We start from the raw sequence: 64,311 nt of genomic DNA on the forward strand, positions 1-64,311 counted from the left end.
TGACTTGAACATTCAGCTCCAGGGGAGGAGAACAGCAAAGAGCAGCAGTGTGTCCAACACCAAACCAGTTTTAAGACAGATGGTTTTTAAGTAGAGTCAACCTCTAAACTCAAGTTTCTCTGAAGTTTGTTTAAGAGGAGATCGTGTTGCTTCCCGTGACATCTATCGCTGCAGATAGGCACAAACGAATCTGACTAGGAGATGTTCTTTTGGTGATTATTCTGTGCCTCCTTGTCAGCTATGCCGGAGTGTGGTCAACCCTATGCTTTTATATATAGGCACTAAAGGCAATCTTTCAGCCACTACCCCTTCTCTTCTGTACTGAGGGCTATTTTTACTCAAATCATAGCTGAACAGACAAGTAATTCAATGCAAGAGTGGCATTTAACAAAATTTCACCGTTTTGTTACGGGTAGCAAATGGAAAGAAGTTGTCCTGTAACTTCACAGGATAAACTTTAAATGAAAAATCAATAATTCATTCACACAATTGAATGATGTGAAGTTGCTGTTTCTATAAATTAATATAGAAATGTGTACCTGGAGGTGCACTGTTACTATTTGTCCAAAAAAGAACAGAGGCATGTGCACAGGAGTAACTCTGAAAAAATTAATCCAGACGGATATCTTTTGGGGTGTACAGAAATAAACATCTAAAATCAGCTTAGATAAATGCAATTAATCAATAAGATACTAAATTGTGATATTTATGAGGTCAAGGAAGTTCCCAATGATTAAAATCAGAGTGGATGAAACAGGGAAAAGTGAACTGAGAACGTTAAATTTGCAAGTATGCATGTATTTGTGTGCAAAAGTAAGTTTCATATTTCCATAATAAAAAGTTTTTACTAAGGGACAACTGTTCTCTTGTGCTGACTTCTTTTATATTAAAAAGCACAAGTCTCTTTCTTTCTACTAAGCAAGCTAAGCTAAAACTGAGAGCATATACAAGCAGTTAGCTGTGGGTGTAATAACAATGCAAACATTGTTTCCACCACTGATTCATATAATTTAGCCTATTATTATGGATGGCCTGGCACACAGTCTGATAATTCTATCATATTGCTATTACCTAAAATGCATATATCCTTTTGTCATTAAAAATTGTCTTAAAATTATAAACTAGACATGCCATGATTCCTATTTACAAAGTTAATAACCATGAAAGCCTAAATTTTAAAATCAAAAGCTAGGAGAAATAGGAGAGACACTAGGAACAAAAAAAGACTTTTTTTTTCCCATAGTGCATTGACTTTCTACCGAAAGAAACAGGATGGTGTTTCTCAGTTTTTCAGACTTTTTATAGGTAGGTTGTTATTAGTTATGAAAATCTATTGAAATGAAATCATGCATACATGGAATCACATGGTGTACACATTTAAGTAAGTTATTTAATATTCCTTTAAAAATAAAATTGCTAAGTGAAAAACATGCTCTTCTCAGAGTTTCAATTCATAGGTTTTTTTCTTCTCTGATCTCATATAATATTAAAGTGTTATAAGTTAGATTTCCACCACTTCTAGTTATTTACGGCGTACTGTCACAAACAGCTGACATGTCACCATGACCTCATGTTGTAAAGATGTTTGTATTGAAAAATGTTCTTTTCTGTCTGCCAGAAAACTGTATGTCAGATGCACTTAGCAGGTTGATATGTATTTCCTAAGGCAATCATATAAATGAGAGAAAGGAAAATTTGTCTCCATCCAATTCTGCTAGTAAAAAGTCCTTATACACGGTTACCTGGGGATTAGAGCTTCTGACAGGTTTGAAGGGAGTTAGCCCTCACCTCTGCTGACTCTCAAAGGGGCAGAACCAGAAATCCACCCAGGGAGTCTTGAAAATTCTGCCCTGTAGCTTTAGCTTAAGTATCCTTAATTTGTATTAGTTAAAAAAAACATTATACTGGTAAGGGTTAAGCAATGATTAAGCCAGTAATATCCCAAAAACCTAAAGCCTAGGAAATACAGAAATTTCAGTCAATCAAGATCAAGTAACAATGGTGTCTAGAGTGAAATACTCACAGTCCAAATTCTATATGGTAATACAAGTTCAGTGAAACTCAGGACCCTCTCTGCTAAAGAGATAGGACAACCGAAATGGAATTAATCATTGCCTAGATATGGAGGATTTTTAACTAAGTGCCGCTCCTTACCAGCATCTAAGGAAAGTGAAATTATTGACGGTCTGAATGTATGAGCAATATTCAAAACCAGCTCAATTACTAATTGAAAAGTAAAATGTGAAGAGGCATCAAATACTGTACTGGACATTTTTGTTTTACTTAAGGAAAAAGGACTAAAGTGTATTTATTTCTGGCTTACAGACCAAATGAAAACTTATTTGGTATTATGGGCAGTACTTTTCAGTACTTCCCTACTGTTGCCCACTCCTAGATGAATAGGATTTCTTATTTAACCATAAAAATACGTTGCCCATGAGCTTTCTTCTTTGAAGGTTTTATAAAGCTTGAAGAAGAGATTGGGGGGAAAAGATGTAGGGGACCACTTCTTAATTAATGTGAAATACTGAGGCTCATAGAGTTGGCTGAGAGGAGATTTAGTTCAGGGAACGTTATTTTCCAGACTGCAACAGCTCAGGGAACAGAATTTTCTGGGATAGATGGAGCTATGTGGTAGCTCTGTGCTTTGTTTTCTTAAACGCAATCCCTTTGGTAGTTCTCCCTAATTAAAAATTATTCTGATATACTGAAGTAATACTTTACTTCTAATGTGACAGTTACTCCCAATTTATTGCATAATTACTAATCAAGAAAGGCAAATAGCTTCCTAGGCATATGTGCAAATATTGCTATTTAGAAGATGAATTCACTGATACACTACCCACATTCTTGTTTTAATGGAACAACTATTCTGCTGGTAAGTGTAGAATATGTAACACAAGGTTTTATTTCTTTTTCCTGAAGAGCTGAGTACATTAAGGCAGCTCTGTGAACAACAAACGGTTTTCATGATCAAACCACTGCTTCAAAGAACTTGAAACAATCAGATTTTCTGAATAAGTATGGAGTTAACGTAACTAAGAATAGTTTCCACACTTACGAATACAAGATCATTAAGCCATCTGCATAATAAGTTAACATGTGTTAAAGGCAAAAAGTCATTTCTGTAATGGGAAAAAAAATCTAGAAATGAACCATATCCTAATGAGAAATTGTCATTATGAAACATGATTTGTTTGAAAAATATTGTTTAGCATAGTTACATGATCTTGTTAATGTTGTAATAAGGGCATTTCAAAAATCTGTTTATATTGTGGATCTGACTATTTGATTAATGATCGTTGGCACCAGTGTAATCAGACCTGCATTAGCTGTACATTCCTGGTGTTTAAGTAGCTAAAATGTTTATTTTTACCTCCTACAACAAGTAGCTTACAGAAGAAAATCAGCAGTTAATTAACAGCCCTGTTGTTATCATGAGGTTTTTTATATTTATTTATTTATACACAAACACACATATACAAGCCTATGCATTCATTTTCCTTATATGGCCATTGGGTTAGTCACTGACAGCTCATAGAAAATCTGGAAATTTGAAAAATTAACTGTTTTTTACATGAAAAAACTTATTCTTGGTACGCATGAAAGTTGTTTGTTTGGTTTTGTTGGTAAGAGTTTAAACATGCTCTGTTCTAATGCCATCAGTTACACCTAGTGAGCTTGAATCAAAATGAAAAACAAATGAGAATCATGAATTTATAATGGCCATAATAAGAAAAACTGGCACAAAGAAAACTACAAGCAATTTGGATAGTTTAATGCTGCCTACTTTGAGAGGCTTAAATCTTAACTGTTGTTTTACAGAAGTTCTGTCGGTTTAACCCTACTGCTGTTTCACTTTTTAGCATCTTATTTTGCTGAGTTAAGAAACATAACTCTTTTAGGTGAGAAATTAGAAAACAAAAGCAATTTCTGCTCTGATTTTTTTTTCCTCCCTTTTAACTCTCTGTGTGTTTAAAGGCATGTTGGGGCTAAATCTCTTCAGAGAGCTAGGAACACTGAGTTTTGAATGGGTATAGGAACCTGACCATAAACAACCCAAAACTGTAACTGCTGAGTATTCCTCGAGCAAGTCTAGCTGGAAATTTGTTTGCAAGTCTAAGCCAGCAGATCAGCATTTCCGAAGAGCTCAGCATCCTATTTTGGAAGAGCAAAAAGAGTGACAAGCCTTCCAAAGAGCTTGGCACTGCTCCGCAGCAGAATGCAAACCCACAGTTTAAGCTCAGCAGGGTTGCTTGCACAAGCCAGACAAGAATGATCTGGCTTTCACCATGTACTGTATCTGAAGAAGATTTGTACTTGCTTCCCCAGATTGTCATAAATCAGGCTATTCACAGATGGCTGGGCTGTTTCTGCAGCTCCCACGATGAGACTGACCCAGGGAGCAGCTTGCTTGCCACAAGGGCAGGTTGTGAGACACTGAGCAAGAGCGTTACCTTGCAGAAGTGTCTGAATCCAAACAGCTCTAATCAGCGGTTCAGACAGGACTGCCTTCTCCACCTGGTCAGAAGTGTTTACTGACAAAAACAATACGCTAGTGTTTCCCTGATGCTCATATTAATAAACTGTGGAAGGAAGTCAGTGTTAGGAAGCAAAACAGCATATAATTGCTATAGACGAGTATTGCAAAACAGCCAATTTGTCTGTGATTCAAATGCGAAATTATTACTTTGCTTTCATTTGCTATCTTCTGTGTCACTAGCCCATCTCATCTAGAGTCTGGGAATAATAGTTTAACATCCAGCAGGAATGTGTGTACGAACTGGAATGTATGCAACCGAAGTGTATGCATTTTGGTTGAATAATTACTCCCTTTCAAGGTAGGAAGGTTACGGCCATTACAAATCTAGCTTTGGCAAAAACATTCAGTCTTAGACAGTGTTAGAAAATGCTCTGGGAAAGCCTCACGCAAACAGAAAAAGATAATCATTGTATAAAACACTATACTTTAAACAACAGTTACAGAAGTTTCTTATTATGAAGCAAAACAAACATCAATTACCTTTTACTGTTGAACACAGGAAAGTGAAGTGTTTTTAAACCCAATACTCTGAGATATTAGCAGGGTTTTTTTCTAGTCCATGTAAGAAAATGCTTCAAGCCATGACTCATTACACTGGCCAGCTTCTGACCTCTAAATAACTCTTACCAACAGTACTTAAAAAAAAAAAAAAAAAAAAAAAAAAAAAAAAATCAAGAACATTATCTAATATCAATAGTGTGAATTAATAGAGGTGAGAAAAGTCCTAATGATTTAAAAATCCTCTTCTGAAAACATATCTTGGTTAGTGTTTTTATATATCTCCATCCCATTGCCAAAAAAGCTTTTTCAACAAGGAATCATTGAAAGCTCAGTCTATCTGCACTTCTGCTTGAATTCAGGATGAACCTGCGCTGCTATGGAGAGACACAGTCAGTCATTTACCTTCTCACTCCACTAGCACAGAGCAGCACAGCCAGCCCCGTGAAGAAAAGGAAGCTCCAACCGAAAAACAGGACAGACTCCAGTGGCAACATGGACTCGCATTACAAAACCACTTGGGATTATCAAATCAGAGCTCAAAAGATAAAAGTGCTTGGAGAGAGACGCACAAAATTAAGGAGCTGGAATCCAAGCCTGGTGACACTGCACATCCAGTTCAACACTGAAAATGTCATCACTCCTCAAAACTGTCAATAAGCTTTTTTGAGGGCTCAACATACCGAACTCTTCTGGAAGCCTCACTGGGAGAAAAGCCTTTCTGTGAACACTGACCACTGGGAGTGGGAGAAGTGCAACACCAGTACAGGTGGCCCATTCTACAGGTTCTTCTGAATTTTGCTGATGCAATGCATGTATCTAGAACTGCCTCCAGTCAATTTCCAAACATGTTGAAGGAGATGCCTATGGGAAATGGATGAACTTATTTTTTGTGCAGCTGTTACTCTTTGTTGATATCAACTGCACCTTTCCTGTACTTTCTTCAGGAAGCAAAGACTTGTGCATTGGTTGTCTCCTGGCTGTTCTCATCTACAACACGCTGCCATAATTCCAGGTTCGTGCTTCTAATTCTACTGCTCTTATTAGAAAAGGTGTTATTTTTTGACAATAGATGATCTTCTCTCTGGGCTGCTGTTGCAAAACAAAAAAATAGATGCTGTAAGGCTCAGTGTTGTTTCTGAACAATGGGAAAGGGTCATCCAAGCTCACTCCTACTTATTCAGACTGTGCCAACCTGTGTAACACTCATCTCAGAGATGCTCTCACTTAAGGGTGTGTCACAATGGACTTTTTTTTTTTCCTCCAGCTAATTAAAGGAAGAAATACTTAGATACTGCCATTTCTGTCAATGAAAGCAAACTGTTGCCCAAACTGTATGACATTTTTAAAAATAATGACCCCAAAAGTCTTTGTTATTACTGCTACCAACCAGTAATGTTTGTGAACAGTATAGAATGGGAAAATTGGTAAGACCATCAAATATGTGTAAGATTTGACCTCCAAGACACTGGCACTTCAAAAAAAGGAAGGCCTGTGTTATAGATGGTAAGTATTTCATGCTGAAGGTCTTCAAAGAGATGTTTTCCTCAAAATGTGGTTCTATCTGCCATTGTAGAACAAGGGCAAGAGCTACAAAGCATTAAGGTTCTTTCTGCATTGCTCCTATCAATGCAGTTTGGTAGGCCAGTTAAAGACCAGCCTAGTTTTAATTATCATTTTTTTTCTATAAGAGCTCAAGATTGCTCATTTCAAGAGGAGTTGCAGGAGACTTCCTATTGCAGTGCCGAGAGGCACAAAGGAACTCTCTGGCCCTGTAGAGAGTGGAGAAATAACCTTTTCACTGCTATTTTTCAAGGCTTTTAATTATCTTTGAAATCATGAGTTCCACCCCGACAGTTGTGGCTTAAATGGGTTATGTCCTATTTGGAAAGCAAGACTGTTCCTGAGCTATCATTAATAATGCAGCTCATGCCAAAGACCAGCGGGTTCAGGTCTGGGTTGGATGCAGTTATGATGGAAACAAGGGCAGTTGCTGGCCACAGAGAATGAGTGATGGAGCATGCAAAGAACATATGCTTCATCCTGTAGTAGCCACTTTAATGCTTCCATTTCTTCCCACTCTGTTCCTTCTCACTCATAAATTTGTATTTTATGAAGATATTTCTGTGCTATAGATATGAGGGCATGATTTCAGAGTTACACACTCAGGAAAGTCCAAAAGGACAAAAGAACTATGAACACTCAGTTTCCTTCTTTTCTAGACTTTTTTTTCCAATTACCTCCTACTATTGAAACTGCTAGGAGGACATAATATAGAACAGTGTTTTCAAGGCAAACTTGTTCTCAGTTACCTGCTGAGCAGAATGAATACACTCGTTCTGGTTATGCTGGTATGATCAGTCAAGCAGAGACCTCCAACAGTCGCTTCTGCTCAATAGCAGGTGCTGAGGATGCTCACATCATTATATCGTTGAATATAATTCACTAGCAAACATTTCTGGTTTTCTGCAGTCCCAGGAAAAACTTAATATGGAGTGTTCATGTGGTGCCAAGTAACAGTTTGTTACCAGCACGTGAGAAACGGAAACAAGCAAAGAAAAATCTTTTGTGCAGACTGTTTTTCATTGTGGTGAAGGCATGGATTTTTTTTCATGGCAGCTTGAAGTCAAGCACTACTTCAGTAATCATGAGGGGGAAAAAAGAGTAAACATTTGCAGCCATTTAGTTTTATTGTCTGACACAAGTAATTGCCCTATATAACTGGAAAATCAGATGGGTACTCATAGTCCCAAATACAAGTAAAATATATTTAATATGTTCCAGCCTTGCCAGCTTCAGGTGGCCCTGTTCATACTGTGACAGAGCTTGGTTTTAGTGGAATTTAAAATGCATTAGGAGTTGCTTTGTAGGCTCCATGAGGGGAGTATGTCCATCATCCTCTACAAAAGAAAAGGACAAGTGGTTACATATTCCCTATTAGGTAAATTATTGCTATGAAAAGCTTCCAGATCCCCTTGCATCTAAAGAGGCATTTCTTCTACAAGGTTCTTGGCTCTTTTCCTGATGTGAGCCCCCTTCATTGAGTAAATGGAGAAGGAACGGGAGGAATATATAAAGGAAAAGTCCATCTTTTCCATCTGTCAGTGTCCAGTCAGACATCCTGGTTGATAAAATCTCTCTCTCTTTTTTTTTTTTTTTTTTTTTTTTTTCCCTCGTGAGTACTGTGAACTTTTAGGAAGCAAAAACTTCTGTAAATCCACTCCTTCCTTGTTTTCTTCTAGTGATAAGACCTTCCCACCACAAAGTGATATAATACTATTTCAAGACATGACGTTAAAATGTGAGCCACCAAAACTGTGGAACTTCTGCTATTTTGCCATCTTAACTACTATTTTTACTCTCTAATCTATAATGCTTAACTATAACTCTCTGAGGTCTTTCAGAATAGGAAATACATTCTAAGAAAGCTCTCTTTTCTATTTTGTAGCTTCTAAAGATAAAGAATTTATCACTGTATAAGTCAAGTGCTAAGCCTTCCTGATCCCTTTTAGATGAATTGAAACATTCCAAACAATGTTTTTTGTTTCCTGTGCAAATGACGTAGATGTTTCAGCAGACTGCAATCTAAGCCACTTGCAGTAACCATTTAATGCTTTAATTTTTTTCCGTAATACGTGATTTGGGACTCCTGAGCAGGGAAGTAGGGAGTGTATGGACAACCAACATAGCTAAAAGCTCTGCAATTAGCCCAATACATAGTTCAGTGTAATTAACTGAGTTTGGGTTTATAGTTTTTCAAGCCAGCTCCTGAAACAGCATGTAGTACTTCACTTTCATAATAGCTTAAGCATTAAAAGTCTCCCCATTCCCATTGGAGTGGGGAAGCTCTGAAACAGGTTTTTTTCCACTAGCATCACTAATACTAATGATGACATGACAATTTCCCTGATGCTGTTATGGGAAATAGCGGAGAAGAACATGAGTCTTCGATATCTTTTTTTGTCCTTATTTGAAAGCAAAGTCAAGTTATTATACCCCCATAAAAAATAAACCTCAAAGTGAAGTAACAGAATGAAGACATGTTAATCTTCTGACTCACTACCCTGTGGAACACACACAGACAAAGTCTTAAGAAAAGATTAATATATGCTAAGGTGGAACATATGCATGCTCCTTCTGGGCATTCTTACCTGAGCTTTCCTTTGAGATGGCCCTTAATCCAGGATGTTGGCTTTTGCTGACAAAGTAGCAGTTTCTTATACAACATACAAGAAAATTAGATCCATAAACAGGACTGCAGATTCTTCTACACCTACAAGGACAGGCATTGAGCTTAGCTTCTGCTACGGTACTTTTAACACTTCTAATTTCAGTTTTCTTCTCTCAGTCAACCCTAGTCCCCCTGAATCTGTTAATCCAGGCAAGTCTAGCAGAGAAGCATAGCAATATGATAGGCAGCTGTCAGTAGGAAAGTTTGTATAGCTCCATTCTACTGAATTCAGTTCTAAGACTGAGGTCCTAGTCTGGTATAAATCAAGAATATGTGATGAAGTCTATGGAGTTAAAGCAGTATAAACCCAAGTGCTTATATGCTGAAAACATCTTCATTTTACATCAAAACTGCTATAGGTGATAGTAAAATATCTGTGCGTCTCCAAAACTCTCTTTTTTCAAGGGGTTGTGAGAGGCTTCTATTTCTCTTACTATTACCAGGACTGAATAAACATTGAATGCTTAATTTGAAGATACCCAAAAGATCTTTTGATCATGCTGCATTTATTCTAGAACACATTGCATAATGAATCAAGCAAATTAGTCAATTAAAATTATTTGATTACAGTCTTATGAGCTGGAAAATTAGAATAATATGCTCCTAAGCTGATTTTTGCTTCATGCATTTCTTTGTGAATGATTATTTAATGGACAGCAAGCTAATTCCAAGGTGGCACTAAATGCCTCATGCAAGCTAATAAATACACTCTGACTCTCTTACAACACCAACTTTATTCTGCAATTTAACAGTGCACTGCAACTCAACACTGTCTTCAGTCAGAAACCTGTATTAATCTAGACTCCTGCAAACAATACAAGCAATCTGCCTTTTGCTGCTTTCCCAGATCGCCTCACGTTCAGGAGCAGAAAACCACAAAAAAATGTTAAAAAGAATTATTTAGCAGAATCAATAGAGCAGAGCACAAGCTGCAATCCAGGTGGATGGGCAGCATCACAAAAGCTACTTGTCTAAATGTTCCATTCACAGAGATTTAGTTGTGCCATCCAGAGAACCACCTCCTTTCAGAAGCCAGTGCTTTTTAAGTCTTTCAAAACTTCACCTGAGCTTTGTAGAACCCAGTCCTATACCCACTGGTAAAATTCAAGGGCATTCAAGGGTAAGGTTTCAGGGATGCTAATAGTTGGCAAGAGGGTTTTTTGCGTGTGCCTGACACAGATTTATAGTGTGAGCCCTTCTTTATTAGCGTTGCGTTAAGCTTCCTCTCCCTGTTTTGCACCCCTGCACCCACTTGCGTGAGAACCACCTGCCTGCCTTCCCACCTCTCCACTTTTTGTCTCCTCTTGACAGTGTCTGTCTCCAGCAGCGCTGGCTCTGACGCTAGCACTCAGGCTGTTAAACCCCCTACCCCCTTAGTGTCTTGTAGTTCACTTTACGCTGTACCTGACCTTCAGGGTATACCTCACTAGTAAAGATGGCATTATGGATGAAAACTTCATCCTATGTCCTACTGCACTAAGCATCATAACTTACCATATTCTTCTTTGTGGATTTTATCTGGGGGATAGTTGAATACCTAACTTCTACCAAAATCAGTATGTCAGAAGAGGTTAGGCAAGTTGATGTGTGCACATGCTTTTCAGTTTGTTCACGTAGGTAACTTGCTCAGTCCCCAGCAAGACCAAGACTATAGTCATAGAGATCCTAGGCCTCTAGTTCCTAGATCCACACACAAATGATCAGATCATCGTTTTTCTCTGAGACTAACCAATCCTACTGAAGGCAATAAAAGTTATCAGCACAGCTTCTACAGGCAATGCAAAATAGCATTTAATTTTTTTTTTTTTTTTTTTTTTTTTGCAGTAGTAACACGGAAAAAATCACAATTGCATTAATGTCATGACCAAGTAAGAAAAAATGAAGCAACACACAGACACAACACTCATAGTACCTGCAGCAAATTCTCAGAAAGGCATCTGCAGTGTCTTGAATCTGAATGTAGCATAGGATCTGTGCATGTTTGTACAAACTATCATTTTGTCAGCATGTCACAGTACCTACTATTCTTTTTGCAGATCATTTAGCTGCAGCTGATGCTCTGTTTCTGTGTGCTGTCACTGGTTGCTGTAGTCTTCTTTTCTCAACTTTTTTCCCTACAGAGATTATTATTTTGCATTGTAGCCAGACTGCTATGGGATGGGGAGCTAAAACTAGTGCACAACTTATATTTGAGCAGGGAGGAAGCCAGAAAGCAACATTTACTAGCTAGTCTGGAGAACAGAGCAACCCCTATGGAACAGGCATACATCTTCCTGTGCAAGAAGACAGCCTCCATCACAGAGTACTCAGTTACAACTAACCAATGATAACAGCAGGAATCAGACTAAGCCTGACATCCAGAAAAACACAAATTAAAACCTTTTTGCTTAACTGAAGTAATTTTTTCACATATGGGCAATGCAGGTATTTAATCTCTATATTGGTTTATTTACCCTGCTACTGTTGCTGGTATTTAATCTTTAAGCTGGAACCTTTAATTCCTACATTTTGGGTGAACTACTGAACACATTTCTCCTTTTTCTACTTGTGCAAAGGCCAGATGTGGTGTGTGGAAAGGCAAGTCAGTGTAGCTGTGCCATTTTTTGTAGTTATGTTGCTGGTGGGTGCTCTGGTCACTGCAGTCAGAAAGAACTTGTGCAGAGCTCAGAAGCGATCAGCAATCTCTAAGGCGTTTTTGTCATTACAAAGCAGAGCTCTGCAGAGTAGCACCAGCCCAGTGTAACGTCAGAAACATGTAAAGCCACTCTCCTTCAAATCTGCAGTGCTAGCACGGGACTTGTGTACTACCCAGCACCAGCTCTGCTAGCCTGCCTCAGGTTATAGCAATGACCCAAACACCATTTATATATAACAGCTGTCCTATACTCAGATGTTTACTAAGCCTCAGCTTAAAAGTAACAAGTACAATGACTAAAAGCACTTGCAGTCTAAATAGAAGATGTGAAATATGGGCAACTGAGTACAGTCTGAATGAGTGACCAAACGAGCTCCAGCATTGAATCACAGATCCTGCAATTCCTAATTTATTCTTCTAATTGTTGGAGAAGACAAAGGGTTAATAAGCTTTACAGACAAATCTGGAAATGAAGAGCTGAATCACTTCCTTAGATAAGACAAACACACCATTGGACTGGAGAGTTTTCTGGCACTCTGAGCTTCATTCACTGTTCCTCACCATATGAAGCCCTTATTGATACGAGTAGGGAGAGGATACGAGCCAGCAGGAGTGCCTTGTTCTCCCTGCCATTTCTGCGGCAAGAGCTTAGCACTGAGAGCTCTAGTTAACTCTGAAAGAACTTCTGCAATCTTTCCCATTATTTAGGAAATGGTCTAGCAAATATGCCAGGTGCCTCCTTCAGGAGAAACAGTGGTTACCAACTAGCAGAACACTGGTCTCAGAAAACAACACACACAATAAAAAATAAAAATCCTGGGAAAATAATTTTTCCAGACTCCGTAAAGATCTCATGGAAGAGGCAGGTAATCAGAGTGATTGTTAACAAAAGCAAGCTCCAGTTTGCTAGCTCAAGCCATTTATTGGGCTCGTGGATACAAAGCTGAACTGATTTGCATTGATTTGCAATGACTTAAAGCTCTCAGGTAAATCCCCAAGTTCCCTCAGGAATTCAGTCCTAAGACTATCTTGTCCCATTCCCTTCGTTCTCTCAGTTTCCAATAATTCCGCCCTCATGAAGAATAGCAATGTATTGCTTGAATCTTAGTGGCAGGCTTCTCAATAAGGAACAGCTACGCATATTTAAAATGCTTCTTAATCAAATACATCGGAATGATAGAGATAAATGGAGATAAATGAGAACAAAGCAATCACCTTAATCAAAATAATAATTTAACCACATTACATTTCAGACAGAAATAACACCCAATACGTAAAGTAGTGTATAATTAGACCTCCTTTCAAATAATATTGATGTTCCTAACAATACAGTTAACTGCTTAGTCATTGATGTATGCAAATTTAACGATTCTATTCTTTTAAATGAATTTTGAAATGAAATGACAAAATATGTTAAAATTAATAATCTTCAAGCTAAAATATGTAGCGTCAACTGCACTTTTATCAGCCTAAATCAGCGCAAATACATTGCAGTCAGTTACACAGATTCAGGCACGAGCAGTCAGGCCTTGCACATCTTAGGAAGAAATCTTCAGGATTCCTAGGGAAAATGGATGGGGGTTGGCTCTCAGTTGCACTGAGTGTAGTCTGAACTACCTGTTAACAGCACCAGAGTCTTATGGAATCCTGAGTATGGTCAGGATTTCACATCATGTTCCCGGCATGGTTTCATTGTCTTCAATGAGGATAGCATTAGATCTGTGGAATATGTTTACAAAATGTCCTCTAAAAAATAGTAAAAAATATCCTGCATATTTTTAAAGAGCAAGGGAGAGCACAGCATAAAGAATTTCATCAGACCTGACATGAATTTACCACATATATAAAATAAATTTTGCAATCTGTTCATCACATAAGAATCATCAGAATGGAAAAAAAAAAAAAAAAATACTACAAATAATTAAGCCAATGCATATAACAGATTCTGAATCAAGCAATTTTGCTGGACTCAGCCTAGAATTGAAATGATCTTGTCTGTGTATGACTAAAGGTCACTGCTTTCACAATTCAAACAGAAAAACGTATTCATCAAAAACATGCCTATTAGCTTTATAACAGTAAGCACTCTGTGAATCCAAAGGAGTTTCTTAGGAATAGGTAATACTCAAGGTTTACCTAGAAACTAGATAGCTGACAATTTTCAGAGACAATTACTCAGTTTGCTAGCAAACATTCTTTCCTCTGATGCTTTAGAAGAAGAGGCTTGGGTATATTCTCGCACTAATTTCTGTGACAGGAGCACTATATACTTAGGTATTTTTAATTTTCTGGTAACTTCTCAACATAATTTTAGAGAATCTGGTAACTTTTTCATATAGCCCCCCACTGTAAACAGATTGCCAACATAATACACTATTATTTCACATACATATTTTTATTCAGCCCAAAAACATTTCAACAAAGCTTTAAGAGCACTGGCAGTGACAGATAATTCACCGCATTGTGCATCACCATGGTAATGCGTTAGAAAATAGCTTTGATTTGGGGTCAGGAAGATCAAACATTGTAACAGACTGAAAGCATAGAGTTCATCTTGATACAACCTAAAACCACCACGCTCTGACTAACATGTTCTTCAGATTTCTGCAGAAGGCAATGTTTAGACAAAAAACATACTGATATATGCTAAAGGGATTCAGGCCTTCAACAGCATATTCATGAAGTCTTTAAGCAGGATAAAGGTCCAGTTTCCCAGGGCTTCGTTTCTGATGTTTGAGCCAACCTATATCAAAAGGGACGATTATACTAAAAAAACCCAAATAATAAAAAAAATCTTCTGGAATATCTGTTGCTTTATATATCACTTAATCCTTAAACTATCCAGGTAAAATGCTGTAGGTGGTTACAGTAAAATCTACTCTGGTAGAGGTAAAGTAGACAAATACATTAAATAAAACAGCTTTATCTAAAGCCAAAAGGAAAAGCAAGAAAAATCTTATTAGTAAGAAATTCTTGAAAATAAATGTCAGAGTCCCAGGCCACATAAGGCCTATTTATTTCCAATTAAAGCTCTTGCACTGGTCCACAGATTTTGCAACCTGCTCTCAGGATTGTATAGTAAACCAGATTTCCTGCTGATTTGCTTACAAAGAGCAGCCCAAAGCTGCCAGATTTCACCAAGAAATTTGGCACAGCATTTTCTTAGGACAAATTCTACACCAACCTACCTGTCACATTAATACGGTTAGGCATTACAGAAACTGCAGTAGTTGAAGGGTACTCCAAATTGTCCATGCAGTCTCTTCTGTGATGATGTATTCTTGGGATTGCCTGAAGTAGATTTGTTTTCCTGAAGAGATTTTACAAACCTCTTCAAAGTAATGTGAGACCCATGCATTCCCTGAAAGGCAAAATTTTAGCAGAATTCAATCTATTAGAGTAGCCAAAATAGTAATATTAACAATGTTTCTGGACAATTCAAAATATTCAGTGCCATTTGTTTCTCACAAACTGAAGCAATATTGTTCTCCATCTTTAAATGGAAAAAAGGTCAAAAGTGTTCAATTAACGTAAAATATTTTGTTCATTTCTAAGTGAAGTTCTCTCTGCCCTAGGAGGTTTTTTTTTAATCTTCAGTTGATTGTATTTAAATTTACCAGATTATCTGATAATGGACAAATCACCTTGAGGTCCTTCCTTAGAAACTATACCTCCTATTCATAAGTTTGCAATGAACTCTAAGTGAGTATTAGATACGGACATTTTTCTGCTGCACCCGCTGGGCTTAGCAGTAACAAGACAGTGTGCATATTAAGCCACAACCTCAACAGATATATATATATATACGTATAGACACACACACACACACATCTGTTTATGAATACATATATACATATATATATATATATATATGTGTGTAGTCATAAAACGCAGCATGAAAGCAGCAGCTGTCTTTTCCGTACAGGGTTAATTCAAAAGCCTGAAGGTACAGTCAGACTTCTGAGGCTCAACCACTATTAGAGGAAGTCTAATTAGACTTTAATGAAAGTTCAGGATCTACATATTGAAATAATTCTCTGAAGCTAGCTAGCAAGAAGTTATGCCAACTTCCTGTATTAAAGCAGTAGGTTTTAAGTAACCCAGAACCATAAAACAGCCTAGAGTACACACTACAAAGCCAACTTGATTTTTTAAATAATAATAACATTTTATATGTTATTATTTAAATTATTTAAATTATTTTAGATGTTATATGAAAGAGGAAGCAACAGAGTTCAAAACATTTTACAATAGTGGGCAAGTATTGTTTCCTTACAGAGAGAGTCCTAAACGCTGCTATAAAAAAGCACATTTTCTGCTTGCCCACATAATTCTTTTTACGTTAAATACTTTAAGAAATGTACAACAGGTCATCAAATTCCTCTCAGGTACAGTGAAATAGCTGCCTGATAGCACACGGTAACTTTACCCTATGGTTTCTGAAAAATAGTGAAGAAGAATTCTGAATCCTTTTGAAATCAAATCTATTAATCAGATTTTTCCCCACAGTCAAACACACACACACAAATGTATTCGTTAGAGACCATTCGTTTAATTTTGTTTTCAAGTTGCCAGGTTTCACATTGAAGCATCTTAACCTTTGAGCATGGAAATATGCAACTATCAGGTCCTTTCATATTAAGGCAGATTTGTGTATGGTAATGTTACAAATTCTGTAATATTTATTAAATGTAAAATCACACTTTATGTTTAGAAGATCAGAAAATTTTTGGCGTGTTTCACGATCTTCAGCAAATTACCAGAAAGCAGAATGTTTTTCCCTGCAGGACATACTTATACTCTGCTAATATACAAATGTTCCAACTACAGAAGGAAAATATAAAACTAGGAGCTGGTAGTCTACAGCAGGAAATAAAAAGATGGTTGTTTTTTAATGACCATCAAGCATTTTCTCAATTACAAATGCTTCTTCCTTCATTTGGAGCATTTTTAACTACACAGATAAAAGCTTGCAAGGTAAGTCCTAATTTCTGAGCATATACACTTGTTGCCTCAGAAATCTAATTCAGATGTTGATAACAACAAGTTAAACGTTGTGTAGGTTCTTGAGGAAAATATTCCAATTTTTATCTTCAGTCAATTCCATTTAGAAGATTTCATGAAGTGATTTTTAAGCTCCTTTTAAGCTCCAGCAGCTGATGCAAGAGTATCTATTGTTAAACCTAGACGGAAACCATTTTTCTAGTTAGCATTTTACATCATTTAAAAAAATCTACAGCAGAGCATGAATATACAGCATAGAATTTCAATTTGATAGGTATTGTCCACTGAAGTACCTCCTGTGAACTGATCATCTCTAAATAAAGACATGAAAAGTCCCACGGTTTTTTACGCATCTCTTGCAGGACATGCTCAGTTTGCTACAAGGTCAGGCTCTAATTGCCCTGGCTGGCAGCCTGTACTAAGGAAATGTTAGCATGCGCTTTGAGCATCACCTTTTTATATCTTTCCATAATAAAAGGAAAAGTTTCTGAAATAAGTGATTTTTCACTGGCCTACTTCCAGCCTGATGGTGCTCAACACAGTACAGTGCAAATGAGCAGGCATCAGACGCTCTACCTGTGGCTGGGCACATGGAAGATAGGTGGAGCCAAAGCTGCATCTGCAAAGAGGTATCCGCAGAAATGCATCCCCTAAAACCTTGTGCGAGAACCCTATTCCATGGGAAAGAGCTGTAAGAGAACAGAGTATCATAAGCTCAAGACTATTCCTTTCCAATCTCTCATGTGTAAAGTCGCTTGTAGGTGGCTCAGAAAATTTATTAGCTAAGCTATTGATCTAGGCTCTGTCAGCTCCTAAAAATTAATGCCTGCCAACGACATGTGAGAAAGTCTATTTATCTATCACAGCTGGATGGCACTGTCACAAATAGTAAAGGACAGCTGACCTGCGTTGTAATTAATGTTCCTAGTTCCTGATAGCTTCATCATATGGTTCATATGCTAGCCATGATATTCCAGCATTGGAGTGACAGTGGCTTAATTTAGACTGGCACTGACAAGGCGTTTTCCACATCTCACCAAATTCACCATTTATATTCTCTACTAGTAACTATTCCCTGGCAGCCTGTAACTAACTTCTGTTTCTTGAATCGATTCTGCCCCCTAATCTCACCCTCTTCTTTCCCTTCTTTGCATTCCACATTACTCGCTGTAAACACAGTTACTCAGAAGGACTGCACAGACTGTTTTCACCGGTTTCGTTCACTGTCAGATTCCTTGCTGGTTTATTAATGCAGGATATTTGTAAATGCTGAATGCCTGATATGTTACTCTGAGAATACACCCTCTCCTCAATTGCAGAAAAGATCAAAGAGTTTATCTTTTCTTTTCCTCCTAAATTCCTGACTTTATCCCAATATGAAAAAAAAGAAGAAGAAGAAGAAGAAGAAGAAGGAAAGAATCTGATTAAGAGATTCAGCTTTAAAATGGTGGAGAAGATAGTGGGCTAGAACCCGGCCTTAGAATACCTTTGTCTCTGGCAAAAGATCAGAAACTCATGGCCATGCTGTAGAGTCCAAAGACAAAGAAAACCCAGCCACAGAGAATATGCAAGTGTTTTTCGGAGAAGCTGCCTGATACAGAGACCCTTTCTGTTCTTATGCTCCCCAGATGATTTGTAGAGAGCCTGTGCCACGTAGTGTCCCTTTCTCTCTGCCCTCAGAACCTTTTCTAGTAGTCAAAGAAAGGGCTGCTGATAATGTTGCCACTCCAGAGATCAAGCCCCTCTGATAGCTTATGTAACTAGTAATACCTAAAAACTACATCTAGGAAATACCAGTTATCTGTGAGGCAATTGCAGAGAAACACAGAGCAGAGCTATGCATTTCAGCTCAGCTGCCAGCAGAAAGGGAAAATAAAATTATCAGTTTGATCTGAAATGAAAATAAATATGATTCCTTCGTTATTATCAAAAATTCAGACCAAATGCAGTGGGCTCTGACTCTTGCTCTGCTGTCTGCTTGGTGCAGTTCTAGCTTACCATGCTTACCTGGAACCTGCTTAATAAAGAACTGCATGCATTTTGCAAGACTCACGCAAGGGAAAAAGATAAACTCCTACCACTCTTGCTTATGAGGCTCCACATCCTAACTCAGCTGTTTCTGAACAGGAGGGCCTCAATACCCTGAATATTATTCACTCCGCACTCCTGAGGGCAAATGCAGATCCAGCAAAACTGATCTTTGTTCCTCTTAGTGTCTCCCAGCTCCTTGCTACTGGTTGAACCCTTCTTCTTCTGCCTACACCATTGTATGCTGTGGAAATATCCTTCCCCTGAGCATACCTACTTAGTTGCTCCAGAAAATCCCACCTAAGACACTCTGTTCTCAGAAAGAGATGGCATAGTATCACAAGCCATATCAATCAAACAGAATCTGCCATAGCCAAGCTATGTCATACCCAAACGATTTCCCCACGTTATTTGTAAGGTTGATTTCTAACCCCCTTCCATTTTCTATAAAGCGAAAAAGGAATCCATCCACATCCACATACCCAAGAAATACAATAATACATCATCCTAGATGCCACAAAAACAATCAGGAGAAGAGAGTCATTAACAATGAACTACAAACTCTGATTAATTTTCTAAAAGTTTCAGATTTAGTGAGGAATATTAAAGAGTAGACCAATACAGGCCGCTCTTTCTTTTCCCCATTAAGATATTTCAGAATGTTGCTTCTTTAACATCCTACTCAGGTGATAAAAACGGGAGCTGTGTTTTTGACTTCACTGGGAAGAGGAGTGAGTTAATGGTAATCTTTTTATAAAGCTCCTTTTGACTTCTGTACATATTCTGCAGAAAGGGTTTGTCCAAACTTTTGGTTAATAACTGAACAAAAAACAAATACTGGTAATGCAACCAGATTAATGCAATAAAAAGCTATTTTAACATTAACATGAAGGTGAAAGATGAAAAAAATTGAATCAAATATAATAAATTATTTTCTTTTAATGAATTCTAGTGTTTCACAGTAAAAGGACAATAATACTCACCACTTCATTTAGAAATTTTAGGAGGAAAAGGAACAGTATTTCAGGATGAAACAACTTCAGTTCCCTCTGAACTAAGCCTATGACCTTTCTGTTCATTCAAAGTTAAATGCTAATATTAATTACTGGCTTAGGAAAGACTGATGTGTTCACTGGTACAGTACGTAAGTGCAGATAGAACAGAGTTCATATAACTTCACTCTGCAAAGTGTTTGCCTATCATAAGTACTTGTAAGTTTTTTATTCTTAAGAAAATTAGCATTAAACACATCTATGCATCATCATGTCAGAATGTGAACAGCTTCACATTAGCTTTTAACATCAATTATTTTGGCATAAAAATCTACAAAAAAAGATGTGTTTATTTTCCCTTCATTCTTTAAACAGCTTTTAATGCTATTCCCATGGAAACTGTGCTTACAACCGTATGCGTAATGTTTGTGGATTCAAGCATTATCCAATGATTTTTTCAAACCCCAAAGGGTGCATCTAAAAGCTGAATTCACATGACCATTACCAACAACTGATAAACACTAATGTTATTTGCTTCATAAGTTAGTACAGAATAGAAATGCTTCTTCTAGTAAAGTTTATAGCAGACAATATATATTGTGAGATCTTTTAAAATAACCTCTCTTCTTCTGGAAATCCAAGTAGGAACCATCGTGTGTTTCAGCAGGTGACTGTTTAGTCATTGGCAAAATGTATGCTGCAGTGCTGCAGTATTGCAAGAAAGCAATAGTACTAATAGCATCATGTTTGAAAACAACTGAAGATGCCATGTTAACATGCCAAAACCCTAGAGAATATCCTTCATGGAGCAACATGCCACAGATAGGCATCAAATCTACAATTCCATAATTAGAAGCATAAGTTTGACAGCTTTGTACAAAAAAGGCTCGGTCAATTCAAGCAAATGCAATCGATCCAGAACAGTGATTAGGGCTCTAGTACCTCAAAAGGCAAAAAAAAAAAACATCTGAAATATACCAAGTAATACAGAAGTAATACAGATGGGATCCTGAATCCCTTTGCACAGCTTCCTTTGTCAAAAAAAAAAAAAAAAAAAAAAAAGGCAGTTCAGGGCCCTGATTTTCAACCATAGCTAAAGATTCTGAATGTTGAACTTAGACATTTCTGAGTGTTGAACTTGTTGACATTTTTAGTAACAGGTCCATGTCTGTGCCATCATCTTTGAAGTTTGCAATCTCTCAATAAGCAAAATCATTCCTCTGAGACAACTTATCCTGAGTAAGCCAGCTATGGAACTAGCATTACCTTCTGTATCTTATGTTGTAAGAAAAGCATAGGTTACATTATGTTAAAGAAGGTAACACATATAGCCCCATAGGAAGTCAGGAAATGAGGCACACTGCTAGATAGCATATTGTTTTCTGCGGAAGAATAGCGTTGGGAAGACATTTACTAAAAGCTGGCACAGTCTACATTTTTTAAGGGCCAAATTTTGCCCACTTTTTCCTCAGTATGATTCTTCTGCCTATAGTACCGTCAGAGACAGCTGAAGGCTCCCCAATAACACAGGCAAAATTGGATTTTATAACCCCAAAGATGAGAACAAACTCTTACTTTTAGGCCAGTAAAATTCAATTTGCTGTAGCAGAAGAGCAACTTCCCCAAGACCATCCTCTCAGCAGCTCCCTAAGTGATATCTCAAAGGGTCAACAGGTTTTCAGGAGGGAGGCAATGAGTGTGGGAGTCCCAAGGATCCAGCAGGATTTTTAGAAGGTTGTGAGCAAGAAGAAAGGGTAGTGAATCTCTCTGCACTCTTAGCTTCCCCTCGTCCTTGCTACAGAGTACACATGCTCATATTTTCATCCAGAAAACCTGCAGGTTAATTTTTAACAAAGTTTGCAACAGAGTCTGTTATCCTTGGTGGTACGGACAGGGTACTTTTTTCCAGATTCTGGTCTTCTGCAATGGAGTTGATCTGCCTCTGATGACTCTGCTACAGGCCAGTATTCGAAAAGTTTGATTATCCGTGGTGTATGCATTATGGAAAATGAGGCTCACCAGTCACCAAAACAGGGTCCGACCCTAGGTTCCTGCTGAGACAGAGGTTCAAAGCCATTTCAGAGTGAAATAAGTTTTAATGGCACACGTGTAGTAATTATAGCTTCAGCTGGGTGCCTCCAAAGAGGGACCCCCTTTGAACAAATCCCTGCATAATTATACCCATCCAGTCTAGTATCTAGCTCCTGGTTCTGAACCAACCATAATATTAGAGTTCAAGGTCTTCCAGTTCCTGGTTGGTTCTTTCCGTAGTTTCCAGGTGTTTTCTTTACTTCTTATCTGTACAGTTGTCTGGCTCTTCGACTTCCTTATGTTGTCCTTCAGAATTAGTCTTGTAGTTCCTTTTTTTTTTCTTTCTTCTGTGTCCCTGGTTAAAGTTCATCTCCCTGCTGATGCTCATTAACAGCAAACCGCTTATTCCTCTCACAGGATGTTGTATTTGTGAAAATACGATATTTCCCATATGTGAATGCGAAACAACTACGAACACTGAAGGTAGTAGTGTACAATGCTGATTATTCCTGATTATTAGCAAAACCCTCAGATTTTGAAGGGTTCAATACCTTAACTCCTGAGCTCAAGATAGAAGTAAAATGGTCTATCAACATATTATTTGTCTTAATTACCTTGAAAGTATTCCGTAAGACAAGTGACCAGACAGTATGTGGAGGATGATGCACTATGGAAACCACTCAGGTTTCCATAGGACTGAATCTACTGTTATGACAGACTGTCACAGATTAAGGCACAGATTTATGCCAGTTTTATATTACTGTAACACCATTAACTTCACTTAATTGTATCTAAATAGGAGAGTGTTACCAAGTCAAGGTTATTTAGGAGTTTTTGGAATCAGGCTGTTTTTTGAAACACATCCAGACTGCTAGAATAAGATGACCTGTTCATAAACAGCTTTTCTTCTTATTTTTTTCTGTTTGTTTCATCTTTTCTCTGAACATTTAAAGATGTTTGTACAAAATCCAAGATACTTACTGTTTTAGGTTTTTGTCAGCTCTTCTTTCTGATTCCCCATTTAAAGTCAAATTGCTAGATCCCCTTGTTCTTCCCTTCCATTTAAAAAACTAAACCTGGGTTTAGAACAGCATAGTTGACTCCAGCAAGCTCAGGAGAGGTGTACTCAAGAATAAATAGATAAAGTTGCTAAATCCATGAATAATAAGTGAATTCTCATGTATTCTCTCATAGAAAAACAGATGATGAAGCAAGTGGGAAATAGTGCAGCAGAATGGCTTTCCTGTCTCTTTGCCTTATGCTGAGGATGCCTTCTGAGCCCTCCTTCCTCCAAACCATAGTAGAATTTTTTAGAGCAGTTCTTGAAACTGGATTTTGGCCACTGGATGTAGATCTGAAGAATAGGGAAAGAACCTTCTCTAGTAGTAAAAAACTTTCAACAAGTTAGTTGGTATCTGTCCATATTCCCAGCAGATACGATCATATTTGGCAGCTGCTCCAAGTTTTATTAGAAGTCAGGTAACTACATTAGCACGGCATTATGGCATCCTGTGCAACATGCTTTAGGTGACCCTGCTTGAGCAGGGGCGGGGGTGAACTAAATGATCTCCATAGGTCCCTTCCAACCTCAACCATTCTGTGATTCTGTGATCAGACCTGAAATAACACAGCTTTTTCTCAGCAATCTCATTAGCTCAGACTTAGTCCAGCACAGAGCAGTTACATGTAGGTTGTACTCTTATCAGTAAAATGTGCCATAGGACTTTTCGATAAAAACAATCCCACTCTGTTTTCTGTATCCCACACAAAATGTGGCATAGCTGGCCTTTTTACTTGTGAGAACTAGGGAGTGATGTGTGAGGACTTGTTGGGGCTCAGTTATGTTTTGCTATGAGTTCCTCGATGGCCCACAGCACTTATTCCCTCTTTGTTCCAGGGGAGCTGGCTGCCTACTATTGAAGCAAATACTTGCAATAGCAAGTTTTCAGATATAGTTAAATTGAACAATGAATCATAAAGGCATTGCACAAGGCAGCTCCTAAAACCAGCTCAGCTGTGAAAAGTCAGCAGTGCCATCCATTGACTAAACTCTGTAAAGCATGTGCTTGACTGAGGAAAAATCCATCAGACAACAGGCAACATTCCTCCATTCTGCACTCTTACTATGGCAGATGATTAACCTAAGAAAGTCTTTATATGTTGGACTCTAACTGCAAACAAGTTTCTACAGTGCCTACTTTCAAGCAATAGCTGCCAGCCACATTACAAGGTTTCACTCATACAGGCAGAATATCTTGTTCACGTTTGTTGACTCATGATAGCCCACTAACTGGCGTCGCAAGAAGAGCATGACAAGTAGCAGGGCAATCACACGCTCAGAGCTAAACAACAGGCTCTTTTCTGAGATCATACAATTGGCAGCACCATAAGACATGATCAGAACCAGATAAAATAACATGGCTCGAGTAATACAACTACCAGCAGGGCGATCACATGCGCAGCACCAAAGAAGAGACTCCTTATTTTACAGGATCTTACAGCTGACAGCTGTATACAGAATGCTTCTCTTAATAGTAGTCCCACTATACCAAGTCACATTTGTAAACATGACATAAATCTTTTATAACTGATATGTTATATGCTTCAAAAAAAATATTCCACATCGCTAGTGATTGTTAAAAAAGCTCAGCAGGCCAAAAGGCTGCTCATAACTGTGGTTTATAATCATCTATAATGTTCTCTAGCCATCGGCTCATCTTATAAGCTACTCACATCTATTAAATGCATTTATCTATGTACCTACGTTTATATCAGTTCTTATTTAGGATTTGTTCTTTAAAAGCTGTTACAAGTTTGAGTGTATCTCAAATTCTGGCTGGAAAAAAAAGAAAGAAAAAAGAGCACAAGAAGATGCTAGATGAAGGCACGCTCTTTTCCAGTGCCTTGTGGTCTCAGGAAATTTACTGATGCAGTTTTGCTGAAACAAGAATGGATGAGGTAGACATACAAACACAGAGGTCCACTCTTACACCAAAGGCTCTGATGCTGTACTACCCCTTAGTGCTGGTTCTGTGGAGCAGGCAGGCATTAGAGACCTTGCCCCCTTTAACTGTTCCTTTGAGAAAGCTCATGGAAGGTTCTTTCCTTACGGCCAGCCATATCAGAACCTCTTCAGCAAACTAAACATGTATATTCAAAAGCTACAAGGTACACCCACTTGGATGTATTAGATTACAAACTGGTTGTGTCACTCACTCTGAAAGGATGTGTCCCAGGGTAGCAGTACTGAAATGTGGGAACAGTTTCCAGTAACCTCATACAGATGGGGGCTAACAACTATGTTTAGCAAGTCACATAAGCCTTTTCTGAGTACACTGCAGATTGAATATTGCATTGTAGTGAGTTGTTTGGCCAGTATCCCACTATGCTATTACACAGTGAGAGGTAGAAAAGAGGGAATCTGGCCTTGACTGTTACTTGTTTTGTCTAAATAAGCTGACAATTTGCTTTATAGAAATATTGGTAAGAAGCAAAGGGCAGGAAATCTGCACTTGAGAATCTGAGTCACAGGCTGTAACAAAAGAATGTTATCATTCAATGACGAATTCAATGTTACCATTTACATAGCTTTTAAGCCTGATGGGGAAGAGGATTTTTGTATTTGTGAAAATAATTTGAAACTGCTGAACACTTATAAACACAAAGTATGCCTCTTGCCTAATTTTTCCTAAATTCCCATGAAGTTAAATTATGATCAGTAGAGTGATAAGTCAAATCCAAAAGGAAAGAAAGCTAGATAAGTCTGTGCAGATCTGGGTGCCCAGAGAACCACTGGAATCAGCAGAAACAGAGTTTCAAGAGGCCTGAAATAGATACTAGAGTCATTTAATCATTCTGCCTCCATATTTGGCCCTGTGCTTTTTGATTTTACAGTATATAGTTTATACCATTGTAATAACAACAGACATTCAAAACATTGACTAAACAGTATCATTTTGTATCCCTTTCTGTGACTATCCCTATTCCTCAAGACAAAACACTACACTTCTGCTGGGCTGGCTGACTTCAATCATTTTAAAAGTTTGATAGCTCTTTTCCAGAGCTATGCGTCACTATATATGCCTCTCTTCAGAGGATTGGGCTGAGCTGAATGATAAATCAAATAGCCTGCTGAAATCTTATCCAAATGTCAAACTACAACTACACGAATGAATTATTTGCACTTCACTGCAAAGTAAACATCCAGCTGACAGTAGAAGATGGCACCTTCCTCACAGATGTCAGGAGCAGAAAAAATGCTGAAAACCATAAAAGGTGACTGGAAGTAAATGTAAAAGCCTGTTTCCCAAACAGTGAATTGTATATGGGAACAAGCACCGGATTTAGCAAGTATTGTTGCTTCAAATATAACCCAGGTTAATAATTACTGAAAGGTAAGATCAGAAGGTGACTTCTATAAAATAAGTTTTGTATGTCTTTAGTGACAGCATTATTACACATAGAAGGGGCAAAAAGGCCAAGAGCTGTTTGGACATGAGGACTGAGTTAACCTCCACATTACAGTGAAACACATTAATGGGTGCCGGGGAGCTGCTTGTGCTGCCACTCATCTGTCCCGAGAACAAATAACCTGCTTCCATTGCGGGGGCTATCAATCCCACACCCAGCAGGAACCACTGAACGTGATTTTCACTCATACTCATCCAAATGACTACACATCACACCATCCAAATGAAAAAGCATCTCATCAGAAGATTAGTGGACAGGACTCTTGCGGAGAGCAGAATCAATGCTGCTGACCTATTTTATCAACTAAAATACACATATCTTGAAAGGACTACACTTTCTCTGTGAGAAAAAGATGAGACTCACTGCTCAACTGTAACAGTCTGCTCACCCACATGCATGACAAGGAAGGCACATGAAATCATCAACAGGTCATATAAATATATGCAATTTCAATGCTTACACCTCCGTTTTCATCTTATTTTCAGCTTGTTTTTCCCTAGTAACATCAGGAGGTCACTGGGCAACAAAGAAGCTCTGCTTAGAAGGTGAAATCCATCTTTGCGCAGAGGCAGCCACAAAAGTCATCCCTTACATCCTCAGAATAGCTTTTAGGGGGATTTAGGTTGAAGCCATAGGCCACAGCTCCCCTAGCATGGATATTCAGTGGTCTGCTAGGTGAGGGTCTCACATATCTCTAGGACTCAGAAATGAAACAGGTTCCCACAGCCCCATTCTTCAAAGATTTGTAGGTAACTAAAGTAAACAATTCCCTAGTCACACTCACAATTTACTACAATCACTTATATGTGATATGTGATAAATCAGACAGATACATGTACTTTACATATATTTACACTACTTTCCTCATCACCGCCATAAGCCTTCTTTGGGCTTGGGTCAAAGTCACTTAAGAAATGAAGATTTCCCCTTCCAGCAAAAAGCTCTTTCTTTCTTTCTTTCCTTCCTTCCTTTCTCTCTTTTTCTCTCTTTTTCCCCTTCCTTCTCTTTCTTTTCCTTTTTCCTTTTTATTCTTACCGTTTCCTGTTCATCCAAGTACATTCCTGTTCAGTCAGCTCTATGGATAGATCTCCCCATTTGCTACTATAGCATGCCAGTGTCTTCCTCTACTTCCTCATTTTTCTCTGACATACCCAAAGTCTTGCAAGGTGCTATATTAACATCTCAGTTCTTCGTTTTCTTGTTTGGAAACTTATCTCACTCCAAATCCCTTTCTCATAGACAAACTTACCTGGACTGGCTTCCTTTGGCTTAAGCTATCCTAGTACTGCAGAGTTCTCCCCTTTGAATAGAGAATATCAACTTTTAATGATTTTCTACTGTTTTTGCTTTAGAAGGAAGATGACCCATCCCTGAAAGTTAACCATATGCACAGAGGAATTCATGACATAGAAATTTTGTACATTTATAAACTTTACACAGATTCCTCAAATAATGCACATGCGCTGTTATACACTGAACAGATATAAATTTTAATTTCAAAGAGCTAATAAAAGCTTTACTAATATTTAAATTTCTGTTCTTCCTAGCAACTACCCATATTATCGCATCTCCATAATCTCAGCATCTTTGGAACATAATGTGAAAAAGTATTAAAGAATTGGGTCACTTAAAACTACTTCACATGCCATGCCCTTAGTTTATTATAATATATATAAAAAAATCTTAGTTTCTTTCCTGAATGAGATTCATGATCAGGTCTCAACTTTTCTCATTATATTTATGGTACAGAGCAGTTCTACATTTGTAATAATATTAAATGATACAGCTTCCATCATGCATAAGCAATTGCCTCTCACTCTTATACAGGAACTAATTCTCAGATGCCCATTAGAGGGCATTATATTTTGGAACTATCACACTCACAATCTCTGAATTATTCGTAGATGAAAAGATTTGTAAAATGTATAATGAATTTGCTCTTGTGCAATGTATAAAACTTAAAAAACTTCTAAGATTTCATCATCCTCAAAATATCACTGTAGTCTGACAGAGACATTATTAAAACTAAGCTGTTAGTGGATTACTAATTATGTTTATTTTTATAAATGAACTTAACTTCTAAATGAGCTCACTGCAGTCTCATAAGAGCATGAATAGGATTGCTTAGCTACATTGTTGGCAGACAACAGATTGAAATGAAAAGGAACATGTATTTCTAGTTACAGTAATTGCAGGTCATAGAATACTTTAGTTCAGTTATTGCTCCTGTGGCACTTTAATGGCAACAATGATTTTGACTTTAAAAAGTCAAATTATGTGAGGAAAAGTGTTATGTGTTTTAATACAGATATCTTGCTTATACATCCCTATGTTACTTCATAATAAATTTTCTCATAAAAAGCATGACAAACATTTTGAGACAAATCATGAGAATAGTCTTTATGGAGAAAGCCTTGCCTCACTGAAATCCAAATGCATTTACTGGTGACACTGTATTTGGCAGTCTCTTAATTCCTGCCTTTACTCCTACTGATGATAAACAATAATGATGCAATAGTAACAGGAATAATACAAAACCAGAGCAATACTCTCTGGCTGCTGGAAAATTACAACAGGAAAATTGCAGTAAATCTACATAGCAACGAGCTGAGAGAACAAGCAGTTGTGCAGACATTAGATGAGGTCAGAAGATCAAATGTATGGTACATCTACCAAGTACATTTTAAAATAATGCATTCCTATGCCATCTTGATTTGAAGTCCACATCTTGGCACACTGTGGACTTGTTCAGAACCACCAAACAGAATTTGGAGAGCCTTAAATATTTTAGCATGTAGCAATTTTGTAACAACTATTTTTTCAGTTTATTTTATATTTAGTATAAATCAAACATTTTGATATACAGATACTTACAGAAAAAATGAACGATAAAGAAGCACCTTTATATAATAATGCATCTGCTTGAAAAATTGACATATTATAAAGGCTGATATTCTAATTATCAAAGAGCAGTAAAACAATTTAAATTAATTTTAAAAAGTGAGAATTACCATGGTCTTCATTACCTGATCTTCATTAAAGCCAATAGCAGTAACCTTATTTACATGAAAGATAAACATGTCGTACGAGTGTAAGAGAGAAATCCAGTAACCAAAAAGTGGATTTCTTCACATTCAATTGCTATTGTACGTACTGTGATGGATTGACATTATTGTCAAGTCCTCTCACAGTATCTATCACCTTAATAGCTAATAAATACAATTTCAAGGTAACCCTTCATTAGACCAAAGGCACTGAGAAGGCTGAAAAGGTCCTGTTCTCCCACTGGCCCCACAAATTTCAGGTGAGTTCTGGGGCTCACCAGCCTTCTCTTGAGCTTCTTATCTGCCAAGATGCCTTTTAGTTGCACCACCAGGATTATCTGTATTTCCAGTTTAACAGGTTAGATCTTATCTATCCTAGGAATGCCTGATGCTTTCAGGAAGGTGATAACAACTTGGTGGAACCTGCAAATAGGAGATGGCTATAAATCTTCCTAGGGCAGGTGAAAAGAGGTTAATATAGTGAGAGGCAAGGAGTAAATGGTTGGTGTACATATTATAGAGGGACTTTCGCATCCAGGATAAGACAAATGTGTGTCTGTGCAGAGGCATATTTTGGGCTGTCTTTGAACATTTTATCTCCTCCCCTTTGTCTTAGTCAGTTATAGTGACCAGGATGGAGCTAATGTCTTTTTTTTCTCTCTCTCTCTGCACTTTTATGCCACATTAACTAACCTATTGCCCAGGATTTCCCTGGGCAATTCCCTGTCCTATTCTCCACTTGCCCAGGATTTCTAGATGGCCAGTAGCATAACACATGTACCACAGGAGAGTAGCTCTGTGCTCTCTACAATGCAATTGCTCTAATGGGTCTGCAAGACAAGCATAGGGAACTGTCCACTGTACATGTGCGGATCGCCTCTACATCACATGCAGTCAATGCATTGTCAGAATGTGCTAGACTTACTCCACCTGCATTTTGTTGCGTCTGCCCACATATTTCTTTCAGGAAAATCTCAGAGAGAAACGTGGGTCCCAACACTTCCTTCATATCAAACACTTGCAGCTATGATTCCAACTGATACTTTGCAGAGTTGCTAGAACTGATCTGGCATTAAAGAAACAGAAAGTTATTAAACCAAAAGCTCAGTCGTGATCCACACTAGCAGAACTCAACTGACATCTCCTTTACTGAGTGAGACCAGAATTAGCCCATGTGATTTTTTATAATTCAGTCCAGCACTGGTGTGCTATGATCGGGTCATTGCCATGTTAATATTGTCTACTCAGATGGTAAGTGCTACTGTAAAAACAAGCATAGAAAACACATTAACAAATTGCTTGGGAACACTAACAGAAGAATGTAACAAATACATGAAATTATGTTCTGGGAAACTGTTCCTCAAAAAAACATTTGGAGAGACTAGATTTATGAGGCAAGACTTAAAGAAAGCATAAACCCTTAGCACTCGGAGTGCTGTTCTCCCAGAACAGACTCTTATTTTAATGCATGCAAAGCTTGTTACTCTCTTCCTGCAAGACACTCCTCGAAACAAACCCATCTGTTCTGCGGGGCATCCTACTTGACACGAACGCCGTTTCGGCATTGACTCACTCAGCGCTGTCCTGTGCGATCGCAGCACAGGCTCCCGGCGGCGAGCTCCTCCGCAGGGGAGGCCTCCCATTTATCGGGCACAGTTCTCCTGTTGTACTGAGCCCTGCGCGCCGAATTCACTGCAAAAACAACAGCGTGCTTGAAAAGGACGGGCCTACTCATCCGGAAAAGAGAAGTCTTTCACAGCCAGAGCTTAACGTTTAGATGCACTGAAAATTTCTGCACAGTAACGGCGTTATGCAGCACCTGCCCTCGCCTGGCGGAGCCCAGCCTTGCCCGACTCGGCCGGGCGCCACCGTTCCGGGTACCGAAGGCCTCGGCGCGGTGCGGGGCAGCGGCTAACCCGCGGGTATTACCCCGCGCCCCGCAGCCTGAGCGCCGGTCCGCCGAGACCGTGCCGGAGGCCTGCGAGCCGCCGCCGCCGCGCTCTGGTCCTGGAAGTCACCCTGCTCCCCACAAAACCCCGCCGGCTCCAAGAGAGCCCCGGGCACAAAGGGCTGCCGCCACGCCGTGCTCCCGCCGTGGGGTTCGCGTTGTGGCTTCGACACAGAACAACCCAGAACTACACAGGACCGCCCTCGGGGCCAGGGCCAGGGCTGGCGCCAGAGCAAGAGCCGGGGCCGGGGCCGGGGCGGCGCCTCCCCTCAGGGCCAAGGCAGCAGCTCCCCTCAGGGCCAGGGCCAGGGCCAGGGCCAGGGCCAGGGCCAGGGCCAGGGCCAGGGCCAGGGCCAGGGCCAGGGCCAGGGCCAGGGCCGCGGCGCCTCCCCTCCCTCCCCTCAGGGCCCTCCTTAAAGGGCCGGCGCCCCCGCAGCGGCGCCCTGCCCGCTGCGCCTTTAAGGGGGCGGGCGCCGCCGCTGCGGGGCGCAGGCGGGGCCGGTGCTAGGCCGCCGCGCCCTGCCCGCCGCGCCGCTGCTATGCTGCGGCTGGTGCGCCCGGGCCCCGGCCCGCCGCGCCTCGCGGCTCTCGCCGCCCTGTCGCCGCCGCCGCCGCCGCCGCCGCCGCGGGGCTGCGCCTCGGCCCGCCCGCGTCTCGGCCCCCTGCCGCCGCCGCCGCTCGTAGCGCTGCGGTGCGCGGCCGGCAGCGCCGCCAAGGTAGGTGAGCGGGGTGGAGGGGGGGCCCGGCCCGAGCCGCCGCCGCCGGCCGGGAGCGCTGCCCGCGGTTAGCGCCCAGCCCTGTCCCGGCCTGTGCCGTCCGCCCGCCGCGGCGGCGGGAGAGGCGCGAGCGAGGGGCTGGCACGGCGCCCGGAGCTGCTGGGCCGGGCGCTGGCGGCGCGGGCCGGGCCCCGGCCGCGGCCCTCGCCTCGGCCCCGGCGGCCGGCGCGAGCGCTGCGCGTGCAGCTCCGCCGCGGGCTCGCTCCTGTGCCTTAATTCTCGGGCTGAGTTTTAGAGCCCTGTTGCACAGCATAAAAATTGCAGTTTTAGATTTGTTTTCGTGGCTTAGTTTTTCCTAATGATGAAACGTTTCTTTTTCTGAATGATAGGAATAAAGGTGGTTTCCCAGAAGAGCTATTGCAGCAGAGTTTTTCTGAAAACAGCGTGGCTTGCTTTATTGCTTTCTTTACATTATTTGTGACGTGACCACGCTGAACAGTCAGTTATTTGCCGAAGTGGTGCTTGTTCAACATCTTGCTTCAATATCCTGTCAGACATTCCCGGCATAAGAGCCGGAGAGCGTGAGTGAATTGAAAGCTACTTGGGCGGTGGAAACAAGCTATTTTCCAGTCCTTACACCCTGCAAACCGCCGGTCGTACAGCGACCCCGGCGTGCCTCTGAGGCTCGGGTATGGCTGCAGGGTGTCAGCAGCTCTTTGAAGAAGCTCCTCATATTTGGCTTCTTAAATAGATTGTGATCACCTTTGGATGAAAAAGTCACTATAAACTATTAAACTTCAAACTAGCACTCAAACCTCACTTGATTTTCGAGAAAACTGTACTGTTGAATAAACAGATACTGTTGACTAAGCGTGTGGGAACAGCGCTGACTGAGTTGCTAGGACTGCTTTTTGCAGAAGACATTGTGAGAAGATTCTGTTCAGTTTATGCAGCTGGGTCTGTTCAATAGCTTGGTCAGTTAAAGTTTGTAGAATGCAGAAACACCTATTTTAACTGCCATTCTTTTCTTCCTTCTTTATAATAAAACTGAAGAGTGAGAATGAGCTCTATAGTACATGGTGACTTGAAGTAATCCAGCTAATTATGAATCCTTTCTTTTGTGTAAGAACTTTGCTTTAAAATGTATTTTAATAATTTCTTTATTTACCTTCTAGTCTTAACACTGATTTAAGCAATAAAGGAATTTTTTTTTTCTACTGAACATTTTTATTTTTAATCAAGTTTCAGTTTCTGTCCAAATGTTGCACAGTACAAATCATGAGACCCTAACCATCATCTAGCATCCTTATAATGTTTAACCACTTTTTAAATGCAAATCAGAATAAATATAGGTTAAGCTACACAGTTTTATAAATACTAAGAAAATACTGATGCATAAAAATGTAAGAAGTACAAACTAATCCAAATTACAGCTAAAGGAGTAGCAGCCAACTTCTTTTTCTGAAATGGTTTAAAAATCACTGACTGAACACATCTATTCTACTACAACCATCATCAGAAGAGTCTAACTTACATTCTGACTGATAAGTCCAAGGATGAATCAGAAGTGTTTTTCTTCTGTAGATCAGTTTCAAGACAGAAGTTGGCAGGACAACGTGGCGCCAGGCACTCTGTAGCTGTACCTGCCCTGTGGGCAACAGTGTCCTTTAGTCCAGCTGCTGCGTTGTCACGGCTGTTACTGAGGTCAGCTGAAAAGAAGGAAAACTTCTAATCTTTCTTAATGACTTTTCACTAATTGGTGAAAGATCTGTGTGGAAGCTTTCTCTTTTTCCAGCTAGTGTTTCTTCTATGGCAAGTCCAAGAATGTATCTAAGGGCTGTGTTAGTACTGTGGGTGTATATGTCCTTGTTTGTCTGCGTTGCAATATCACATTGCTTTGGGTGTATATTAATATAAAATTCTGCACTTTAAATTTATGCAGATGAAGTGTCAGTAAAGGTGGCTATGACGGGTTTTTTTAGGTGAGACCAGGTTGTTTAAACCAGCGTTGGCATGTCTGTGTAGCCGCAGTCTACACTGTGGCGATGGTATTGCTTGTTGCTGTCAACAGTAGCAGTTCCCTGGTTCTTCCTGTTCCCAGCTGATCTCCAGTTTGTGATTTGTAGGAACGTAAGTGTAGGATTTCTTCTGTCAGCAAGTTATTAGTAAGTGCACTTTTATGGGATATCACATAAACTTCCAGTGCCATCAATTCCTTAGCCCTGTGACAAGAACTCACATTTTAAGAATACACTGTATAAAGCTGAGCAAGTGCAAGTGAAAATCCCTTTGGCATCTCTATTCCGTGTTTCAAGCAACTGTGTCGGTGTGCTATGGCACCCATTTAGGTCAGACACAGGAATGTGACCGTAGTAACATTGAAACTTGCATTGTATAAGGACTTGCACAAAGCTCAGTGCATCTTTCCAATGTGATTAGGTGGGAAAAGGGAGTTTGCATGGGCTTTGCCACAGGGAAAATGCTATTCTGATGTGAAAAAAACCAAAAGTATATTATTGTCTTTCCCATAGCATTCCAAACTGCACAGGAGCTGCTTTTTTCATTCTTCTGAACTGGTTCAACTGAATGGAATATGATACTATGCTCAATGCTAATAAATACTTTAAATTGTTCTTTTTTTTTAGGATGCAGGTGGACCCCCTGAGAAGGCAGCCACAAATCCCAGTGGTGAAAACAAGAAACCCAACAAATCCCAACAGCTCAAACAAGTTTTCAAAGAATATGGCGCTGTAGGGGTTTCATTCCATGTTGGAATTTCATTGATATCTCTAGGAATCTTCTACCTGGCTGTGTCAAGGTGCGGTTTGTACAGTTGTCTGTAGCCTCTAGATGACAGTTTAGCCCAGAAAAGTCTTACCATTGTGCACACTTCTGGAAGGAGACATGGCCTGTTTGATCTATAAACAGAAATCTTTTGAATTCTGAGTGTAGAGCTGTTGATAAGTAGAAACCAATTTAATCTCAAATCAGGCATGAGTAAAGATGGATGCATTTTGTCCTTCCACATAGCTTCATGGCCCATGGGTGGGCTGGGGAAGAACAGAATAGAGACTGCACCAAAGAACTAGCCAGACGAGAGAATTTAAGTCTTGTTCTGTGGAAATACCTTTTGTTATCAAACTGCAGTATGGCCTGTAGAGATAGAGCTATATGAGAGTGCTGGAGCTTACAGATGAACTTATCTTTCTGAATGTGAACTCAGTTCGAACTGCAGAAGCAACAGATGCTAAAACAAAGGTTTGAGTTAAAAAGGAAAATACCGGATAACCTTACAGGAGACAAGTGGGAAATCATTTATGTGGCTTCTGGTGCGGTTGTATCAGTTGTAGAAATGTCTGGTGAGCACAAGATATTCCACTGAGGAGATGAGCGCAGAGAATGTTTTGAGAAATTATGTTTCTGCCTAACTGTTGACTTCAGTGGGAATATGCAAACACTTAATTTCTGTCATTTATAATCAAGGCTCATGATAGCAGTGAAAACTTTTTCCTTCAGGTACTGTTTGAATCCCAGCTATATTTTATAACTGGCAAGTGAAGAGGAGGAAGAAGTAGTAATTTCTTTTTAGAAGTAACTACAGAAAATTACAATTTTTTGGAAATTAAAAATTCCAATTTTTTGGAAAATTACCCTGAACTATGATGAAAAGTATTGTGTCTGCAGACAGTGAAAATATTTATGGATTTGGTGGATAACAGTTATTTAATATCCATAATACTTCCTTTGCTTACTAGATTTTAGATAAGATGCTTCGCATTCAAAAAGCTTTGTACTCTTTTTTCAGAAAATTCTAAGCCTAACAGCAGGTATCTTGGTTTGGATCAAGTATCTTGATTTGGATCGGGTATATTTAACTGAAAAGTTTCATCAAGATACAAAACTAAACTTTATTTTAAGTATTGAGAAAGTGAATTTCTAACAAATTCACAGATTTCTAACCTTTTAAAACTCAAAAGTAGAGGAATAGGGTTTTTGTTTGTTTTTTTTGAGGAAGTTGAGCATATCTGAGTATTCTCCATGGATGCACTGCAGCTATACAGTTGTAAAACAAGATATTCGACTTCATAGGGACTTTGTCAATTTAAGAAAAAAAAGCTCCTCTGAGAGTATTTTATATGATGTTATTACAGAAACAAATTGAGTGGTTACTGCTAAATTAATTTGTTGGGTTTATTCCTTATGTATTTAGCACTTAGATTCAAACTGAATTTCCAGAGTTGGAAGGTAGTTGCTTTCAGATACATTCTCTGAACAAATAACATTTTAATTCATATTCTTTGGTGTGTAACTTCAAAATAAACTAAAAAGACTTGGTTTCTTCTTCCACAGTGGTGTGGATATGACTGCAGTTCTCGTCAAACTTGGTTTCAGCGAATCGTCGTTGCAATCTAAAATGGCTGCTGGTACAAGCACTTTTGTGTTGGCATATGCTGTTCACAAACTGTTTGCTCCAGTACGAATCAGCATTACTGTAGTTACTGTGCCATTTATTGTCCGATACTTCCGGAAGATTGGTTTCTTCAAACCTCCTGCTCCAAAGTTGTGATGATCTCCTGTTGATTTTTGCTCAGTTTTTAAATGCTGTGTATCCATGTAGCTTTTCAGTTTGCCAGATTTCTTCAGAAAATTTACTTGGATCATGTCAATGCTGACCTCCTCTTGCGTTTCTTAGTCATTCTTTCAGGTAACTGTGACACTGTGAGAAGTGCTGTCCTTATCTTCTGTTCCTTTTGCCACCTCTTTGTTAGAAAAACCTGTTAAAAATCATATCAGATATTCCCTGCAAGTGATAATATAAATGCTTGACAATGAGCAATTTCTTTAGAACATGTAGTTCTGTGTCTTTATAATCTAGACTTTTGGGCCTTAACTTTTCTCATGTTGAAACACAGTTTCAGCACTAGTTTAGTGTTGTATAGTCAGGAATTAAAATAAGATTAAGTTTCTCCCTAATAGTCCTGTGGAACAAACAGTATCCTACTATGTGAATACTTACTTAGGTAAATATAAATATAAATATTAGGATTCAAATTTGTATATATGCATTTCTTTGCATTTCTTTTGTTATAAAAGGCACATGCTGTGCCCCAGTCCTGCAATATTAACACATGCCTAACTTCAGTGGGAGTATGCATATGCTTAATTCTTAATTGTTTTTACCAGAATAGATGATGCAGTGCTCTGAAATTGTAGCTCATTCACGGTGCTTCCATATTTTACGACTTTGTTGTTTGAAAATGTGCTTTCTTTATAGTTTAGTAACTGGTCTTACCGAAGTCTTTTTATTTTCTCTTTTTGTTGTTTTATTTTTAATATATGTATGCATAGAGTCTGAAGAAATTCTGAGACTATTGAAATCAGTGTAACCAGAATTACCTCCTATGCGAACATATTCCAAAGATCATCAAGTCAGAGGCAAGGTATCTATGGGCTTTAATGTGTTGAGATTTGTCTTTGTACTAGGGAGATATTTTTTATATGAAAACTAACCTTAGCAGCTTTCTGCTCCTGTGGCTGAAACTCAGACCTGCACCTGAAGTCCAGGCACTACAATTCATAGCTTCTCAAGAGCAATTCCTGTGCTATTGTCTGACAGTGTGTTGAATGTATCAGTTAGAGATGTTTTTCATTTTTGTATTTGGATAGTATTCCTATCAGTGTAGTTGTGCATGCATGTATTCCCATACCATTTTTCAGCTGATCTAAGGATTGGATCCCAAAACTGGGTAGTCTGCTTCACATTGTCTAGTAAACGTGGCTGTGCTTCTCCGAGATAATTTGAGCCAGATTTAATAGTCTTTTGGATCTGGGCCTCCCACCAGCTCTGTTCTTTTCACCCTATCTTTGTCTGTCTTCATGCTTCTGTCACCTACCCCAAGATGCCTGTGACACAGGTCTGTTCATACAGAAACTTGATGCAACTGAAGTTGCAGAAAATTTTACCTTAGTGGTCAAAATAACTCTTATTTTTTGGCAGGTTAGGGAATGAAGGGAGACGTGGTCGGGATGAGCGCTGGCTGTGGGAGGGAAGGAAGCGCAATTCATTTCTTTGTGTTATCAGCAAGCTATCAGTTCAGCTCAGCCCTCATGTTAAACTGCACCCTAACTCCTCTCCCAGTCAAAACCAGCCCAAACCACGGACAGGTCTGAAGCTCTGCAAATCCTTAGGATCAAAGTGAACAAACTTAGTTTGTACTCTAGGAACACAAGTCATAGCCACGTCTCTGCTGGGACCTCTCTTTTTTTGCTACTTCTTGGTTAACCAGAACTTTTTCTATAGGACAAAAGGGGTAAAACTGAAGAGACATCTGGTTTCCTTCCTCTCTGTCCTTTGGAAGCAGGCCGCTTTGTGAGCGTGCCTCCTAGAAACAGAGAGCCCCTCGACGATGGCTTTGTCCTAGTTGAGTGGTGCTGCTAGCCCAGGTGAGACTTGCAGCAGTGAGCAGGTACACAGGCTAGAGACTGATGTGCAGTGTAAGGGTAGCCATATGTGACATATGTCTAGAGATATATTATGTAGTTTAAACACCTTTCAAAGTAGCAGCCATAGGAGTAGGGCAGGAACCATACTGAGACTCAGCATTGCAGCCTGGTCGGGTACCATGAAAACAGTAGGCTGTGTCATGCTTCTGAGAGCTTATGTCCTGCACAACTGTTTGGCTTGTTCATTAGAGTGTAAAGTTAATGCCCTGCTGTTCTGTGTGCCAGTGCATACAGGAGGAGTAGCTGTCAAGTTTATTTTAAATATCTTGTTTTCAAAACAAAACGAAAAAACTAGCTTTGTCCCATTTAGTGCCTGCTTTGCATTAGGGCTACTGAAGCTGCTAGTGGTCATCTTGCTGTTCTCTGAGCCTGCTAATAATTTGAGCCATTTGTCCCGTGAGAAAAAGGCTTTCTGAAATCAGAAATTGCCTTTGAGGGAAGTTCTGCCTTTTAGCCTTGATTTAGCTGCAAGACAAATAATTATGTCTGTTACTGAGATGGAAGTTTTTTGCTCTCTGATGATAATGGAGTGTTAATTAGGTACAGCTGTTGAAGGGTTACTATGCTGTCATAACATGCAACAAACTTCTGTAGTATTCTGTGAGAACTTCTCTTTCTAGAGAAGTGGGAGTCTTTCCTTTTTAAAGCTTCAGCTGAGCTGAAGTTTTTCTTGAGAGTGAATTTTACTTTGGTTTTTTTCACCTGTTCACAGAAACTTTCTGTGCTCTTCTCTACATGCCCTCTATCTTCTCTGTGTGTTCAGGGGCACATTCTGTTACTGAAGGATAATAAATCAATTCCAGAACAATCAGATGATAGCACCCTTTTTTTCCTTATTTGACCTGTCATTTCTAACAAGCATGTTTATTACTAAAGCTGGTAAATACATATATATATATCATTCCTTCTCACTTTCCCTAAATAATTTGACATAATTATGACATAACTTAAATGCATGTGAAAGTTACTAAAAGGCACCAGCACTAAATAGGGATTGTCTTGCAGTAAACAAACTGAATTTCATTTAAATTATGACAAGACTTCAGATTACGTGTTAAGTAGGTAAATGTGATTGTATAAACTACTGGCTGTTTGTTTAGATAAACTTTTTGAATAGTTTATTTTAAATTAATTTGAGAATATATTTTGAATTTCAGAATCCTCAAATGTAAAGGATCACTTTTTAAAATTATTTGTAAAATAGTGGAAAAGGCCTTGAAAGTCCTATGATAATACAATAAATGGCTTTCTCTTGCAATACGTTTGCTTGAAGTGTTTTACTGGAATACTAGTTTTGCACAGTTTGCATCTTAAACTTTTGTCTTGTAAATGGTGGGGGGGCATGTGAGGGGGTTTTATACAGGAAGTTAAAAACTGGTTACAATTATGCCAGTCTTCAGGATATTAAAAAAAGTTCATTCCTTAAAACTGAACTGATCCTTGTGGGTAAGAGCTGGGTTCTGGTATCATCACTGATACAATTTCTCTTCATGCTGTGGTGTTTATTTCTACACAGCCTGGATCATACTTGAAAAACATGTTTCATTTCTTCTTGGTTTAATGGGCTGGTACTACTTTGATAAATAGGAGTGTCCAGACCGAAATAGCAATGCAAGTCTTCCCATTAGACAGGCTGAGTGCTTTATACCTTCTAAGGAGTAACCTCTCTGCAACTGCTGTGACCAGACCAAGAGTCTTACAACAGCAGGTATGATTATTAGTTCTAGTTGCATAAAATAGAGCTAATTTGATAACAATGCTTTCCCAACCTTTTCCTTTAAAAGGCTCTTCCAAACCCCTGTGTGGTGAGTGTTGTGCTGGAATAACTGCATAAAAACCTAACAGAAGAATTGAGCCAGGTAAGTAGCCATGGCTGTGGTACTTCCCTTGATAGCCTCTGTGTCAGGTAGATGATTCACTTTTAGAATAGTGAGTGACCAGAGCTACTTTTGCAATACCCACACTTTGAGGGAGAACATTTTTGGATTACTTCATAATGCAGAGGAATGTGAAACATACTGTTACCTTGGGATCATAGATGAGTCTCAGACTGTACTGCAGTCAAGTGTAGAAGTTAAGTGCTTAGAAGCAGGCAGATGAACTGCTGCAAGCACACTAGTAACTCTCACAATACTAGCAACAGTATTCAACAAGTCTTTATTTAAGGTGTTGAGTGCTCACATGTAAGACAAAGGATTAAGAGACAAAAAGCGCACACATCATTTTAGGACTCATAAGACAAACATTCACCCTGCTCAGTTGTGGTGCCCTTTGTATTCCACAACCTCCAGCTAAAAAGTCAAGTGATTTTACATTGCTATTGGAATTTAAAATGACAACCAGCTCTTCAACCACCCTTGGATTCTTATGCTTTCCCTTGTAAGCATTACAGTAGTCACATTTCAAGACTTCCACCTCATTGATCCAAGGCAGTTAGCCCATTAAGACTATGTTCTTGATGTGACAGCAACATCACTTTTCATGCTGTTTGGCATCTTTGTAGAGTTTGCAGAAAGCCAGGGATGAACAAGTACATCCTTCAGGGGAAGCCGATGGCATGGGTTATGCTTTAGAAGCTTTGAAATCAAGTCTCTTGCACCTTCTGTTACAAATGGAGGAAATCTGAATTCCACCTAAAAAAAGGAAGGGGTACTAAAGATGCAGAATTTCTTTGGTAAGGACTAGAGAAGTGAAGGGCGATACCATCCAAGTACAACTAGGAAGAAAAAGTTATGCCAGTCTTGTGGATTATGCACCTTAAACCTATTGAGATAATTCGGCATTATCTTAAGTGCTTGCAGAAGTTAAGCTTTCTTATAAGCTTGCTAGTTTCTTCCTTTTTTTCTAGTTTTAACACAAGACCAGTTTGCTGGAACATTTTAGTAAGAGCTCAGGTGTTACATAGGCATTTTACAAATCAGAAAAGGAAAGAGGTGGAGAGCCCACGTGGAGAAGGCTAACTGCTTTATGAAAGAGATAGGAGTTCTGGTACATGTAGAAACAGGGTGGAGCCAAGAAAGTCAAGCTAGGTAACTTGATGTCTTTTACAATCATTCCATACAGCAACTACAGTCAGTTTTAGGGATTTGGTTTTGTCAGCATCTCATTAAGCCATGCTGCAATTCTCATTTAATGACCATTAGTTAAGCTTAAATAATACAGGAGAGCTGAAGGGCCACAAAACTCAGTTTGAACAAGTAAGCAACAGCACATACCTTGGAAATAGCTCTGTAGGTTTCCTGGTATGTGTCTGCTTCAAAAGGAGGCTTCCCTACTAGGAATTCATAGCATAGAACCCCCAAGCTCCAGATATCCACCTTTTCATCATGTGTTCTTCCCTCAATCATTTCAGGAGGCAGATAGTCAAGTGTCCCACAGAGAGTTGTTCTCCTGAAGAACATGTTTGTCATCATTTATTCTGTACGGCAATTAGGATCTGTTTCAAGAGCCAGACAGAAGCTAATGCTGGCATCTACCTGTATTTCTGTGCAGTCTACTCTGACAAGATGCAGCACCACCATAATACGCAGTAAAGAAATCCTAGCAGTAACAACTTCTTTAAATAAGAAAAAAGCCACATCCCAGTCATTGCAGTCACAGTCCTACCCTTTTCATCTCACTGGCTACGTGAGATAGAGGCTTCCTTTCTGTTGGACGCCCTTCAGGCTTCTCTTTGAGAAATCATCCTAAATGTATTGCTAGGGCCCCAGTTCTTTACTGCAGTGGCCTTGCTTTAGAAATTAAAGGACAGGACTTTTCCAGTAGTTTTACAAGTTCACTTTTACCTCTCTTCCACAGCTGTAGTTATGACAAGAAACCTAGTGTTTTCACCCCAGAAGCATTTCACTGCGTAAGGTTTTTATGCATTACATTCTTACCTAGAAGATGGAGCATGCACTGACCATCCAAAATCAGCAATCTTTAATTCTCCATTTGAGCCAAGCAGCAAGTTTTCTGGTTTGATGTCTCGGTGAATCACACTTTTTGAATGACAGTATGATAGAGCATCTGCTAGTTGTGTGATGTACTGTATTTAAAAAGAAAGCAAATTTTTAAGTAGAGAGGCACTGTTACACTAGCTTTATTGGCTACAGCATAGCAATTTCTGGGTATTACATAATTGGTACTATTCATTTAAATTAATTATCTTAAGCCCTTAAGTCTAACAAGGTAGCATCCACTTGAAGTGACCAAGCACTTGAAGTACCAGGCAACACTGAACATTCACTCATGTTAATGCTGCACCATAATTTGTCTTCTCAGTTTATCCCTAAATATATTACAAGTGCTTAAGCAGATTAATATCTAGAGAATCTCAGCTTTATACAGCTGAGGACAGCATTTCATCTATGCTGCAAGTATTCCAAACATTAAGAGCAGATGTTCAAGAAGGCAGAACAACCTACAGTGGCAGTTCTTTGCTCATCAAACTTGGTAAGCTTCTGAAGCTCTTTGTAGACTTCTCCACGAGGTGCATACTCTAGAATAAGATAGACTCTTGTAACATCATGGAAGTAGCCATATAGCCTGAGAATATTGGGATGCCTGCAAGAAGATATAAATATTCCTCTGAACAAAATATTTGCATGTATTACTTGATTATTAGTTAGAGGAGAAAGTACAGTTGGTTTTTTAGATTCACTATTCATAAGTGATTTATGTTAGTGTGTGTTTGTGTACCCTTAGCAGTTTTGTTGTGCATACTGTGGGCTGGCAAGATAATGAACTTCATTTCAAGGAAGGTCAGCATTGGACTTCAGCAGCTTGCAGATAATCCTCAGCAATGTAAGGCTTTTTGCCACACTGTATGATCACGTGTTTGTGCTCCACTCTATTGCCAATCATGGGGAAAAAAAATAGCACTGCGGAGACCCTAGCATTTGCATTCAGTGAGAACATGAATCATTTCAGCTCATATATCCATTACGAGATATTTCAGCAAGTGCTATTTATTATAGAAATAGTTTGACTTTTAGTTTAAAAACTTTAAGTGATTTTGTGGAACCCACTCAATTTGTTCAGCAAGCTAGGCTTTTTTTCTAGGAAGCCAAGTGCTAGAATCAAGTTTAAATTGCCTGAGAAGTGGCAGTCACCCATATAAATTAAAAATTCCTATTGGATTTATTTAATTACTGTGGTTGCTTCATAGCAAACTAGACAAAGATAAGATTTGCACCCTTGTGCAGAAAGGCAAGAATTACCAACTTAAAGGTTTTGTTGTTTTTTAATTAAATAGCCCTTGTCTTCAAAAGGTCACTGTATGTTACCAGAAACAAACTTTTGATGTTTTTGCTTGGGCACAAGCTAGGCAAATGCAATTGTTTAGTACACTTTACCTAAGATGAGACTGTATTTCAACTTCTCTTCGTAGCTGATGTTCTACGCCAGCTTCCTCCAGTTGTGTTTTAAATAGCACTTTCAGGGCAAGAATAAATTTACTCTGTTTTTCACGTGCTAGGTACACATTTCCAAACTTTCCTTTCCCCAGGGGTCGACCAATTTCAAAGTCATCAAGAGACCACTGCCTTCTGCAAAAAGATATCACTTAAGTATCAAAAGCCACACAAGGTATCCAGCTATATTCTAGATTTTCATTAATACCATTCTGGTTCAACAGAATACTTCCTGACCTGAGCTAGATTTTTAGTCTTTAAGAGAACACCACCAAGAGGACAAAATATGCATTAAGACTTCAGAAGAGAAGCCTGAAAGCTGATCTCTTCCTCACTAAAGCTTGCACATAGTGATGCCTGCCTCAGCCACATATTACTGCAAAATTCAAGACTGTATGTACTAGATCAGGTACATTTCCATACAGTTAATACACAGGCACTTACTAGTGCATGCCAGAACTGTTTTACAGCTATCCATACTAAGAGTCTAATTCATTCCTAATCAGATTCCAATCTCTTGCACATACTAAGGAAGCATGTCTTTCAGCTGTACATCTTGGGACCAGCAGTGTCTAATCAGAGCTCTCTCATGGGAAGAGACATTACTCATTTAGCAAAATGAGCTTTTCTTTAGATTACAGGAAGTTCTAGTTCCTGAGGCTTTTCAGCTCAAAGTAAGCTTTCCCAGATTTCATTAAGTGTTATAGTTCTGAAGTGTTGGAACACTTCACAATTATCAAGGGGCTTGACTACTTATCTATGACTTAACTTCAGCTAACTTGCTTAGTTGCAGCATGCAGTCCTGGAAGTTAAAAGAAAGCCTAATTCAACAGGGCTCCATTAGCTAGAGCATTTAGATACACAACAACTTACTTTTTTGTCTCTTCATTCTTCTTTTTAGTAGTCTCTTCATGTTTCTGTTTAGATGTGCTTTCTGCTTCTGGATTTTTTGCTATGTATAAATAAGAGGAAGCTTTTATGAACTAAATCCACAAGCACTGTACAAAAATGCATGTGGGGAACAGGTATAATCTCAGGTACACATGCATGCCTGAGATTACACACCTCAGCATAGTATCAGCAACAATTCTTAGAGGGCATGCAGTGTTATTTAAAAAAAAGGAAGCTTACTGTCGAAAGGCAGTGTAGCAGTTGAGTTATCACTGCTATCAAGGTGGAATTCCAAGAAAGCTCTTTTTAAAATTAAGAGAAACATTTAGAAGCTCCCACATCCCCACCACCATCAATATAGCACTATTACTCATCTAAATCTCTCTAGTACACAAGATTATGATGAATTAGTGGTAATTTCTTTAATTCATAATTGAATTAAATTCCAAAAGACTTTCAAGAGCAAGAAACACCCATATGGGCTCTAACCGTGTAATCTTGGCAACTGAAGGATGCAGCAACATTCAAGATCAAGTGTTACAATCTCTTTCTGGGTGCAGCCAGATATTTATGTACAGGATCCCAACATAGCATTAAGATTAGCCTCAGAATTTTTGCACTACACTTCACTCCATAGAAAATAGAAGCATCTTGAGTGTCACGACTATTTAAAAACATGTACATCTTCAAAATTACCAGATACTGGAGCCTGCTGAGATTTTTCATTGTTCTTGCTGGGAATCTGAGGCCTAGAAATTGGTTGGACCAGAGATTTTGGTCGAGGCTGCTGCATTGTCTGATTGTTAGACAGTTTTTGGCTTGATAGTGCAGATTTTTGTGACTGTACAGGAACTCGCTGGGCCAGGTTTGAAGGACACAGAACACGTTGTGCTTGAACTCCACTGTTTAGTGGCCGGCTCTGAGTAGCATGCTGAGGTACAGGGACACGTTTGGGGCCATCTCCAATAGGATTTACAGTCTTCAAAAAGAAAACATGATATTTTAATTACAGAATAGCACAGTATAACCTTTATGGCCCCATTCAGTAGACAGATAAGAGTTGGAGGTAGGAAGGAAAAGAAAACTACTTAAACAGCAGGTGCTAGCATATTCTGATACTATGCTTTAAGAATGAAGTTGACTTACAGAATACACTGCTGACTTTTTTTTCTTGTTGACAACACATTCACTTATAGCTACTGGAAGAACTTCAAATAAGTCTGAAGAGTATCAGTCTACAGTACTGACAGCCTCCTGCTTCAAAATCTTACCACTTGCCTGCCCTGCTTGCTTTTGAGTCATTATTCCCTTGACTGCTATGCATCTTGATTTTGTAATTTTTAGTTAACTCCATTAATCTTTTGCTTCCAATCACTGAAAGGTAGTCTAGGCTTATACTTAAGAAATTAGCTGTTCTAGGATACTGTGCCTAAAGCTCAGTCCAAACATTGATAGTTAGCTTCTCACATTTATTTTGAGAATGATACCTATGTAATAGTAGATACGTCTTTCTTCCCCTAGATATTACTTAGTCTTCTGGTTCAGTTCACTGGAAGTGTATTGACAACTTGATTTTAAGTGCATGCATGCACGCACATATATACACATGTGTGTACATGCACACATTTTACTCATGCTAATCTGAAGCCTTATCAATGATGTTTTTGTTTCTAAATTTAAAGAATGAGAAAGTATTCATGTATCTGTATGCAAAAGTTCTGTCAGGGTTATCTTGAGCACTCTTCATGTGGATATGCTTGTAGCAACACTACATAGCTTTTGAAAACCCTGTCTGGAAGAAGCGACCCAAGCACACTCCTTGTGCAATCAGAAACTATTAGACTCCCCAACATTCCCATTCCCAGCAATGTTCTCTCCAAAAGGCAGACTGAAAGGTAGCATTGAGAATTGTCTCCTGTGAACAGGATTCACTACTTCAAGAAAAGTTCTCTCCCCACCCACCCCCTTTTTTTGTTGTTGTATTTGCAACAGTCACCAACAGTCACCACGAACAGCCTTAAGTCTACAGCTCTGGTATGATCACAGGAAATAGGACGATCAATCTGGTTCAGTTATTTACCTTAGCAGCATGGCTATGGTGTCCAGCATGGTTCTCTTTAGTACTCTTGTCCATGATGCCTGAGGAGAAGGGCACATACGGATCAGCCTATAGGCGAGGCACAGCTCACACAAAGCAGCTCTCCGGACAACTCTTCCCCTCCGAGGCTCCCCGCCCGCCCCCTCCCCCACCGCCTCCTCCTCGCGGGCCGGGCCGGGCCTGCGCTCCCGCGCCGCAGCGCCCTCGCCCCCGGCTCCCAGCCTGCGCTCGCCGCCTCCCCCCGGGCCCCGGGGCACCTCCCGCGGGCGCGGTCCTCCGCGGAACGGCGCCGGGCCCCGGCCCCGCCGCGGTCCCCAGGCGCCCGCTCATCGCCGGCCTCAGCTCCGTGCGGCCGCCAGCGCTGTTTGAAGTCAAACCGCCCTCCCTTAAATACCCTTTAAACTACCGCCTCTTTCCATTGGCCCGTCTTCCGCCGTCCGCGCTTGCTGATTGGCTCCTTTACAACCGACCCGCCCGCCCATTGGCTCGCCAAACGCTCCGCTCGTTGCGGGGCTGCGCCCCGTCGCGGTGAGCCTCAGGGGCGCATGCGCAACGGCAGCCTGCTGCGTATCCCGCGTAGGGCCAGCCCGCCCGCCCCCAGGGCGGTGTTTGCGCTACATGCGTATTTTACGTACCGTCTCTCCGCCGCTGGCTCCTTCCGTACTCCAAGTGCGTGCATCGGCGCCCCGCTTACACACTTTTCCCCGCGAAGTCTCTGCTCGGCCGGGTCTTCCGTTACGCAAACCGCGTACGTCCAGACCACCCACCTGTGGCAACGCTACAACTACCATCCCCTCCTCGCAGCCACCGAGGCCTCAGCGCGTGCCGCCCCGGCGGGGGGAAGGGCTCCAGGTTAGTCCTGCATCCTGCGAGGCGCCAGCCCGCTTCCCCCGCCTCCGCCCCACACACGCCCTCCGCCCGCGGCCCAGGGAGACGCTGTGCTGCCACCTCGCGTGAAGCCGAGCGCGAGTGGGGCTCGGGGCCCTCGCGTCCCGCCGCCGAAGTAGGTGCCACGAGTGGCAGCTCCGCAGCCCGGAGGACCCGCAGCACAGGCAGAGGGGCCAAGCAGGCCTCTGCCTCGCACTCCCTGCGCTTGCGGCCGAGGGCAGCGCTCCACGTGCAGTGAGCTCCTGAGGATAAGTGCGAGGGGGACGCCCGCTGCTGCACAGCCCGCGAGGCGACGCCTGGCCGGAGGTACCTTCACCAGCCTGCAGACGCGCGTGAGGGGGACGAGCGGACCGCCGTGTTACACCAGCGGTGGCGTGCAGTTGCGGCAGCTTCTAAAGCCTGACAGGTATCTGAAGAGACACAGAGCGGCAGTGGAGGATCAGCGCGGTCTGTGAGGACAAGCGTCACAGGAGCTTGGGGCTGTTGTGTTGTCTCAGAGGCCAGCTGCCTAAGTGGTCCCACTCACACCTGTGAGGAGGACCTCGGCCACTGAGTGGCAAGCGACAACCAAAACCAGGTTGAGTACGTTAAGCCTCTGAAGAAGCCTGACTGAAGGTAACTAACTGGCTCTGCGGCGTTGAGAACAAGCGCAAAGGCGAGTCTGGTGTGTCGGCTTTTACAAGTTATACAGGATAGGTAAAAAGAAGATGTCAGGTCGTCGTGTTGCTGCAGCATGTGATAGACGACAGCTCCCACGGGGCATGGGTAGCATGGCATCCCCTCTCCTTGACCCACGTCCACTTCGACTACCATTTCTTGAGGCTGACGTGAGTAGGACTTTTGGGAGGGTGGTGTTTGTACTCTTGGGACAGGCTCTCCACCTGCTGAGAGCCCATGGAGTGTGGCAGTGTGAGGTGCTTGTTACTGTGCTGCCTAAGTTGTCAAATTCTTCAGTGAGGCCTGCAGCACACAGCAGCGATGTCAGGAACTTTGTTATTCTAGCCCCTGTGAATGTGCCTGTGTTTGTGATACTGGTGTCTCAGCAGAAGCAGTGTTTCGGAGTGTTGCAGCTGGGACACTAAAGAATCCTGGCTCCTGGGCTCCTGAGATGAGTCACCCTCCTGCGGAGACCCGCACTGAGCTCCAGTGGGCTCCCCCACGCGGGTCACCTGGGCTGCCCGGTCACCTAGGCCTGCCTCCCGCACCCCACCCCGGAACACCGCCGCGCCTTTTGCAGCCGGGGCGCTGCCCTCCCCGGGGGCGGGTCGCGCTCGACGCCGCGGAGGGGCCCGGCCGCCCGCCTGGCCAAGCCTTTACCCCCCCGCTTGCCCCATCGCTGCCCCCCGCCTCCCCCCCCCCCCCCCCGAAGGCGCTCGGGGCGCGCTTGGCGCGTCACCGCCCACGTGACCGGGGACCTGCCAGTGCCCGGGCGCGCGCGGGGTGTCACTGTCATGTGATGCTGCAATTCTCTCCTTCAAGAGTCGCCTCCAATCGATTTGCGGGCGCTCGATGCAGCAGCCTTCGCGAAGGAGCATTCTTCGGTCTCGGCCGCCGCCGCCACCTCCTCCCCTGCCGCCGCCGCCAATCGATGCGCTCAGGGCTCCGGTCGCCATTTTAGGGGGAGAGCGAGGGAGGCAGAAGGAAGGGTCGGTAGGTACCGGCGCTGCTCTGGGCGCTCCCTTGCTCTCGTCTCCGCTGCCTGGGCCAGGTTTCGCCCTCTGCAGCTCCCGCCCGAAGCTGCCTGTCCGCCCCCGGTGTCTGAAGCCTGCTCTCTGTGACCGCTGTGCTCCGGCTGAGCACTCTCCCCGCCCTCATTCAGTCCCTTTCCCCCACGCCCCCTCCCTGTCTGGTTATTGGTCCCCGAAACTGGTTATTGGTCTTGTTACTCGGGGCTGGGAGAGGGTGTAGGGGAGGCAGAGGAGCATGTGCTGGGCGGGAGGAGGTGTGGAGAGGACGTGAGAGTCTTGGGTGAAAGGGAACGGTCGGGGGCTGGGAGAGGGTGGGTAGCGTTTTGACTTTCCTGCACGTTTTCTGTTAATTGCCTTGCTGACTGTGCTGCCCAGGTCCGCCTGGCTGTCGGCACTGGCAAGACTAAGTGAAAGATACTGACAGAATAATTTTGCGAAGTAATGCTGCCTTTTTTTTTTTCTCACTAGATCATTTTCTTTATAGCATATTAATGTAGTTCACATTCTATTTAATGGCAGTATTTTCATTTCTGCAGCAAACAAGTGCAACAGGTTTCTTTCATTTTATAATATTTTTTGTTTTTCTATTTAATAATGAATCTTACCTAAAATATGATAGTGTAAGCTATGGTCTTCTACTCTGAAGTTCAGCAGAAGGTACTTTATGTTTTATTACAGTTGTTATGTATAACTCTATTGTATGTGATTTTGTTGTTTATTTCAGGCCCCTCCAAGGCATTCCTTGCTAACGATGTATAGAACAAAAGTTAGCTTGAAAGATCGTCAGCAACTTTATAAACTAATCATTAGTCAACTGCTATATGATGGGTACATAAATATTGCAAATGGCTTGATAAATGAGATAAAACCACAATCAGTCTGTGCACCATCTGAGCAACTGCTGCACCTAATTAAATTAGGTAAGTTGGAATTAAAAAAAAGTAAAAAGTCCAGTTTCTAAATCCATAGTTTAAATCTATGTGAATTAAGACTTGAATATTACTGAGAATATAAAGCTCATGTACTATAACGCTTTTATGTATTTAGATATAGCCTTTGCCTCCATGTTTTTTTGAGGTGCATTTCAGTTCTATGTTTCTTATCTTAGTGTGCATTGAAAGCAAAGCAGATAAGTGAATGATGTCAAAGTGTATCTGTTTGAATTTCTGTAGTATGTAAGATTACCTGTACAGGGTCCTGGGTGACTGACAACCTTCTAAAAATACACTTCAGTAAGCAGGATCGTTGAGTCTACAGAGATAACAGAAATAGATTGACCCTCACAATTCTCTGTCAACAGTAGAAATTTTTTCAATATTATTCTTACTGAAAGTTGAAAAGGGAGTAAGCCTCCATAGGCTGCCTTCGTTAGCTTTTATATACTGATCTTACAAAAATAAGTTGCACAGTCTAGGGCCTCAGCAGGGGTACAATCTATTCTTTTTTTCTGAGAGTACATCTGTGCCATAGTATGTAGTCAAAATACCTGAGCCACTGTTAAAACAAGCAAAGTTATTGGAGGAGGTCTAGGCATAGCAGCATGTCTTCTGTGTATTGTAACTGAACTGGTTCTGCTGCCTGAACTAGTTGAGTTCCAAGGATATAAATATGGGAAGCTTTGTCTGGTGGAATAGAGATAGAGTAGAATAATAGACTCAATTTGTGGATGAAAATGAAAAGTCCTCTGTCACCTGTGATAGACTGATGAGCACAGTTAGACACATAGCTGAAAAGTTTTGCATCCTGCCTTACTACAAGCTCCAGTGCTGAACTGTCTTTATCCTGTAGATGCATGCTGGAAATGAAAAAGTTAAATCTGTAGGGTGGGTGTGAACAGGAGTAATCATTTTTATTAGAAATGCTGATGTAGTTTGTGGGATGGGATTTTTTTTCCTCAATACAGTAAAATAAAAATTAAAAGAATCTGTAAACACTTCAATTTTTAACTTTAAATCTCATGTAATAATAGCATTGAGGTTTGTTTCTCTCTTTTGTAAAAAGCTTGATGTAGGTCTATCCATGGCTTCCTAAAGTGATCATTAGTGTATTTATCAGTACTTAGTATAATATCCTATTTGCTGTTTGTATTTCCAAGGTTAAAATTACAAAGCTATTTTCTGCTCTGGTGTAGCCAGTTACCTCTCATTTCTTGTGAGAAGTGTTGCTATATAACTTAATATGTTCTGCTAGTTTGGCTCTGATTAGAGGAGCTCATCTCTTTTTAACATCTGACTCATAGCTGTTAGAGAAATCTGTAGCACAGATCTGGCCACAGCCTATCCATGTATGGGGAAAGTTAACATACTTTAAGTACATTAACTTCTCTTTTCAGGAATGGAGAACGATGACAGTGCTGTTCAGTATGCAATTGGCCGATCAGATACAGTAGCTCCAGGCACAGGAATTGACTTAGAATTTGATGCGGATGTACAAACCATGTCTCCTGAGGCTTCTGAATATGAAACTTGTTATGTCACATCTCATAAAGGACCATGTCGTGTAGCTACATATAGCAGAGATGGACAGTTAATAGCCACAGGATCTGCTGATGCCTCAATAAAAATTCTTGATACGGAGAGAATGTTGGCCAAAAGTGCTATGCCTATTGAGGTAAAATATCACTTGAATCATAACCACTTGATGAATTTTTGAAGTACTGTCTCTTTTTTATGCTGTGTCTGTGCCTTGTGGTTGGCCCAGCGGGTTGGACCAAATGTCTGTTTTGCCATATTTCCTAATTCAACAGCAGCTCATAAAGTTTTCTTGAAGAAAAGGATCAAGAAATAGGGCAAGTATACTTAGGTAGCTTCTGGCAGCTGTCTAGAGAATTGACCTAGAAATTGCTTCTAATAGTTGTTGATAATTGCTATCCTGTGTGAACACAGTTTATTTTTGAACCTACTTACATTTTTGACCTTTACAGCCTCCAGTGGCTGTGTGTTTCACAACTTACTGTTTCACAGAATCCGTATTTATTCATGTTCATTTTTCTCTAATAAAGTTACCAGATAGCAATTTAAGAGCGTGGGTTTTTTTTTTTTTTTTTTTTTTTTGCTTAGACACATACCACATTCTCAGCAGTGTGCCATATGAATAAAAGTTGCAGTTTTCCAATTGGTAGAGCTTCCCTTAATTCTCACGGCAATACAGTGCTTTGATTTGGACTGGTGAGGGTGGTGGTGATGTTTAGTACTCTTGGACTGTGTTTTCTTGTGTCAATTCTCTACTAGTGATGCTAGTTTTGAGAAGTCAATATATGTTAAGATAGAGGTATGTTATTTGATAACAATGTGTCATGAGCCTTCAAATAATTAAGACAGTCACTGTTGATTGTATGCCTAGTTTATGTCAGAAAGTTGGGGGTTTGTGGATTTTTTTTTTTTTTTTTTTTTTTTTTTTTTTTGCTTTTGGCTGCTCAATCGTATACTAAAGCTGCATTCCTTGTCAGAAGGATGTTCTGCCTTCTAGGACTCTAACTTGTTTAATGTTCTTTGTAGGTCATGATGAATGAGACAGCACAGCAGAACATGGAAAATCACCCCGTTATTCGGACTTTATATGATCATGTGGATGAAGTTACATGTTTAGCTTTTCATCCAACAGAACAGATTCTAGCATCTGGTTCAAGGGACTACACACTTAAATTGTTTGATTATTCAAAACCTTCTGCCAAAAGAGCCTTCAAATATATACAGGTTAGATACAATATTCCCATTCAGAGCAACCAAAGCTTGAATCTGTAAATGCTGAGGTATTAGTGGCTGAATTATATGTTTATAGTATATATTATTATATATATGTATGTATGTATGTATATATGGAGAGAGAGCTAGGTAGGCAAGAGTATGCCATTACATAATTTACAGGCATTGTGGTAATCATGTGTTAAAGTTCATGTATAATAGATACATGATAGTCTTTAAAAATCTAGTGCCTGTTTAGGTTTTGTTACTCTGGACCTACTGTGATCTTGATAATTTTGAAGTCAACTATGTTATCTTGATTTTAGAGGAGAATTTGGAGCTATGTGGTGGTGGGGTACAGAACATGTGACTGACAAAACATCCTCTCACTGTTGCGTCATCCCTAAAATGAGTGGGCACTGCAAGCTGCTTGAGAACAAAAACTATGATGCACTTAAATGCTTTCTCTTATTTTGATGCTATATGAAGCTATTTTGCAAAAACATAGCACATTATGCTAATTTAATTCTTCATTATTATTATTGCTTTAACATCATTAGAATTGATGTTTTGTTGGAGATTTTTTTTCTTACTGATACTTATTTTGTGGGGTTTTTTTTGTTTTTGTTTTTTTGACCAAACAGGAGGCAGAGATGTTACGCTCTATCTCTTTTCATCCTTCTGGAGATTTCATACTTGTTGGTACCCAGCACCCTACCTTACGCCTTTATGATATCAATACTTTCCAGTGTTTTGTGTCTTGCAATCCTCAAGATCAGCATACTGATGCTATATGTTCAGTAAATTACAATGCCAGTGCAAACATGTATGTGACAGGAAGTAAGGATGGATGCATCAAACTGTGGGATGGTGTTTCAAACCGCTGTATCACTACTTTTGAGAAGGCACATGATGGAGCTGAAGTCTGTTCTGCTATTTTTTCCAAAAATTCAAAGTATATCTTGTCAAGTGGAAAAGACTCTGTAGCTAAACTATGGGAGATATCCACTGGTCGAACACTGGTCAAATACACAGGTATGTGGCAGGTGACCTTCCATGTATTTTCTTTCTCAGATTCTGACCAGTGAGGGGATGGTACTGGCAGAAGAATTAAATCTATTGCTACTGAAAAGTAAATTATGTCTGGAAGAGAAGCTGTGATTGTTGCATATTAGCCAGTGCCATAAACTGTTTAGTCTAGGTCGATTTACTTCATTGTTTTCGAAGGAAATTTATCTCTTAAAAATAGAGAAAGTGAAAAAGGAACATGAATAGCCTGTAATGATTAGGGTGTCCGTGCAAAGGGATTTGTTCTCTAAGTTTTCTTCTTAAGTGTTTTAGAAACGGTGTTTATTAAAGCAAAGGAGTAACGTGGCTTTTCTTGTTTGTGATCATTTTGATTTTGCTATTGTTGTATTTATGGCTAGGCTAGGGGCACAGCTTCAACTGGAAGGATCGAAAGTGGCCTAATCTGCTTCTGGCTAGAGTAAGTCGTTTGCTGGGAGAATACCCCAGACTGAGGGGGAATTGAACATACCTTCAAACAGTTGTTTGAACCGTTAGACTGTAGTACAAAAGATGAGTCTTGTAAGCCACAGAAAAATGGCTACATCAGTATTTTTTTGAAGGATGCAGTTGTGTACATGGTAAGCGTACTCAGTGTGTGCTGACAATATGATGCTTTGATCTCAGAAGGACTTGAGAGCAAGTGAAGGATACGAAAACTTTGCACATAGCGGCTGTATGAGTGAAGAAAGTATTTGATTTAACAGTAATGTGCTTAAATATTACTAAATATAGTGGTAGCAGATAAGATGAGAGCATGTTGTATCCCCACTTTTGGGACCAGTGTGTAGGGCACTTTATGAATAGCAGTGTTTTGCTCTCAACCAGCAGGGTGCAGCACCTTCTTAATAAACCTTGCAAAAATGTCAGGTAGGCTAGTGCTGTGTTCCTTGCGAAAGAAATACCTACATATGAAATACACCCTTCAAATTTTGGCATTTGTAAAGTGGAGACCTGACCAAGCTAGGTCATACAGTGTGGTGCAGGTGCACGCATACCCGCAAAAGAAACAAAAGTTGTTAATTATGAGAATCTGTATATTCTGCTGACAGTGATCTTTTTCGTTACTGTTGCAAGCCTTGTACAGAAAACAAATGTTAAACTGCTCTTCAGGCTAACTGTACTCAAACTGTGACTGGTGTCCCTTGATCTGTACGGTTGGAGTAGTTAAATCCCTTCTTTCCTTTATCTAAGGAATTTGAGAGTATACTGTGTATACAACTACAAAAAAATTGCATAATAGATTTGACTGTTTTATGCACAATTCGTATACTAGCTGAGAAAATAAGTCTCTTTAGACTATAGCTGTTGGTATCTATGGGAAGTTTACTTTTAGGTCTTTGAAAATTCCTAAAACTGATCCTATTTGGGTTCATATTTTAGTGCATATATTTAGTGAATCTTTGCATTACTTTCACAGGAGCTGGTTTGAGTGGACGGCAAGTACACAGAACACAGGCTGTCTTCAACCATACAGAGGACTATGTACTGCTTCCGGATGAAAGGACCATAAGTCTCTGCTGCTGGGATTCAAGAACTGCTGAACGGAGAAATCTTCTTTCGCTCGGACATAACAGCATTGTCCGCTGTATTGTTCATTCTCCTACCAATCCTGGTTTCATGACTTGCAGTGATGACTACAGAGCTAGATTTTGGTACAGAAGGTCAACCACAGACTAAAGACAGCTTTATAAAACAGTGATATCCAGACTCATTTTATCATCTTGTATTGATTGTACCACCAACAGATGCCTAGATGAGATGCTGTGTCTGTTCTTAATTCTGTCAAACGCGGCAGAAAAATACCAGAATACTGAGACTTAAGTTTTTGCCCCACACTAATTTTTTTATTAGTGTATGTGTGGCATTAATTTTGTAAGTCATCTCTAACTGTACTCAAGGTGGGGGGGGAATAAAGTGATCCTTGCAAGAAGGATTAAGCTTGTTCTCCTGTCTCTAAATCCTACGAAAGATAATGTGACTAAATCTTGCTGAAACTGGGCAGAACGAGCCAGTTTTGCTCTGCATTGTATCTGTGCAATCCCACTGGAGTCTGTTTAAAGAATGGATTACACAAGTAACAGCAGAACTTGGCAAATACTTTAATGAAGCCTTAAGCTGCCTTCAGTTCTGATTCATGCTTTGTAAAGCTGTGTTTTGTATCTTTTTAATCTGTTTTTTGTGGGTCTTTTTTGTTTTTGTTTGTTTTTTTTTTAATTGGCCAAGTGGACCTTCAATTCTGAGCCAGTCTTGTGCCATAAGAATTTGAAACACAATTTTAAATTGTTTAGATGAATTCAAGAAATGGTGTTCTAGTTCTGATATTAAAGCTCAGACTTGAAATCTTGTCTTTCATTTTAATTTATCTTAACAAGTATGACTTGAAAGGAAGCTCGTGGTATTTTCAATGAATATCCACACCACAACTGCAAAAGGTTTATGTGGCAGTTCTGCACCATGTGAACATGAGGAGAATGACTTTGCCATAGAAACCTGTAGAACCCTCTCAAAGAAAGAAATTGTTGCGCATACTGATTTTTTTTTGTATGTGTGCCTCAAATATCAATTGCGTTTATTTAAAAATTTTTATTCTGTAGTTGTTGTGTTACACAGCACTTGAATGACATTCTTTTTTAATTCAAAAAAAATCAAATAATTCTACTTATTTCTAGTAGTACAAGTTTCGCAGTCATCATGTTCAACAGATTTACAGATTATTAAGATATTCTGTACTTAAACCTTCTGTAAACTTGAAAATTCACAACTTCTTACAGAATATCTGACCTGTGCAAGGCTTTAAATACGTTATTTCAAGCTTTCTGTCTACAGCTCCAGTGATACAATACTCTTGAGCCTCGTGGTTGGGAAGCTTTCTTTAGTCATAGTCTCGGCACTTGCTTTTGTTAGGATTTTCAAATATTAGATTGTTCTTACTGCTGAATTAACTTTCAGTTACCACTGATGAAGTATCTTGTCAACGGCTGAAGAGGGTACAGGTTTTGTCTGTGTTTAAATAAAAGTTACCTTTTGAAAATTCATTTATATTAATATATTAAGAAGGAATTGTATTAGTTTTCTATATACCTAATTCGCTTGCCCTTTGTTATCGGAAGGATCCGTTTAGAGAACGTATTACAGCTTGATGAGGTGGTCTGTTGCATTGTATGTGAGCCTGATACAATCTTAGACTTGCGGTTTGGAATGTGGGTTGTCTTTTTTTTCTTTTCTTTTTTTAACAGATGGAAAATGCAATATTTTTTCCCCTTAATTTCTTTTGCATAGCAATAACTTTTTCTTAGGCTTAGCAATCTCCTTCCTTCTCTCCTTTCCCCTGCACGACGCCCAAATTTTTAGCAATGTGGGAAGCAAGAGATAGTAGTTTATGTGGCTTTTTTGGTGGAGGAGCAAGGAGAGCAGGGAGAACCAGGGCTTTGTGGGAGGGAAAAGCGAAGTCTTGCCACACAGTTATCAAGGTATAGTGAATTAGCTTAGTAACACCAGCCTTCCGGCAGAGTCAGCCTGCTAAATTGATAGCAGTGGTAATTTTTGCTATTCTACTGTTTTTTTTTTCTCTCTGTTAAAGGTGTTGCCTGTAGGTATCTCATTTGCTGCTGGTGAATGTTGTCTATTTTAAAAATAAAATTTGGGGGGGTTATTCATTAAACTACAGCTGTAGTTGATAAGGTAGCAGCCTGCAAGCTTTCGCCTCCTACTTCCTTAGTACTGCGGTCTTTAAGCTTATAACAAAAACAGAGCTTTGTTCCTTAAAGCCAAAACATGCTGAAGTGAACCCTTTTATTTCTTTTTTGTATTGTATTTGTATTGTTTTGGTTGAGGCCAGGGGTTTGGGTTTACGAGGAGAGGAAGGTTTTTCAGGGAAATAAAAGTGTGAAAAAGCTTATCCTGTATAAATAGATAATGCAATCACAGAGTAAAATACTTTTGGAGCACAAAATTCCAGTGGCACTATGTGATGGCTGGAGGGATTGATTTGTGATGAGAATGAGAAGGCAAGTTTGCTGTATAAAAAGGCAGTGTTCAGAGCAAGTATGATTTGGAAGTAAAGAGGAGCTACAGCTGCATTTTGAAGAACGCATCTAGTCTTCTTGTTAGATCTCGTTAGATTGAAGGGGAATATATCTTTCCACTGTACAAATTTGGAGGAATCCACATAGATGTTCTCTGTGTGATCAGACTTACCGATCAGAGGGGCTTCAGACCTGAAGCTGTGTTTGATGGTCTTTGCATGTAGATGAATATAGGTGTCACCAGTGCTTGGGGAAAATGGGATGCAGAAATTTGAGGGGAATGAGAGCAAGAACGGGCTGCTGTTTTCCTTCTTGTATCTTAGCTCTGGGCTACAAGGGAGCTAGAAGACTGAAGCCATGTGCGAAGTCAAGAGAAAGCAGAATGTGCAGTTGTTGATTATTTTTTAATGGTTAATGTCCTTTTTCTTACATTTCATGCTTTTGTAATGTAGAATGTGATGGTATACTTCCAATTCAGATCAGAAGGCCTAAGGTTTGGTGTAGGTTATTCTTGTCAAGATACCCTTTTCAGGGGCATTTTACTTATTTTCCTTACAGTTAAAGTTACACTTCTACAATCCTTAGCATAGATATGATTCTGTCTTCAAGCAATACTATTTTAAGTGGTTTTTTTGCTGCAGGGAGGGAAAATGAAGCTGCAAGACGTTTGTATTGATTAATAAAATGTAGGTAGTTGTATTAAGATGCTCTGCTTTTCACAGCAAAAGTAGGAGATTTGCCAAGCTAGTTACCTTGCTCCAAAGCCTAGCTGGGTAGTTTGAAAAATACTTCCCATCCCTGCCTTTGAGCAGACACAATCAGAGGTAAAGTCCAGACAAACTGAGCTGCACCTTCTCAGAAACACAGTTTAATGATTCCCTTGTGCTATAAACATCTGTTAAAATAACCCCCTAAAAAAAATGCTCCAAAGCTTGGGTTATCTTAGGGCATGTTTTGGAAAGGTCAAATGATAATGACTGTTTCTAGTACTCTTTTTAGTCTTAGTAAGATAGTACAAGTCTCTGCTGAACTCATCACTGCTATGAGGCAGCTTTGATAGTGTGTTTGGATCACAGAACTTAGTAATAGCCTCAGAACAGCTCTGTTTACCTTAACAAAAACAAGAACAACCCAACCTTGCAACTGCAGTACTGACCTTTCAGGTAGTCTGTATTATAATTACTCTTCTTGAAATGCTCAGACTAGTGGTAAGGAAGCCTCAACTTTCTGTACTAATACAGGTGGTGAAGAGAGCGTCTGTGCCACTGGCTTGTCTGTGATAATAGAGATATTGCCTGGTAAACCTCTTTAGAGGAAGCATCTTTTTATGGGTGTTCTAGAAGCATGTCCTGTTCCCAAATCTGCATTTCCTCCCTGAGCAGTTCAGTGGGATTCTAAAAAGGAGTCTACGAGACAGGGGAGGAAGGGATTTGGGGGTTGTGGGAAAGCTCTATCCTATTGCTAATACATGCTCCTCAGCACTCTTAAGAAGAGTGAAGAGCATTTTAGCATGGAGACAGCTGTCTTCTCAAGCTATGAGATACGTGCATATACTAAGTATACTTAGTCACTAGACCTATACCTTTTGGTTTTCAGATGTTCTGTTATTCTGCCCTTCCAGAGTTTTCCATTTGAAGCTAATAACTTTGCAATTCTGCTGTGTCAAGCTCTTTGTTCCTCAAAGCTTAAGGTCAGCTCAACTTCTAGATTAAAGAGAAAGCAAATGTGTAAGCAAGCCTTTGTAAGACAGAGCTCTTGGCCAAGACTGTTAGCTGCCAAGGGCTTTGAACATCCGGCAAAGAGCAGCAACTCGCTGCCCTTCTACGAAAGAGTGATCTTCCATTAGACAACAGCTTTGCCTCAACCATGATGATGCTAGTTGAACGACAGACATCTTCCTTCTGTTTTACAGTTTTGACAAGCTTTCATTTTACAAAGGAACATCTTACCACCCATTCAGGGTCTCATCTCTTCAGTCCTGCGTTGTGGAAAGCAATTGTTGACCAGTAATTGTAGCCACCCAACTGAGGAAACTAGGAAGCAAGGCTTGCCTGTATTCTGATGATGGGCTTTTTCAAGTATGATCATCTCAGGGAAGGGGAACTTAAAAATGCCTGTCACTTTGCCTTCCTGGACCGCTGGCTTGAAAGTAGTCAGAGATAACATCCCTAGATTTTGCCTATGCTTTGCATAGGGGTGATTTGGAATATCAGTCTCTACTGATCAGCTAAAATTCCAGGGCACCCAGTTGCCCTCCATCAGTTTTGCAATCTGTACCTCTGGGTAGCTTGTACCTTGGCAAGCTCCTCCACTCAGGGGAACACATTCACATTCAAGATTTATCATCTCCTCAGGAAGGTTTCCTTCATCTGCCTAGAGGTCAGATGTATCCATCCAGCATGTAAACTCTTCTTGCCACTATTCAAAAGAAACTATTATGGGAACATGGTGAGATAATTTGATAGCTAAAGCAATAGCTCAACAAACCATGCAAAACTGCTTTGGAGATGAGTCAGCATTACAGTTTTGTATCTTTTTGGCCTTTGGGATTCTTCAACACAGTGACTTGGCAGCCTTGTAGCTGTTCACAGATCTGGGGAAGGCTTTTCCTAAATGGGCACTTGTAGAATTAGACTTGTTTGCCACCAACTGAAACAAATTTCAAACTTACTGCTTAAGAAGGGCATTGGTCTGGGGTGTGTCTTTTTCTCATTTCCTGGGCACAGACATCATCTTTCTACCAGAGCTGCCATGGGATACTGTAAAGCCTGGGGAAAAAGTGAAATGTGATAAAGGGAAAATAAGATTATTGTAGTCCAGGTTAGGAATTTCCAGCATGTGGCTGTGATGGACCCTCTAAGAAAGCTCCACTCACGAGCATAATGTTGCAAATAACATTTACAGTCCACATCTAACCTGTGTGTGTTTAAGCCTTGATGCAGCTTGAAGGAGCCTTTCATAATGAATTCAGCCTCAAGTAATATGTAAGATTTCTATTATTTCAGAAAGCTCTTTCTTTCCATAACAAAAAAAAATGCATAGAGTGGTTTAAATGATGAGACAGCTTTGAAAGACAGCAAAAATTTTGGCTTAGAAATCTTGAATTAATACAATTGTGGCACTTTTCTATCGGGCATTGTGCAGCCCCTTGTGGTACATAGTATTCTTGTAGTCACTATATTTCTAAAATAGGAAATACAGGGTCATGTAGCAAAACAGAAGGTTGAGACTTCTGACTGGTTAATTGCGACAAGTTGTTGACAGAGAGATCAAGGAACATTCCACTTATAGACAGACTTTCTTCTCGGGGCTGGATGCTATTAGGGTGTTTCTGGTTTGTTTTATTTTCTTTTTAATCTTATCTGCTGTCACAGAAACTGTTTTTCATGAGAATCTGTGGTACAACTTCCTAAATGCTTTTCAGGGTATAGCTGTCCAAAGTGTTTTCTTGAGAAATAGTTCCTGACACACTGTGACTGTACAAAACTGAGGTCTCTTTACCCGGTAGTAGTAATCTGCATTGCCTGAAGCAGCACTGCTGGTGAAAGACAACGATGGACAAAACCAGAAGAATCGACAGAATGGCAAAGGTATGTCAAGCTTTTGAGCACGCATATAAATGGTTACAAAAAAATCTTCATGTAGGTTTGATGTTTCGAATTCAAAATGATGCTTGGTGATGCTGGAAATATTTATTATTCTAATCCTGAGGTGGAAGGGGGTTCGTTAGGATGCTAACGTGCCTGATGTACCTCGGGCTTGTTGTTTACTGGAGGAAATGCCTTTTGGGGCAGGACTATGAATAAAGCAAGATTCACAAATATTAAACCCCTGTGAATAAACAAAATTTGTGAAATAATAAACATGTACCTTCAAGGTTCCACCTGTCTTACTGCCATCCTCTAATAACATTTGATATGTGTTCATATTGTCAGAGACTTGTAGCAATAGTCCAGATGACGTATTTGCACAAAAGAGAATTTTCCTACATTAGAAGGGAAACAGCAAAATGTTTAAAGTACTATTTTGTTTGTTTTGAGAGACTGAAACTAGTTTCTAAGATTTTTAAAATTTATTCATGTTGTATCTAATCTAATTTTATATTCATATATATAAATTAACTTACTGAAGCTGTAAGAGTCAGAGGATGCTGAAGTCTTGTCTCCTAATTCAGTGTGTTGTTTGTCCTGTCTACAAGCTTAATAAGCAGTGTAATACACTTATTCTTTTCATCTTGGGTTATCTCTATGGTTACTGTAAATAAACTGCTAGCTGGAAATTCGAAACAAAATATAGTGGAAAATGTTTAGTCTTGATGAGCCATTTATTGCACTCAAATTTTTCCACTGAGTTATTTAAAGATAAGAGGACAATTTTGCATGTTAAGTCATCAGAAAGTGATGGAAAGCGTCTTTCACCTCTCTTTCAGAGAAAAGAGTTTCTATTTCTAGGTGTAGTATTTTCAGTTTTATTAAATGGCTTGCTAATGGCTAAATAAATTTAATGATAGCAAGCCGACCTCCAGTTCTGCTCTGAGATCCTTAGGCACAGCCACAGCACGCCCAATCACAGTCAAGGGAAACAGCAACTGAAAAAGTAAAAATTTCTTTCTACTATGTCATTCATGAACTGTTTATAAGGTTCCCACTATCCTACCATCAGTATATTACTCTTTATTATAATAGCTGAATATCGTACTTAGTACACAAATACTAAGTACGGGGGTTTTTATAGCATCTGGACTTCTTGGAGCACCATGTACCAACCATCAGTAGCTTTACATTGACAGGTGACACTTTGCAATTCTTGCTGTGCTCCAGCTATTCCACCTTTGCAAGACAAACTGTTTCTGCAAATGAATTCAGCATATGATGGCACCCAGAAAAACGATGTTATTTCTTTGTTGTTGTTATATACCAGTGACAAAACTTGCACAGGAAATGTTGCATGCCCGAGTGCAATTTAAAGCACAGTTACAGAACATGCACAGGAAACAAGTCTCTTACCGTTTAACAACATTTACTGTGCTATTGCCAAAAGAAAAACAGGATTGTGTCCTAAGTATATGTTAAGGTGATCTGAAGTTTGTCTTTTTTCCCAAATGCCCAGCTTACATATTCTAGCCTTGTCTACAAACAAGTGCATGAAAAATGTTACTCACCCATTAGCTCAGTTGGTTACAGTGTGGTGCTGTTAACGTCAAGGTCACGAGTTCAAATCCCCCATGGGCTACGCTGAGGGTTGGACTAGATGATCTCCAGAGGTCCCTTCCAACCTTACGATTCTACGATTAGATTTGTTTCTGTGAGCCCTGCCTGCCCTGGGGAATATGTCTGCCTGGAGCCCCTTGGCGCTGAGATGCCTACATCCACCCACCCAGACTCCACCTCAAATACCTGGGAGCAGTGTGTGGCTCAAAATAGGATTTGCAATAGTTAATATGTTGAGCAAGGAGTTACTTAAATAGTCAACAGGAAATGCCAGAGAGAATAGTGAAGTCTCGGTCTTTCTGGGCCTTAGATACTTAATTTGGGGATATCTCAGGATATCCACTCAGCTGGAAGTGAACTCCGTGCCCATCTTTCCCTGGGGAAATCTTAGAGGTAAAATTTTAGCTCTGTCATGGAAAAAACAGACTTGACTCAGGGACTTTTTTCTTAATTTAATTTATTATCAGTTGACACAAACTTGTAATCACTGATAGAGGTATTGGGGAAAAAAAAGAAAACAAACAATTGAGGAAACACTTAAGTCAACACCTTTCTTCCTCCATGCCCAGGCTCAGCTTAAGGCAAACACTTCTTCTCCCCTAGTCGTAGTCTCAGCTCGCCTTATTTTCACTGTGTTACACTCAGTCCATCCCAGTTTCTCCAAGGAGGTGACGGGGGGCAAGGAGGTGGGGGCCAGAATGTAAAGGTCTCTGTCTGCCGCTC

The 64,311-nt window shown here is 40.1% G+C and overlaps 3 protein-coding genes across 4 annotated transcripts; 2 read left to right on the top strand and 1 right to left on the bottom strand.

Annotated features, from left to right (window-relative positions):
- The first annotated feature begins 31,954 nt into the window (after positions 1–31,954).
- Positions 31,955–39,881, top strand: FAM210B (family with sequence similarity 210 member B). Its single transcript, XM_062589479.1, has 3 exons — positions 31,955–32,140; positions 34,786–34,958; positions 36,491–39,881. The coding sequence occupies exons 1-3, from the start codon at positions 31,964–31,966 to the stop codon at positions 36,705–36,707; spliced, it is 567 nt and encodes a 188-aa protein (XP_062445463.1). The 5' UTR covers positions 31,955–31,963; the 3' UTR covers positions 36,708–39,881.
- A 901-nt stretch (positions 39,882–40,782) lies between these two features.
- Positions 40,783–47,780, bottom strand: AURKA (aurora kinase A). 2 transcript variants are annotated; one of them, XM_062589075.1, is made up of 9 exons: positions 47,662–47,780; positions 47,009–47,067; positions 45,625–45,907; positions 44,911–44,989; positions 43,981–44,172; positions 43,051–43,189; positions 42,523–42,671; positions 41,860–42,034; positions 40,783–41,277 (listed from the first exon to the last, which is right to left on the bottom strand). In XM_062589075.1, the coding sequence occupies exons 2-9, from the start codon at positions 47,060–47,062 to the stop codon at positions 41,092–41,094; spliced, it is 1,257 nt and encodes a 418-aa protein (XP_062445059.1). In that variant the 5' UTR covers positions 47,063–47,067; positions 47,662–47,780; the 3' UTR covers positions 40,783–41,091. The 2 variants fall into 2 exon arrangements, with proteins under 2 accessions (XP_062445059.1, XP_062445058.1); XM_062589074.1 differs by lacking the exon at positions 47,662–47,780 and adding an exon at positions 47,284–47,323.
- Positions 47,672–57,398, top strand: CSTF1 (cleavage stimulation factor subunit 1). The gene is made up of 7 exons (XM_062589073.1): positions 47,672–48,741; positions 49,394–49,564; positions 50,327–50,522; positions 51,935–52,212; positions 53,100–53,297; positions 53,930–54,320; positions 55,771–57,398. The coding sequence occupies exons 1-7, from the start codon at positions 48,622–48,624 to the stop codon at positions 56,028–56,030; spliced, it is 1,614 nt and encodes a 537-aa protein (XP_062445057.1). The 5' UTR covers positions 47,672–48,621; the 3' UTR covers positions 56,031–57,398.
- The last annotated feature ends 6,913 nt before the right edge of the window (positions 57,399–64,311 follow it).

The sequence above is a fragment of the Rhea pennata genome, chromosome 16 (assembly GCF_028389875.1).
Source record: "Rhea pennata isolate bPtePen1 chromosome 16, bPtePen1.pri, whole genome shotgun sequence".
NCBI classification, from domain to species: Eukaryota; Metazoa; Chordata; class Aves; order Rheiformes; family Rheidae; genus Rhea; species Rhea pennata.

What these genes read in the sequence shown, in the direction of transcription:
- FAM210B (XM_062589479.1), top strand. Translation starts at nt 31,964, where the DNA reads ATGCTGCGGCTGGTGCGCCCGGGCCCCGGCCCGCCGCGCCTCGCGGCT. An exon ending in CGGCCGGCAGCGCCGCCAAG is followed by an intron (nt 32,141 to 34,785) that starts GTAGGTGAGCGG and finishes CTTTTTTTTTAG; the next exon opens with GATGCAGGTGGACCCCCTGA. An exon ending in TTCTACCTGGCTGTGTCAAG is followed by an intron (nt 34,959 to 36,490) that starts GTGCGGTTTGTA and finishes CTTCTTCCACAG; the next exon opens with TGGTGTGGATATGACTGCAG.
- AURKA (XM_062589075.1), bottom strand. Translation starts at nt 47,062, where the DNA reads ATGGACAAGAGTACTAAAGAGAACCATGCTGGACACCATAGCCATGCT. An exon ending in ACCATAGCCATGCTGCTAAG is followed by an intron (nt 45,908 to 47,008) that starts GTAAATAACTGA and finishes TTCTTTTTGAAG; the next exon opens with ACTGTAAATCCTATTGGAGA. An exon ending in CCTACAGAGCTATTTCCAAG is followed by an intron (nt 41,278 to 41,859) that starts GTATGTGCTGTT and finishes TCCTTTTTTTAG; the next exon opens with GTGGAATTCAGATTTCCTCC.
- CSTF1 (XM_062589073.1), top strand. Translation starts at nt 48,622, where the DNA reads ATGTCAGGTCGTCGTGTTGCTGCAGCATGTGATAGACGACAGCTCCCA. An exon ending in AAAGTGCTATGCCTATTGAG is followed by an intron (nt 52,213 to 53,099) that starts GTAAAATATCAC and finishes TGTTCTTTGTAG; the next exon opens with GTCATGATGAATGAGACAGC. An exon ending in GAGCCTTCAAATATATACAG is followed by an intron (nt 53,298 to 53,929) that starts GTTAGATACAAT and finishes TTGACCAAACAG; the next exon opens with GAGGCAGAGATGTTACGCTC.